This window comes from Histomonas meleagridis (genome assembly GCF_020186115.1).
Source record: "Histomonas meleagridis strain 2922-C6/04-10x chromosome Unknown contig_48, whole genome shotgun sequence".
Lineage (NCBI taxonomy): Eukaryota > Parabasalia > Tritrichomonadida > Dientamoebidae > Histomonas > Histomonas meleagridis.
This window is the reverse complement of record NW_027150891.1, coordinates 182,988-255,076: the sequence shown is the minus strand read 5'-3', so window position 1 is coordinate 255,076 and position 72,089 is coordinate 182,988. Positions and strand designations below refer to the sequence as shown.

Below are 72,089 nucleotides of genomic sequence, written 5' to 3'. Positions count from 1 at the left end.
GCACTTGTGATAGCATCTAATTATGGTGACACAGAAATAGTTAATTTACTTCTAAACCATAAAAAAAGATGATGGCAATATTTATTTTTTACTCAATGAATAAACTTTAAGTGGAATATATAATGAACAGACTTCATGAAGAAAAATTAAAACAAACATATTGAAACCGTTTATTACTGTTGTTTTGTGGCATTTTTTCATCGTTTTCAACTTTTGTCAAATTTAAATGACTATTCGGTTGAATGTCAGATTGAACTTTTTCAAAAGGCTTATGTCGCAATTTTAATCAAAAATAGAATGAAATATTTTTTGATAGAAACCACTTCACTTTACATGATTGTATAAGAAAATTTCGTTAAAATCAGTGATTTTTGGTGGTTTGTCACATAGAAATTGGAAAATCAATACTATCCAGGATTATATGAAATGGATGAATTGGGTAATAATTCTCCTGAAAATCCTTATCAAGAATTAGACGAACCTGGGAACATCCCATCAACAAATGTCTATCATATTACTATCGAAGATATTAAGCAACTGACAATTTCATACGTGCAAAATAATGACCAAACAGAAATGTCAATTTCAAATCTTCTAGAAATAGTATATGAACACATTAAAAAAACAAATTTCCGTAAGCTCCCAGTTCAAGTTCATTATGCATTATATTTAAATGCACAGGAAAATGATAAAGAAAAGCTTATTGCAGATTTAATTGTTACCTCTTTAAAAGATCCTTTAAGAGAAATTGGAATTTCATCTATTTCAGCTATACCAAATCCTTGCAACACGAATTCAAAAGAAGGAAATGAATTAAATCACATAAGAACACCACAAAACTATATAAATATAAACAACAATAATAATTTTGATCAAGATAGTAAAGAAATGAGTGGTAATTGGATATCAACGTCTGTTGTTAGATTCGGTACTGAAATTGAAGAATCTCATCTCGATAAAGTTGTTGAAAACATTGTAAAAGCTAAAGAAAATGGAGACCCATGGGGAAAAGTCCAACAATTAGGAGAATCGATATTAATATACCGAAATAGAGCAATTTTATTTACCGAAAAAGTTTTAAGGAAATATAATACGAATATAGAAGCAACTACACCTTTAGCAACAACCTTAGGAACAATGCAAATACGAGCATGGAATGAAGGGATCTTAGGTACATATATATTCTCTCAAGATAAAACTTACAATTCGAACGTGAACATGAATATTTCCAAGGATCCGAGATGCTTCCGATATAAGTCTAGATGTTCCGCTAAACTTAAGACATATTTATTTAATAACTGGGAAATTGGAATGTATATTATTTCTCTTATTTCTATTATCGCTGTTGAAATTTCTGGGATTTATGTTGAAAAAGACATTCTTGAAATACTTAGGTACTCCATTTATATGCCTGTATTTATTGTAACATTTGTAATGATGATAATTGCCATTCCATTAGGAGGATGTACAATACCAACACAACTCGAATTTGATGTTGAATTTGGGCTCAGAGATCACATTATTAAGACACACAAAAAAATGATTCAGTATATTCCTAATAAGATGATAAAGGATTGTAATGGAAATGAAACAAAAATCATTGGAAAATTTTTAAACAAATATTCAGTTAAAGAAGGTCATAAAGCGCTGTCAATAGTACTTAGAGAGTATATGTCTGATCCAACATTTGTTCAAGGAATGACATTTATGGAATTCCAGGAAATGTTTGCTTTGTATCGTGTGACACATAAATTTAATGGGTTTAACTTTGAAGATTTAAGTAAGTTGATGGAAGATGCTTACGTGAATTTGCTTTTTAATGGGAACCTTCATTTGCATAATTTCTTGATATCATTTTTCATATCATCTGCAAGTAACACTTATGTTTCTTGGGGAATGCCACTTCTTAATGATGAGCAAACAAATATTAAACAACAAATAATGACAATTATTAATGGTCCAAGAATCCGCTTTCAAAATATTAGCTCCGAAATGGAAGAGAAGTTACAAAACATTCGTTCTCTATTTTCATAAAAATGAATTATTTATATTTGTTTCTGTTGATGGTAACAAGTGCATGCAAATTATTGCTGTTGTAATACATATGCAGAATGATGAAATATCAAAAAATGAATAATAACAAATCGTTAGTGTTTCAATTAAACTTTTTTATTCAATATAAACTACAATTATACTTTTTTTCTCTGCAAGGACTTCTATTTTATATCTTAACGCATCCTTAAATATTAAACCAGTTTCAAAAATTCCCCAAAATCGTTCGTAGCTCACAACTCAAATTATAACTTTATAATGTTTAATCTCTCTCATAATTCGCAAACGATACATTTTTCTGTTTAAAACGATCAAAACACTTCAATTTTCAATCGATATTTTTAGTGAATTTATGGGTTGCAAAAGTATTGTTGAAAAGACTTCAATTGCATTGGCTGTTTCAGAGCTCTTTGTACAGTGTAAAAGTCGGGCGGCAATATTCTCATTTCATGTCCGGAACTATTATCGATGAGCACAAACAATTTCCTGAATGTTGCCAAGAAGTTATACGCCTGATTTTCGATGTTTGGCACGTTTCTAATTAACTCCGCCAACATTTTAATGAAGATATTTGATATTTGTTCATCAGAGTTTATTGTGTTACCCAATAAGAACACTCCAGTCAACGGCAAATCAGCAATTAAGTTAATATTATCGATGATATTTGACAACAGAATTGCCATATTTAACTTAAATTTCGTATTATGTATTACGTTAACAACAGCAAATTGAGTTAAGAAATGTGAAATTAATATTTTCACGTTATTATTTTTGGATGTAATATTTTGTATGAAATTAATTAATGTTTTAATGTTTGGACATCCTTGATTCCAACCGGTGATATTAATTGTTAAATTTGATGATTTATAACCTGATAAATCTAAAAATGAGTTAACTATAATTGCAACTAATTCGATGATTTGTTTACAATCGCCATTCATAAATTGAGAAATAGTCCATAAATATTCAAATGATGACTTATATATATCAGAATTAATATCTTCAGTAACAATTAAAAACTCTAAAACTACTGATAATATAATTTCAACGCCTCCATTCGAATTAATTAATTCCATAAATTTAATAATAAATTCATCAAATTTAGAAGTGTCTTTCATACGTTCCATTAATATCGGTAAATGTTTCGATATTGATAATATTAATCGAACATCACCATTCTCATATAAAAATGAAAGTAAAAACATTACAAACTTAGAAAGTAATTCCGGAGTTGATATTTCTGGTAATATATTAACAACCATAGGTAAAAACTTTAAGACAATATTAACATTATCATCAATTGCATATTCCACTAATAAGTTTGTTAATATTTGTATTGATTCTTTATTTAAACATGGACTAATTGCATAAGTAAAATCTAAATTTAATGTTTGTGATGATCGATGTAAAGGAACTAAAATCTTTGCAAATGAATTCGCTGATATTTGATCATATTTTTGTATAATACTATAAGCTATTTGACATTGTGTTGATGATAATTGTTTATAACAATTCTTAAATTCTAATAATTCATTATTAGGATCCATTGAATGTAATAAAGATATTAATAATATTGGAAATTCATCATAACGAAATGAATCATTTGAATATATATGTAATGCAAATAATAATAATTGTGGTAATTTGTTATTAAAACATCGTGATAAGATTGTAGGATCTTCATTTAATGCTAATATCATTGATAATGATATAACTGGTAATTTAATCTTTGATAATATTTGTTGCATCTTCTTATCAAATGATACTCGATCTGTTTCATCTAAAAATGGTAATTTCGATTCAATGAATTTTAATGTTATTTCGGGATTAATCTTAAATGCACGTGGTACTATATGAGCACAAACATATAATGAATTATCACCTAAATTAAATAACTTATCTAATAAATTAGGAATTTCTTCTTGATAATTATTAAATAAACTATCCCATAAAGGTAATATCTTATTTAACAATGTGAAATCATTACTATTAGAATTAGTTGTAGTTAAATTAAGTAATGATTCAAAGTCTTCTAATTTAATTTCATTCTTTAAATATTCAATTGAACGTAAGAAAAATGGTGGAATTGATCTTCGTTTAGGTATATAAATAATAACTTGTGATAATATTTCAATGATTTCTTTGACTTCATCATCTGTTAAATATTGATTAATGATTTGAAAGATTTTCGATTCTGTTTCTGGATCATATTTTATTAATGGATTAATAAACTTAAATTGTTTATTACTTAATAAATATAATGTTAAATTAGCTAAATCAATACCTATACCATGTCCTTTATTTTTAGGTGATGATAATAATGCTAATGCTAATATTAAGATACTAACTAATTCATTACGATTCGAGTTTTCATTCGATTCTAAATTATATAATATTGATAACCCAATCTCTGATAATTGTGCATTAGGACTTGATAATGCTGCAATAATAATATTCTTACGATATTCAGAATTAACTAAATATAAACATCGAATTGTATCAGTAATTACATATTGAATTTGTGGGTTATCATTAGCTTTAAATGATATCTTTAATAAATATGTAACTACTTTCTCAATCATTTCAGGATCTAATTTAATATGTGATATAATCGCACAAATAAAATCTATAAAAACAAATAAATGATTTGTATTAACTACAAATATTTCTTTTGGATTAACTCGATTCATTAAATTAGTTAATAATTTTGTAGAATTTGATACTTTCGTTACAAATTGATCAATTCGTTCTGGATTTGATCTTAAAAATGAATCACAAATATTTAATGTGATGATTTCTAATGGATAATCTTTCTCAAATCGTGCATGCTTTTGTTCATAAAACTTTAATAACGCAGTGAAATATCCATCTAATCCTTCTTTAACATGTGATAAATTAGCATTAGTCATAAATGCTGTTTGAATATAACGGAAACCTAAAATTGGTTCTCCATTCATTTTATTATATAATTTATCTAATTCATCAAAAAATGTCTTCCAAACAGATGTATGTAAAGGATAAAGTATATCTAAGACATCATTTTGTGGACATTTTAATAAATATTCAATCATTGATTTACAATAATTTGGTAAACATGTTATAGGTGTATTATTACGTTGTGCTCTAGCAATACAATTTAAACCTTTTAATAATGTCTTAGAAAATATTGGATCATTATTTAAGTCCATTTTCATCCAAAAATCAGTTGCTTGAATAAAGACATCGATAAATATTAATGGCGTATCGATTATACCTTTTAATAACTTCTGATATATTATATTATTTGATAAATTTGTATCACTAATTACTCCACATAATGAAGGAAATGTTAAAAATGGTGCAATGATCATTATGATTTTTCTAATGTTAGCTTTTAATGTATAATTGGTAGTAAATAAAAATGGAAATAATGTTGAATCCATAGTCTTAACTAACCCTCTCCAATCTTCCATATATATTGATTGATCTAATTGTTGCATCATTTGGACTAATGATATTAAGAAATCAGCTAATAAATCAGTCAAATTTAACATAACTGTAATTGGCGTTTGATTATGCATTCGTACCATTAAATTATATGGAATAGAAAACGCAAAATTGATAGGGAAATCTTGTTTGGACATTGTTTGCATCATCTTAACAAATGATACACATGTAGAACTAACTACTTCTTGATCTCCATGCCCTGCAAGTTGTTGAATAATAGAAGGAATAGTTAAATGAGTTCTTGGCGCTATTTTCCAGAACAATTCTAATAATGGTAATGCCCCAATGATTACTGGTATAGGTGAAGAACTACTTAATATTGATTGTAAATGTGGTTCTAATACTGGAATTAATGATGTTATAGTATTATTAGATAAATCTCTAATCTTTGAAATAGTTTCTAACATAAAGACTATAGTTTCAGGATATTCTCTTAATTGTGATATTGAATTTGCAATGTTCTTTAATAAATCAGATACTGATTCCATATTATTTTTTGCTATGTTCGAATAAAAATTACTTAGTAATGAAATATGATCTTTATAATTGGAACGAATAATTGGTACTTTACTTTTCTCAAATAATGTTTCAAATGAAAAACGAATATATTCTTCTTGTGTAAAATGATTTGGTACAAATAATTCGCCAATGATTCGTAAGTATTTGATCATGCTTTTTGCATCTTGGCCTTGTTGATGTTTACTTAATATTCCCGAGATTTTACTCCATTGTGATTGAAATTGTTTCTCAGGTAATATCGATACAATACGTATCGCTGCTTTCATTGGTCCTTTCTTAAAGTTCTTTGAGTTAAGTTTCTTATTTAAGTCGGAACATAATTTGGTTAAGTTCTCTAATGTCTTTTTATCATATGGATAATCTTTACGGATCTGCATATGACACATCGTACGCGCGGTAAAGAATAAAAGCGCTTCTTGTAATGAGAAACTTTTTTGTTTGAGGATATCTTTGGAAATTCGTTCACTAAGTGAGGCCATTATAGCTTCTTGATTGGTGTTAAATGAATAGCGGATGTATTTGACAGTGTCAAAGATGATAATTAGCTTATGTTTGACATCTTTGTGCATTTTGGATGATAACATGGAATCAATTTTGGCGTTAAAGGCATCAAGTATTTCCTTGTGTTTGGTTAAAAGACATAAAATTTTCCCTTCATATCGTTGGATGTCAGGTGGTGTATAATTAGATATGATGGATATCAAATTTTGTACAATTTGTGTGTCAACTTTGCCTATTGAAGCATCTTCAAATTTGGATATCATGTTGTAAAGAAACTCTAAGGAAGATTCAAGATGTGAAAAGAAATCCTCTGGAATATAAAAATCTAACTGTATTTTCCTGGACGGATTTTTGGGTGGTGCCTTAGGATGTGAGCATAATATCTTGAAGAGATGATAGAGGTTATTAAAGCACTTGACAAAAACATCAAAACATGAATTTTTATCAATAAGTTCCATCATTAATCCTTTGATTGTGTTAAGAAAGAGCCTGCATTCTTCTAGGCTAAGTTCAGCATATTTTGGGAGTGTATTTAAAACGTCGTTCTTAAATGGGTACTCTTCTGATGATTTTAATAAATTCGTAATGGTATCATCAAATTTTGGGTCGCTTACAATATTTTCTTTACCAAACAAAAATAACTCCGCTGTAATCCATTGCTGGCAGAGACTATTCAACGATTCTTCCTTTGACATTTGCACAAACCGTTACGGTTTTCAAGTAAAGAGGGGTTTGAACAGTTTCAAACAGAAAACCAAAAATGAAAAAACGATAAAAAGTTTCATTAAAAATTCAATGAAAACGATCAGGAAGCCATTTTTATCCATGTGATGGAAGTTATTGAATTGTTGGTCAAACAAAAGTGGCAAATTTCTATCTTTTAAAAGATATTATTGCATAATTATAAAGGAACTTATTTTGGGAATAAAAAAAAGATGAGTGTTTGATATAACATAAAATTTATGGAGATGTGAGCAAATTAATACAAAAAACAAAACAAAACAAAAAAACTATTAAATTAAATTTGTAAACGAAACCATATGGTTTTTGATCTTAGTGGAAATTTTTATGAAGTTTTGAATCTTTAATTAAAGATTAAAAAAAAAAAAAAAAGAAAAAAATCAAAAACATTTCACTGTACAATGGAATGCCCTTGGAGATATCGTATAAATTACATAGGTAATTTAGATATTTGATGATGTTTACATCTTGGTATAAACTTTCTGCAGCGATTACTGTATGTTTTCATATCACATTTCGAAAATCCGGATTATGGAAACAAATAACATTGATCTTTCTACATATAAAATTCATAAAGAAGTTTTCTCATTTCCTGTCCCTAAAGAAAAGATATCTGGTGTTATGAAAATATTAAAAAATAATGATCTTCTTCCTAGATATCCAAAATTCCATGCCATTATTACAGAAAATAATGAAAAACGAATTCTTCTCGCTGAAGGGGTAAACGAACTTCCAAAAGAAGTAACAGATATTGTTGGTGATGTTGAATTGACTCCTTATGAACTTACTCTTGATTACAATAATTTTTCATTGCAAGACTTATTAAAACAATTTTTACCAGAAGGTGTTGTCATTCCGTCATCATTTGAAACTATTGGAAAAATTGCACATTTAAATCTTCTTGATGAACAATTGCTATACAAGCACATTATTGGGCAAGCAATCTTACTTAAAAACACAGCCCTCAAAACAGTTGCAATTAAAACAGGTGCTATAAATAATGTTTATCGCAATATGAATCTTGAAGTAATAGCTGGAGAAAATTCATTCATAACAGAAGTAAAACAAACTGGGCTTACCTTTAGAATGGATTTTTCGAAAGTGTACTGGAATTCTAGACTTGAACATGAACATGATTCTCTTGTTGATCTTTTTCAAGAAGGTTCCATTGTTGCAGATGCCATGTGTGGGATTGGCCCATTTGCTATTCGTGCAGCTAAGCGAAAGAACTGTACTGTTTATGCAAATGATTTGAATCCAGATTCATATAAATGGCTTATGGAAAACTGTAAAATTAATCATGTCACTGATAAAGTTGTTTGTTCTAACATTGATGCTAGAGAGTTTATTGTTAATATCTTCAAGAATGGTGGCTCTGATTACATTGTAATGAACTTGCCTAAAATTGCTGTCACTTTTTTGGATGCTGTTGCTGAAGGAGCAAAGAAATATCGGACAACAGCAAGACTTCCAATTGTGTACTTTCATCAATTTGATGATAAGGATGTTAACCATGAAGCATCATTGAAGGAAAAGGCTATAAAAGCACTTGGAATGCAATTGCCAAAATTAAATGTACATAGAGTAAGAGACGTGTCACCAAAGAAAGATATGTTTAGATGTAGTTTTGCTGTTGCTGACCTCTTTGGTTCAGATGATCCATCAATAAGAGAGATTCCACATTGATTTTCAGTCATATATAAAATGTTTTTAATAATTTGTAAATGATTCTTAAAAAAAACTAAGGAATTACAATTTACTTGTTGCTTTACATACAAATAAAATGCATTTTTGAAGTTGGATACAAAAAATTAAAAAGTAGTTCTCCCGGGAGGAATCGAACCTCCGTCCCGGGATTCAAAGTCCCATGTGCTAACCATTACACTACGGGAGAGAACTGATTATAAGTTTGAAAATAATATATTTACTTATATAAATCAAACCATTTTCGAAGTGATAACATTTTAAATAGAAAAAATTGTTTCTGAATTTTTCCAAAATGGAATAAAATAATTTGGAATATTATGAATAAAATTGGTCAACAAAATTATACATATAAAAATTTATTTATCCATTATAAAAACATATTTAACATGTTCAAGAATTAAATACCAAATTCAACAGGTTGCTCATCCGAGTTGCATGTTGGACAAACCCACTTTTCTTGTCCAAGCGATTGTTGACATCTCTTGTGCATATATGTATTACAACGCGAACACTTGATTCCAGAAAGGACAAAATCAAGGCATATTGAGCATGTTTGGATTTCTTCATTTGATGCCATTTGTGTAAATGTTGGTCGAAATTCAAGAAGTCCACGTGGACCAATACGAAAATTATCATGAATTTTTTCGATATAACCACGTTTGGAAAGTTCTGAAATCATGTCCTTTATGGCACCTTGAGGTAATTCTGGTGGGGCAATACTTGAAATCTGTTCTTTGGTAAGGCTGCAACTGTTGTTTTCTCTCGCTTGAGAAATAACTGCATCAATAAACCTAAAGAAAAATTGAACAACTTCAGCTTTCAATCCAAGTGATTCAGAAGCATTAGTATCTTCTAATGTTTGGCATATTCCATAGTATTCGCAATTGTCAAAATCAGATTGAATAAATCTAAGTTCAAGACCAATTTCGTGGAAAAGTTCATTGCTATCAGAGACAAAATGTTGAAGTTCAATATTAAATGGACTTACCATATCTTCTAATTGCTTTCGTGTGAAGTAAGGTTTTGTTAAAAGGCTTTGCATTAGAGTTTGTCGAACATTTACTGATGCCATTTGTTAATTTCTACCTCCAAAATCCGAACAAACCATGTAAAATCGGCCGGACATGTGATATAAAATCAGAGACGTTTATAAATTCAACTGTTCATAAAAAGTGGAAACGGTTTGGTAAGTCAGAACGTTTATTATTTCCAAAAAAAATGAGGAAAGTGATTACAATGCAAGTTGGCCAATGCGGTAACCAAATTGGCTATGAATTTTGGAAAAGACTTGCCCAAGAACATGGCATAGCTCCAGATGGTGTGCTTGAACATCCAGATGATACAATTGAAGATCGAAAAGACATTTTTTTCTATCCTGCAGATGATGGTAGATACATTCCACGCGCTATTTTGTTTGATTTAGAACCAGCCGTTATTGGCAACATTAAAAGATCCAATTATAAGAATTTTTATAATCCAGAAAACATGATGACACCAGAAGGTGGAGGTGCTGGAAATAACTGGGGTAAAGGATATGCATTTGGTGAACAAAACTATTCCGAGATTGCAGAAATGATTCGTCGAGAAGTTGAAGTTGCTGATGCACTTGAAGGTTTTATTCTATGTCATTCCATTGCAGGTGGTACAGGTTCAGGTGTTGGTTCACTTCTTCTTGAACGTCTCAATGATGAATATAGCAAAGCCACCACGATGACATATTCTGTATTTACAGATACTAAATCACCAGATGTTGTAGTTCAACCATACAACTCTGTTCTTACACTTCGACGTCTTGCAGAGAATGCAGATGCCGTAGTTGTTTTAGATAATTCAGCATTATCATCAATTGCCTCATCCAAACTCAATCTTACAGAACCTTCATTTAGTCAAATGAACGACCTTGTATCTGTTGTTATGGCAGCCACAACCACTACCCTTAGGTTCCCATCATACTCCAACAATAACATGGTTTCACTTCTTGCTCCATTAATTCCGACCCCTCCGTGTCACTTTTTGATGACTGGGTACACCCCAATTTCCCTATCGTCCACCCGACAAGTAGTACGTAAGACATCTGTTATTGATGTAATGAGTCGATTACTTGATTCAAAGAACATTATGATGAGTGCATCTGTTGATAAGGGCATGTATATCTCTATTTTAAACATTATTCAAGGCGAAGTTGATCCATCTGAAATTCATAGCGCATTAAGACAAATTAGAGAAAATAAAGCATTAAGATTTATACCATGGGGACCAGCTTCATTACAATTGGCATTGTCAAGAAGAAGTCCATACGTAGAATCACCGAACAGAGTAACAGGTTTAATGCTTGCGAATCATACAAACATACGGAGTTTGTTCCAAGGAATTTTAAAGGAATTCGAAAAGATGTATAAAGTTGGCGCAAACCTTCATCTGTATAATGAATCTTCGGTTCTTAATGGAAGAACTCACGAAGAATTTAATGAGTCTGTTCTTGCAATTAAAAAGTTAATTGGGGAATATTCTGCTGCGGAACGTGATGATTTCTTTACACTTGATGAATAAAATTTATATTTTTTTTCTTTTATTTTGTAAAATATAATTAATAATAATTTATGTTTATCTAAAAATTTTTTTTATTTATATATGAAATGTTCTGAACTAGAAAATATTTGAAAGTTTTAGGATTTTGGTGGTAATTTTATATTTAATACTTCTTTTTCAAATAAAATAATTTTTGGTGATGTTTTTTTGTGAACAAATCGATTATTTGTTTGCGTGCTTATGTCGATTTTGTCTTTTTTGATTTCTTTATTATTACTTTCCTCTATTATTTTTACCAATTTGTGCTCATGATAAATTCTTCGAGAACCATTAACTGGAGTGTTCCTGTTATTAGGTGTTGAATTAGTTGATTCGTTAACATTATTTCTTTTTTGCATGAACACATTATCAATTTTTGCTTGCCTTCTTGGTGCATTTATATGAGATTTACCGAATAATTATAATAATTTCCAAATTATTTATAAAAACATTTTATATTGCTAATAAATATCATTCGATTTTATATCAGATATGTTTTTATCACTAAATGGTAATAAATCATTTATTTCTTGATTTCGAGGAAATATTTTTGACATTTGATTTTTAAAAATTATATTGAAATTTTAACTATTTAAAATAAATATTAATAAAATTAATGAAATATTTTCGCCTTTTGTTTTAATAGCTCCATGTTTTTCTAGTAATTTAACTATTTCCGAATTTGGAGATGCATATGTAAGTGCTGTTCTAAATAATTTGAAGAATTTCCATCTATTTATTTGAAATATCAATTTATTAAAATAAATCCAAAATAAAACAAGGTAATATCATTAATATTAACATCAATTCCTTTTTGTTCAAGAAGCAATTTAACTATTTCTATGTTACCTATTCCACATGCCATCATAAGTGCAGTCATTAATAAATTGGTTGAATTCCAAATATTATATTCAATTATCAAATTATTAAATTAAATTTTAAATAAAACATTTAAACATCTTGTTGATTAACATTAATTCCTTTTTGTTCAAGAAGCAATTTAACTATTCCTATGTTATTTTTTATAGTTGCAGCCATAAGTGCTGTGTAAAATATTTTATATATTTTCTATATATTATTTTGGAACTTCAATTTATAAAAATAAATTTTAGACAAAACAAATAAATATTGTTAGCATTGACATTAATTCCATTATGGTCAAGTAATAATTGAACAATTTCTATATCACCTTTTATAGCTGCTATCATGAGTGCTGAAATAAATATTAATTCAAAATATCAAATATTCATTCAAAATATCAAATTATTAAAGTAAAGTCGAAAACGAATATATATATATTGCCTGCATTAACATTAGTTCCTTTTTGGTTTAGTAATAACTTAACTATTTTTATGTTACATTTTTCAGTTGCAATATGAAGAGGCATATTAAATAACTTATATAATTTCCAAAGATAACTATAAAATATCAAATTATTTAAATAAATCCCAAATAAAATAAAAAATTATCACAAATATTAGTGTCAATTCCTTCATGTTCAAGTAATAATTGAACGATTTCTTCATTATTTTTTTTAGTTGCTAGAATAAGCGCTGAATCAAATAATTTAAATAATTTCCAAATATTACTTTGAAATATTATATAAATTAAATAAATTTTATAAAAAATTTTTAAATATTTTTTACATTAGTTTCAATTCCTTCTTGTTTAAGAAGTAATTTAATTATTTCCACGTTACATTTTGCAGATGCCCATATAAGTGCAGTATTAAATATTTTAAATAATTCCGAAATATTAATTTGAAATACTAAGTTATTTAAACAAGCTCCAAATACTAACACTAAACCCAATGATATTGAAATATATTTCAAACTACAATAATAAATATCCATAACATTTACATTAATTCCTTCTTGATCAAGAAGGAATTTAACAGTTTCTATTCGATCATTTTTACATGCATTCATTAATGCCGTTAAAAATAAATAGAACAAATTCCAAATGTTATTTTAAAATAGTATAAAATCATAAAAATAAATAGAAAACAAAAAAAATAAACATCCAGATAATTGATATTTTCTCCATCATTTTCAAGAATATATTTTAAAGTTTCCATATTTTCAGGTTCTGCAGAATTGGGCAAAACAAGTTTAAGTAGAGGAATTGGGAGAAATTGCTTTATAAGATATACATTCCCAATATTTGCTGATTCGATAAGATCATTAGATCTATCTACTTTTATACCTTTTTCGACCAAAAATGAAAGAATTGAATAATTCCCATAATCAATTGAAACTTTTACCGACTTTTTAAGCGTTTGATTGAAGAGAATCATTTCATGTGTCTCACCACATCCCCAATTATTTCCATGTGAACCATTGAGCCTCAATTGTCGTTCTTTTTCTTCATTAATTTTACACATTTTATTTTCATATAAATAATGAAAGATATCGTTTCGATGAAATTTAACTGCTGTTTCATATGCATTTTCAAATAATGTATGATTTTGTTCACATAGATGAAGAATTTCTAAATTCCCACCTGCAATCGCATATTTACCTGTACTTTCTAATTTTGCATAAGGCGATGGTTTTATTATTTGATTAAAGTCAAAATTTGTTTGTGATGATATTTCTTGAAGTTTTTCGATTTCATCATTCCGAATTATTTTCGCAATTTCATTCGGATTATTTCCTTCTTTAATTAATTTATCATCAAGTTTATTATTATTTTTCATTTGGTTATTCGAATGCTTATCGTAATAGTCATAAAATATATTATAATATTGAGTGTTTCCTTTTGTATGAAATTGGTTAAATAATTTTGAAATATCTTCTTTAATTAAATTTCGTTCATTCATATGAAAAATTATATAAAAAGTTTCTTGTGATTTCATTTTACATATATGATTAATAAATATTTCAATGATTTTATAATTTTCATTTATTTCTTTTTCTTTATTTTCAAGTGCTTCTAAATAATTTAAATATAAATCAATGTCACTTTTTCGAGATACAAATGCAGAATAGATTAAAATACTTATAACAATATTAAATGAATATGGATAATTTGTGTCTAAAACATTCATTGTTTGTTCAATTGAATGTTGAAGATTTTCATTTGATAAATTAAAAACCATTTCCTGAAGTGATACTAAGTATGGAAGATAATCTATACTATTTACAGGATCTGTTTGTAGATTTAATGAATATTCTGTGGAATTTGAGGAAGAATTCACTTGTGTTTTATGTAATGTTATATGAAATTTTAACGATAGGGTCATAACCGAAAATGTAAACAATTGAAAATTGGCTTGAAGATCATCAACATGAAAGCATTAAAAGCAGAAAAATCATACATTTAAACCCTTAACTAGGTCAAATTTTACAAAGCATTTTTTTAATAATAATTTTTTTTTTTTTATTTTGAAAATACTATTCTTGATCATTAGAAAATTTATTGATTTCTGTTTTAATTAACACAAAAATACCTCAGAGCTTGACAAGATTAAGCGCTGGATTAGCATAAAATAGGCAATTTTAAAGAAATTTTTACTCAAGTCAGAAGGCGAAGATATCATAAAGTTAACGTTCGCCATGGGTGAAAAGTGACAGATTGATGAGCTTTGCTCTTGAAGAAGGAGAAAAAGAAAGCTATCATGACACAGCAAAATATGAAAACAAACCAGCCCGATTGATAGTAACAAATAAACGTGTGGTCATTATTTCTAAATCCGAAGTTGTTTTTGAAATAAGCTATTTTCAAATTTCTAATTTCAAGTACCAAAAGAAAACAATCGAAAACCCAACAAATAATACAAGCACAAGGTTTAGAATTATTGATTTTGATGGCAATAATCATGATGTCAAATTCACTGGTATTGAATCTCCAAATAGCCTCAAAAAAAGTGTTGAACTCATTCGTTCTTTCTGGAAAAAAGCTAAAGAAGAAAAAGAAAAAGAAGAAAGTATTCCAGAAGAAGAAATGCAAACTCCAGAAGAAAAAGAAAAGAAAGAAGCTATTGTAGTTTCTCCTGAAAATAGGCTCTATAATGAACTATATCAGCTTGATGCCGTCAAAAACATGTATACAGAACTTGTTGAAAGCGGTATAATTTCAAATGATGAATTCTGGAATAATTTTAAGGTTGAAAGTTCCGAATACACTGTACATGAAGCCTATCAGTCACCAGGTTATTCAGGACGCCTTCTTTCTTCAGTTACAGCAAAATCATCAGAAGGATCAAATAATGTTACATTTTTCATGACACCTGAGATAGTCCGCCAAATATTTGCTAAGAAGCCCACTGTAGCCAAAATGCATCAGAAATTTCTCGAGGAAAACAAAACCGATGATGATGGTGATTTTTGGTTCCAATATTTCAAGAAGAAAGAGATGAAGCGCCAAAAGCGTAATGACAAAGAACATAATATATTTAAGAATGTTAAAATTGATACGCTCAAATTTGATGAAATTGCCCAAAGTAAACGTTATAAACAACTTGAGCCAGCTTCAATTTCAGGTCCTATAGGTGAAGAAATACCTGGAATGGGCAATTTTAACAAGGAGTCGCTTCCATCACTTTCTGATCGAAAGATATCAAATATGAACACACATTCTGAACTTGCTTTGATTGAGAACGGGGTGGTCCCGAACACGATAGAAAACGGTGAAATTCCCTCGGAGCGACCGTTAAATGTTCCAAACTATTTCGAAGACCTTATTCCAAGAGAAGAAATTCCGGTCAAGAACCTTGTAATCGAAGAAAAGAAGAAACAAGAGAATGAAGTCTTGGAACCTGCATCCGAATTTGCTCAATGTGCTGGTGAATTTGCAGATATGATGTCATGCTATGAAAGTAATTTTTTATCACTTCCACTTCCAGTGGTGGCTGATTTCGCCAATGCTAGATGCGTATTAAAAGAGATTACACCTGAACAAAATACTTTCTTTGCATATAGCCAAGAAAATTTGCGAGATATGCGAATCCGAAACGAAGTCGACAAACTTCGAACACATAAAATGGAACAACAAATCCTTTTATATCATTTTTGGAACAATTATTTTGGAGTCAAACAAGAAAACAAAGAAAAAGCATTGAGATTAAAACAAAAGATCGAAGAATTCAAGGAAATGCTCCACAATGAAATGCACTCGATACCGACAGAGACATTGCAGCAACAAGTATCGCCTTTGTACAAAGAAATGGAAGAGTCAATCGAAAAGGTTTTGAGTCTGTACCAAGAAAAGCATCAAGCGGCAGCAGAAGAATTTGATATTAACTCTTTTTTCAATTAAAATTAAAATTGTTTTTCACTTTGTTTTCGTTAGTCTATTCTTTGAAATCATTAGCATATAAACGAATGGAAATATTTATACATTTCTATTTGCGGAACAAAAAGAATTGGATTATGGAATAACGCGTGGATCAATTATAACAGATGATTTAAAATAAAGAACATATGGTAATTATAATTTTGTTAATAGAGAACATGTGTGGGTTGCTGAAGAAGGATTTTTTAGTAATTGAAATTTAGATACAGAATAGAAATTCGATGGAATTTGCATTGTTAAATAATGATTTATGATTTATTAATGGTAAAATACCTTTTAGAACGAGGTGATAATTTTTATGCAAGTGAATATGTTTATAAATATGTAGTTAAAGATGTTGATAAAGAATTCGTTAATTATGGTGAAGCATATGCAAAGACACACTCAGATAAAAGAAATTTTTGTTCATGGGATTAAAAATGTTTTGTAAATTAATTGCTTTCGTGTTTATTAAAAGTTTTTATTGAATTAAATATTAATTCATAAATGAAGTAATTACTTATAGTTTGTTTTTGTTAAAAATTTATTTTTAATAAATCCTTTATCTTCAATATCACTTAATTCAGTGAGAATTTTATATATATATATATATATACTATATATATACTATATATATACTATATATATATACTATATATATAGTATGCATAATATACATTAATGTTCTTCCTTAACTAGTGATTCATTCGAAGGGGATTTGCTATCAATATTTAATAAATTCAGTTTCATTTAACTTCTTTGCTCAAATGGCACCTTATCGACTTCAACAACATAAAGAATTATTTTATATGTCATTAGCAGTAGTTACATCATCATTTGATGAAGAGATTCCATCATTTTTAACTACAAACACATTAAAGAATTTGTTTAGTAATTCAAAATATTTCTTTAAAGTTATTAATGCTGATTTAATATCTAATCCAATGTTTAGTTTTTCGAATGCTTATCCACCATTATAAGCAGCATTAAAGTTATTATCTAAGTTAAAAATAGAAAATGATACAAAAACAGATCAAATTATATTAAACGCTTTATTAGGTTCATTAACTTTATGTCCATCTGAAACATGTTTAGCAGCCCAAATATTAAGTAAACAAAGTTTTATATTTGCTAAAGAAGTTGAAAATATGATAACTCTTCATTTGCAGTAGCAGCAGAACAACTTTTAAAGATTGATACTAAACATGTAATCTTCGAGCCTCGAAATAATGATTTAAGGTAAATACTTAAATATCATCCTGATTTTGCATATTTAATATTTCAAAATCCACAAAAACAACATTTTTTAGTCGAAAAAGATGGACATAAAACATTACAATCAGATAAAACATTCGAATGTAATGTTAATATTATCCTTCACGTTTACATTTAAGTCAACTTGCTCTAACACGTAAAGATAATTGGATAGCAGTCGAAATGAATGATATAGAATCGAAAAGATTTGTTTTTGTTTTTCATTGACTTTTCACATGATATATTCCCTACAAATTCGATTGAACAAATTTTAAATAATTTCCGAGTTCGATATCCTGTTCCCAAAAAAGAAACATTAAGTTTAGCCGTATATGAAATAGAAGTCAATGTAAGAAATATATGTATAAGTTTTTCACATTATTAACTTCGAAACTTATAAATGAAATTTCATTCTGCCACAAAAACTTTGGTTATATCAATTCATTGGAACACTTGGTATTAATCTTAAAGCTAATCAAAAAGATAAAATCGATTCTATGTTAATTAGAAATGATAAAATTAATCCTGAGAAAGTTGATGAACATTCTTTTTTATATATAGAAATTATGCGGAATAACTCAAAATTTATTAATTCCGAATCTTCTAAAGTTTTGTTCGAAAATAATTTCCCAAATGTTTACCCATTACAAATCCCTTCGTTTGAAGTTCATTTGTTGAAAAATTTAAAAAATTATTTTTATAATGCTGATGCAACAAAAATTGAAAATAAATTTGCTAAATCAAATGAAAAATATCAAATTTTCGAACAAATTATTTTTCCAGAATTCGCTGATATTTCCGATATTTGTATAAAAAGAAATTTCAAAATTGCAGAAAATACAAATAATTTCATAAACGCAATGGCTTCAAACGCTACTGTGTTTTGTATTAAAGATACATTGCAAAGAGCGCATTGGAAAAATTGATATTAATTGTACATTAATAAAATTTATTTCGATATTAATTTTTTTTTATACTCAATACACAAAATTCAGTTGCGTTTTTCTAGAAACTGGACGCCAGAAATCTTAAACATATGTATAATATTAAAGCAGTTCAGATATCCATGATATTATTGTCCTTAAAAACCTATTTTACGCTATGGAATTGATCCACTAATAAGAAATAAATGTGGCAATACTCAAAAACATGTTGGATGCAAAAATGGTGATTTATCTGTTATTAAAGAACCACCAAACATATATTTCAGCGGATATTTCGATGATACCATGTTTTCACAAGGTTGTTTAGATTCAAAATGTTTATCAAATATTTTTAAAAAATAAAAATCAAATCTGTAGCTGAATTTTGAAATAATCAACGATTTCATAAATGACACTCTAGACATTGATATATATTAAAATATTTCAAAATCGATAATATAAATTTCAATTACCTTTAAATTGTGATTATTTTATATTGTAATCAAATGATATCAACAATTTTTTATCATAATGTTTTCATATTATTAGTCACTTTTTGAATGAAATCTCACTTTGTCAAAAAAGAAAATACGTTAGACTTGAGGTCCAACCAAATTTCATTTCACTTTTTGTTTACAAGAATAGAACAACACATTTGATAAAATGGAGGAAAGTCAAAAAACATATATTGAATGGCTTACCATATTACAAAAAGATTTAATGAACTTGAATTATGATAATTTTGAAAAAATTATTCAAAATGCAATTACTTATTTTGATATTGAATATCCTGTTTCATTTTCTAATGTTATTATTCATTTGATATATGAATCATTTATTTCACATGGCGGAGATTACTTTATTTATTTTCAATTTTTGCAAGAACTCGAAGAAAAAGAAAAAGAATTATATAATTTTAAAACTAATCTAATTTCTATTTTTTCAACATTTCTTTTTTTCGAACAATCACAAGAATCGTATTATCTTCTTGAAATGCTGATTGCAAATGAAATGATCACACCAAAAATTGGGAAAAATAAAAATAATATATATTTTGCACATCATATTACAAATGATGATCCATATGTTTTAAAAAAGCAAAATTATGGAAATTATGATAAAATAACCAGAAAGCAATTTTATAAAGAATTTATCAGTGTAATTGAATTCCATATTAAAGATAATAAAGATCCATCTGATGATGAAATATTGTATGATTATGGATCTCACATTGAATCAATAAATAAAGGTATTAATCCGAATGAAATTGCGAAAATAATTCGAAGTGACGAAATAAAAAAACTCCAAGAAATATCATCACAAACAGATTTTGATTTTAATCAAATAATAAAACCATCATTATATGAAATACATACATTTATTAATCAAAAAAATGTTTCATTAATAGATTATGCGGCATTTTTTGGATCAATTAAATGTTTTAAATATTTACTTCTTAATGGTGCAAATACATATAACACATTTAAATATGCAATTGCAAGTGGAAATATTGAAATCATTCATTTATGCGAACAATATCATTCATCATTTCAATATGCTTATGAAACAGCAATTCAATTCCATAAAAATGATATTTTTAAATATCTTTATGAAAATAAAATTGTCGAAATTAATAATTTTGAAGAATTAGGTAAGAAATGTATTCAATCAAGTAATTATGAAATGTTTTCATATTTGAAAAAAGAAGGATTAACAATTACAGATGATATTATTTATGAATCATCAAAAATTGGTAATATATTTATTATTCAAAAATTTCTTGAAGAAAATAAAATACCGAAATATATTTTATTATATGCAGTTTTATCATGTAATAATGAAATTGTTAAATATATTCTTAAAAGAAATGATGTATATATTGATTTTGCTTATTTTTATTATTAATATTTAATGTTTTAAAATTAAATCTGGAATTAAATTAAAATAATTATAAATCCTCTTCTGTATGCAACAAAAAATTATTTAATTGATATTGTTAAATCACTTTTAGAACATAAGGAAATTAATGTAAATGTTAAAGATATTTATATGTTTTGCATGAAGTATTTCCCAAATATTCCAAATTTCTTTTTTATTTATGGAATCTTTCTAAATTATTTAAAACACCTCTTATTTGGGCAATCAAAAAAGGTTACTATGATATTGTAAAATTGCTTCTTGAAAAAGAAGGAATTGATGTTAATTTGAAATATGTTTCTTTTGAATTTACAAAATTTTTAAATAAAATTTAGAGATAATATCCATTATTTAAAACTTCCTTATTATACTCAATCAAAAATAATCAATTAAAAATGGTTAAATTGCTTCTTAAAAATAAAAAAATCGATATCAATGCTAAAGACATTTATAATTTTTTTTCAAATTTTCTTTAAATTTTATTATATTTTAAAATAATATTTGGAAAATATTTAAGCTATTTAATACAGCACTTATGATTGCATCTGAGAATGAGAACACCGAAATTGTTAAATTACTTCTTGAGAAAGAAGGAATTGACATTAATGCTAAAGATATTTATTTATTTTGTTTGATATTTTAATTCCAAAATAATATTTGGAAATTATTTAAATTATTTCAAACAGCACTTATTAAAGCGTGTGTGAGAGATAATACAGAAATAGTTAAATTACTTCTTGAAAAAGAAGGAATTGATATTAATGCTAAAGATATTTATTTATGTTTAATACTTTAATTCCAAAATAATATTTGGAAATTATTTAAATTATTTGAAACAGCACTTATGATTGCATCTGAGAATGAGAACACCGAAATAGTTAAATTACTTCTTGAAAAAGAAGGAATTGATATTAATGTTAAAAATATTTATTTGTTTTGTTTAAAATTTATTATAATAATTTGATATTTTACAATAATGTTTGGAGATTATTTAAATTATGTAAAACAGCACTTAAATTTTCATTAGAAATAAATAATAATGAAATTGTACAACTCATATCTGAAAAAGAAAGAATTATTAAGAATAATACTAAAATTAATTTTTTTTATAACCAGTTTTTTATATTGGTTTCTTATTTCAATATAATATATGAAGTTTCTTCAAATGATTTAAATCACGAATTATGGAAATGTTTTTGAATGGTATTTTTGATTCCACTGAATTATACAATGAAGAAGAAGTAAATGATTTAGACAATGACATATTTATTTAAAGTTTTTGATTTTTAAATTTCATATAAAATTTCTTAACATTATTTTATGCAATATTTATAAATATTATAGCAAATGGATTTAACGAAATTATAAAAAATTTACTTGAATTAGAGGGGTATCATAATTTTGATGAAGAAATTGTTTATTTCATTTATATATATTTGATGAGTTATTTAATCAAATCTCGATGTGTAATATCATTGATACAGTTAAAATTTTGCTGAAAACAAATATTTATAATAATGATAATGTTTATTCTCTAAATTTGATGTTTTTTTATAAATATATAAATCAACAAATAAAAAATCACTAAAAGGCCATGATTTTATCCTAAAATTACTTAATGAAGATCATGATTTTAATTATGATAAGAAAGATATCCATTTATCAAATTTAATTTTTAACAATTAAAGCTCCTTCAATAGAATTTATTCAAAATCAAATTATTGATTTCGTTTTATCATTTCTTCAACATGAAAACATCGAAATATGCACTAAGATATCCATATTTTATATTTTCAAAATATCTTTTTTGTTGATTTTATGTTTCAAAGTTTTTATTGATGTTAATTATAGGATATTAAAGTGGAATTTTTGAATGAATGCATAAATGGAAATCTTGAAAATGTCAAATCAATTCTTGAGCATAATGGTGTTTATATTAATGCAAATATTTATTTCATCTATATGATTTTTCAAACAAATATTTGAAAATTATTTTTAGTTTAAACTATATGCAACAGCACTTGTATTAGCATCTAAAAATAATAATACAGAAATAGTTAAATTACTTCTTGAACAAGAAGGAATTGATATTAACGCTAAAGATAATATTTATTTTAATAATTTGATATTTCAAAATAATATTTGGGAATTATTTAAATTATTTGAAACAGCACTTATGGAAGCATCTTATAAAGGTTATACAGAAATAGTTAAATTACTTCTTGAAAAAGAAGGAATTGATATTAACGCTAAAGATATTTATTTGTTTTATTTGATATTTATTTTAATAATTTTATATTTCATAATAATATATGGAAATTATTTAAATTATTTTATACAGCACTTATTAAAGCATCGGAAAAAGGTCATATAAAAATAATTAAATTACTTCTTGAACAAGAAGGAATTGATATTAACGCTAAAGATATTTATTTGTTTTATTTGATATTTATTTTAATAATTTGATATTTCAAAATAATATTTGGAAATTATTTAAAATATTTAAAACAGCACTTATTTATGCAACTGAAAAAGGAAATAAAGAAATCGTTAAATTACTTCTTGAACAAAAAGATATTGATATTAATTTTAAAAATATTTATTTGGTGAGCACAATATTAAAAATAAATATTTAAAACTTCAAAATAATATTTGGAAATTATTTAAATGATTTAAAACAGCACTTATTATTTCTGTACTTAAGAACCGACCAGAAATTGTTGAATTATTACTTAATCAAGTATATATCGATATAGATATCGAAGATATTTCATTTTTATCTTTAATATTTCAATTTTTGAATTAAAATTATAAAATTTTATTTGGAATTTCTTATTATTCTTGCGAACAGCACTCCAGATCGCTGTTGAAAAAGGAAATATGGATTTATTATCATTGTTTATTGGAACTGATGAAACGTTTTAAACATTTTGCTAAACTTTTATAAATCATTAAATAATTAGAATATATATATTGAAAAAATATTTGTAATAATTGAATTAATTTCATTATTTATTTATTTAAATTATCCATTTGGTTAAAGAATTCGGTAAGTTCTTTCTTCTTTGTTTCTGCTTCTTTTTCAATCAAAACCAATTACTGTTTTAATTTGTTTTCTTATTCTAATAAATGTTCATTTTCTTGTTTGAGGAATTTAATTTTTTTTCCCCTTTTGGAGCAAGTTTACTTTCTTTTTGTTTCTTTGCATAACGAATTAAAATTCGTTCATACTTTGAAAACAAAATATTTGTATTATCAATTGTATTATTAACTTCATTAAGACATTCTTTAAGACTTTCATTCGATTCTTTGGTTCGTTCAATTTTTTTTCCCCTCCTTGATTTTGTTCAGTTACATCTGTTTTACTTAATGTATAATTATCAAATTTGCATAAAATGTTAACCTTGAAGATCTTAAGTAATTTTGTTGAATATGTTTTGAGGATGCTGATTCTAATCCGAGAAGTATTTCATTGTGTATTGAAATTTAAAAAACATTAATTTCTCGACCACCGAAATTTATTATATCTTCCCAAGTTGGTAATATGGCGATACTTTGGAATTAGCTATCGTAAAAAGACAAAATGGGAAATTAAAGGCAAAGACCATAAATCCTGTTTCAATAAATGTGAATATTTTCTTACATGTTTTTAATGATATGAAATCCAAAACAATTCACACCCCAAAGTCATAATCCCGAGCAGAATTTACCATTTTTTATATATAAATTCATCAATTATTTGTTTAGTACAAAGCAAGTAGAATCTGGTGTGTAAACTTTTATCTTAAATTTGTAGTCATAATTTTTTTAAAAAACAGAAAAAAATAAAACTATACATAGTTTAATATATTATATTCATTCTAAAAATGAAAAATTATTTCGCTTTGATATCAAATAATCAAACAATTCAATAAGTCTTGCCAATTTAATCTAATCGAAGGAACCACGCACAAGGACAGTCTTTGCATGTCACTCGTTACCTGATGTTATAACATTTCAGCATTTCCGACATAATTATCCTGTAACAACTTCAGGTGATTTTGGTTCATCTTTTTTCATCACATACGCTGAAGTTGATGAAATGTCTTTTCGTCCTATTTATAATCTGAACCATCAAATTTAAAACGAGAATTTGCGCGTTATTGATGTTCGATTGAATGTAAATTGTACAAAATGCATTTGAGTTTCTTGCTGAAATAGTCGCAAAGCAGTATGCACCATATACTTAACCACATTTTCAATTGAAGTCTGCATCTGCAGATCAATCAAAATAAAAATATATAATATGTTTAAAAATGAAAAAAATGTATAAAAATATGAATAAAATTTGAAATATATAGAATATTGAACAATGATATAATCATAATAAATAATATATGTCGAAATATAATAAGAAATAGAATTATGAAATGAAAGTGAAATCGTGTTTTTCGAATATATCGTATTTATAGAATTCGTTTGTGTAAATATTAATGAATATGTTAATGCAATAAAATATGTGAAATTATCATCGATACGAAATGAATCTGTAAATGTATTTGATAATGTAAATATATTCGATTTAGTAAATGTATTTGATAATGTAAATGTATTCGATTTAGTATAGGGGGAACGGAAATGTTTTATCCTAAATATAATAGAATCGAAATAAAAGATTTTAATAATTTTCTTTAGGTTTACTTATGATAGTAGTTACCTTTGTTATTTATCACCCATTGACATCTTTCAATCCATTCTTCAAAAACTTTTGCTAAAGTATCCTTTAAAATTTCACACAAAATTTCAGTTATTTTATCGTGCAATTGTTGAAAATCATCGAATTTTTCTCCTTCTAGTTGATTTTTTAAAAAACCAAATAAAAAGAGATCTGAAGGAGCAAGATCTGGTGAATATGGTGGCTGTGGAGCTCTTTTAAAATCATTAGCAACCAAAAATTTAGTTGAAGCATTAGAGGTATGGGGAGATGCATTATCGAAATGTAAAACATATGGGTTTTCATTGGGCTTTTTTCTTTGTGGGTATACAATTTGCTTCAAGGGGTTTAATTATATTATTAATAAAATACTTTGAGTTAAATTTTTCACCATCTTTCATAATATCAACTATAAAAAATTGATCAATATTCCAAAAGATAGTTACCATATATTTTATCGTGTCAATTTTTGTATCGATAATTTCAGGTAAATTATCTCTTGATTGTGACCACATATGCTTGTGATCATATGATAAGAAAAACCATGATTCATCCCCGATTATGATTCTATGAAAACCTGTTCTCTTACTAACTTTTAAGATATCAATAAGCTCAGTTGCTTTTCGCACTCTTTCTTCTTTCATTTCACATGTCAGTTCATATGGAACCACGCTTAAATTATAATAATGGAAGCCTAATTTATTGAGGTGATCATTTATGGTGGATCGTGGTATAGATAAGGCCTTCACTTAATGTATATGTCGAATGAAATGGTTCCATTTCGAGTGCAGCCAAAATTTTTGAATCAATGAAATTAAGTATTGGTCTTCCTGGACTTTGAATGTTTGTTATTTCAGATCTCCCTAATTTAAATTGATGCACCCGATATTTTATGGTATTAATATCGAGTGCATCTTAATGATAAACATCATCTAACTCTTGTTTAATTTGGCTGAGTTTAAAGCCTTTTCTTTTCAGGAAAAATATGACTGCTCTTTGTTCGACTTCCATACAAATGAAAAATGTTTAAAAAGAATGACAATATGAAAGTTCATTTATGACATTTTCTTGATATATAAAATATTTCTGATTTCAAAAATTATATCATTATTATTACAGTCTTTTGTATTTATATATATATAATTTTTATTAAAAAAAAATAAAAGGATCATATTTAGAATAAAACATTTCCGTCCCCCCTATAAATGCATTTGATAACGTAAATGTATTCGATTTAGTAAATTCATTGCTTTGAGAAAATGTATTTGATGATATAAATGTATTTGATTGAGAAAATATATTTGATTTTGTGAATGTATTTGATAACGTAAATGTGTTCGATTGAGAAAATGTATTTGATAATGAGAATATATTAGATTTAGAAAATGTATTGCTTTGAGAAAATGTATTTGATTTAGTAAATGTATTTGATAATGTGAATGTATTTGATTGAGAAAATGTTTGTGTTGATGGAATGCATTCGTCAATTGTTGTTCCTTTGGAAACACTGAAGCTGTCATATGTGTCACCATTATATGTCGAAGCCACCATAACAGATGTAACTGTAATACTAGAAAATCCATTTCCAATTGTTGGTGATTCATTACCATTAAAATAAATACATTTAAGTGATGTACATAAAGAAAATGCATAATTTCCAATTGTTTTAACATTTTCGCCAATAAAAAGTGTTTCTAAATTAGAACATGAATAAAATGCATAACTTTCAATAGTTTCAACATTTTCTTCAAAAATAATCGTTTTGATATTATTACATGATTCAAATGCTCTTTCACATATTGATATAACTGAATTTGGTATTGTAAATACATTTATTACATTTCCTATTGGATAACAAATTAATTTTTCAATATTTTTATCATATAAAATTCCATCATTTTCATAATTAGAATAATATAAATTTTCTTTGGAAATAATAAATTGAAGTTTTGAACAATATAAAAATGAATTTGTTGATATTGATGTAACTGATTTTGGAATTGCAATGCTTTTGATATTAATACATATGTGAAGTTCAAAATCATTCTTTGAAAGTTCTTCATAATTTTCAAAAAAAAATATTCATTTGTTGGATTTTGGTGTATATCATAAATATCATCATTATAATGTGCAAAATATATTTCTTTTCTCTTTTGAACAAAATTTGAATCGATTAAATCTTGTTCCAACAACTTTCCAAGGATATAATCTGATTCTTGAAATTTTAAGAGAAGAAGATATTCGCTAAAAATATCAATAATGTTCGGAATGTTTTGATTACTATCTTTTTCATTTTCAGATATTTTTATGAATAAATCAAATTAAATTTTAAATTCTTTTGTTTTTGATAATATGCATGATTATATAAAACGACGAATAATTATAGTACCGGATTTTCGAAAATCTATCCATCGGCCGGTAATTTCTGTCCGAAAAATAACCGTTTATATAATATCATAAACGGTTTATCATTCTTTCATAAAATAAAATATCATTAACGGTCGGTATCATATTTTGACACACGTAAAGCACTCAAATCATATTATACAAAAGACAAAAAGAGAAGAAACAATTTCCACATTGAAAATCTTCCAATGACTTCATGTTTATCTGTCGGATAATAGAACATTAAGAACAAATTCAAAAATCATTTACTGAAAAAAATCAATTATTTTATATATTTTTCTACCGATTTCTTACCATAATATAAATGAGTTTATTCTTGTTATATTTTAACCTTCTTTATGTATATATGGTCAAACTTAGTCGAATAAATAAACAGCTGTTTGAAATAATATAAATATTTCCCAAATATCATTTTGAATTAAAGAATAAATAAATATGGATCTTTCTGGATTACTTGATATCAAGTAATCTTACTATTTCTATGTGTCGATTTAGAGATGCATTTATAAATATTTTGTAGAAACAAAATATATTAGAATGAAATCTAAAATTTTTACTACAAATTTTAGGCCAAACAAATAAATATAACAAAAAACAAATAAAAAATCAACAAAAATGAATACATGATTTGGCATATGTCATATCTAATTTTATGCTTAATAGCAAGAAAATATATTTGTACATTGAACTCAATTTAATAATATTCCTTAGGATTTAATTAATAATTTTTCAAGTGAAATAAACGGTCGTCATAACTATCGTTGTGGGGCACCCCAAACGCCACTTTCCTTAAGCCCAAAAATTTATTCGAGATACAAACTATGGATGTTTACTAAAGAACTATTTAATTTCGTATGAAATCAAATGTTTATACGATTATCTTCCACGAAATCTTCTGCAAATGGGTCATCTAAAATATGATTTATTTTAGTTGCAGTGTAATCATTTGTAGTTTCAGTTTCTATTCCATATTCCGCGTCAATACTTTCAGCCTTTTCTGTTTGCTGTATATTATTTCTTTGATGACGAATATATAAAACGACAACTAAACATATGATCGCAACAACCACAACTATGCATACGACTACGATTATTATTGTAGTTGTATTATTATTATTTTCATTTATATTGTTGTCTATTGGCATAATCATATAAAATTGTGAATATATTGGATAATACGTTGGATATTTAACAATTGTATATTGATAAACAATGAGTAATGTGTTGGTATATGAATAAGTAGAATTATAATTCATTAATGTAAATGTATCAGATAAAACCTGTGTCATACTATGAGTCTCTTCAAATACAATAGAATATGTTATAGTTATGGAATACGTATATTGTTCATTATACTTTAATGATTCTGTGAATGTATTTGACTTAGAAAATGTGTTTGAATTTGAAAATGTATTTGACTTAGTAAATGTATTTGAATTTGAAAATGTATTTGACTTAGTAAATGTATTTGAATTTGAAAATGTATTTGATGATGTAAATGTATTTGAGAATGAATTCGATTGTGAGTAAGTGTTTGACATAGTAAATGTGTTTGAGAATGTATTAGATTGTGAGAACGTGTTCGACATAGTAAATGTGTTAGAAAATGAATTCGATTCGGTGAATGTATTTGACTGAGAAAATGAATTTGAATTCGAAAATGTATTCGAATTCGAAAATGAATTTGAATTTGAAAATGTATATGAGTTTGAAAATGTATTTGACTGAGTAAATGTATTTGATTGCGTAAAAGTATTCGAAAATGTATTAGATGATGTAAATGTATTTGAAAAAGTATTTGACTTCGTAAAAGTTAAAGTTATCAAATCCATAGTAATATCACAATTATATATATACCCTGATTATAACAAATTAATTTGAATTACTTCATCTACAGATTGTCCATTTCGAACAACAGATAACGTAATTCCATTTGTTAATGTTTATGGATATAATATCATTTTACATCCGATTGTTTGAGAGGCTGTATTAGCAGTGCAAATTTTTGTAATGTCCCAATTATTAACCACATCTGAATTAACAGCTGCGCTTGCATCATTGTAATATCCTTCATGTTTTATACCACTAATATAAAAAGTATAATCTGTAAGTGTCTGTGATGTAATTTGTGTTGTGCCAAAATGAATTGTTAAATACAAACGAGCCATTTTTTCTAGAAAGTGTTACAGTTACTGTGTCAGTAGAGGATCGAATTGTGCTTGATTGACCAAACATGTAGTCTAAAGCTTTCATTGTTACTTCGCCATTTTGTTTTCTTGTGTCTGTTATCAATGAATACGGATAGACACAAATTAGATAAAAATATGATGCAGATATTTGAACACCGCCTGAAAACATACTTTGTTTAAACAAGCCACTTGAAGAAGAAGTTGTCCATGAAGTTGTAAAGCCATGGTATACCATCACTCATAAATTTAACATATATTTGGTCATATGCTTCCCATGAACTATCTGTTGCAAGAGGTTTTCTTAAATGATATTCGTGTTCATTATTTAAATTAAAAAATGAATTGGTGAGTTTAGATGTTTTGATGATATTGCTAGCAAATTGTAACCAACTTAAATCAAACCTTGCAGTTAAACTTTGTATTTGAGATCTCTGATAAGATGATTGAGACAGTACTCGTGCTAGAAACAGAAGAATCATGATGTACTACTAGGATTAATACTTGAGGTTAATATTTGGAAAAAGTTCCTTGTGGCAAACAACGCAAAAGCAGACGACAAATTTTGAGCCTAAAACTGAAATTGACATAAGGGACCATGCAGCTTGTTTTGAATATAATCTGACCGAGTGAGCTTTTGAATTGGCCTTGGTCATTACTTTGCTCAAAAGATTTTTGAAAAATGTGAGAGCAAAACGGTTTCAGTTATGTACACTTGAAAAAGTTATTTACAACAGTTCAATTTTAGATTGCAATTTTTTTGTGAGACTGAAAATTGTGTTAAACAAGTCAAATCATGATTTTTCAGGTTTTATCGTTTTTTATATATTCAAAAAAAATGTAAAGTTTTCTATTGATTTCAAGGTATTCAATTTGAACTCACATTGTGAAGATTTATTATAAAAAGAAAACTAGAGCAATATACATGATCAAATGATGCCAACTTAATTCTTTAGAACTTCAATTATAAAGTATTACAATAAAAATTGTTGACATATATATCATATCAATTATCTTTATTTTAATTTAATAATATATCATAATTATATTATTCACATCAATAACTACTATAATCATCAAAAAATTAGTGTATTAAAACTTGATTTTGGGAAATTGTTACTTGATCAAGCCAATATTGGAGTTGGTCTCCTCCCCGTTATTTTTGAACTTCGCAATCCAAAACTATGAATATCACTTATTTCATTTGTTTGTTTACGATTTGAATATATATAAAGTTTATCAATTTATCTTTTTCATTTATAGAAGATTTTTTGTCTATAGGAACTTGAAAACATGTCCTTTGACTTTGTTGGCTTGATTTTTTTTTGCTGAATTATTCGAATCATCAGAACTTGATTCCAAAAAAGTAATCTTCAATAATAATATTAAAGAATGTTTCACAGGTTCATTCATGTTTTCTTTCCTTTAATTCAAAAATAATTTTTTCTACATCAAGTAATATTCGAATAATTTCATTAGTTTCGGTTGTTTTGTTCTGTCTCCTCAACAAAAATGCTCTTTACGTAAACTTTTCAAAAACAAATAAATGTGTCAGGCGGTTCGAAGATTTTAATGCACACAAAATTCTTAACACAATCAATCAATTTGAATGCAATTCACGGTTAACCGCATGCCTGAGCTGATTTGGGCCTCGCGACTTGTTATACTTTTCAAAAAATAAATAACTACAAATACATTTTAATAACATCTGTATATTTTTTTTTTGGTCGACAGACGCTGTCACTTTTGCAGGGCACCCGAAATGGGTCCCGAACACTTTCCCGTAAACTGGTCAAACATCTTCGTTTTGTTGTTTTGCCATTATATTCCTATTTAAGCTTGCTGCCTGACTTTTAGCGTTTTCTATCCATTTATTCAAAATATCGTCACCCCTCAATAATACTTCTCTTTGTTCGTCGGACATATCAGCAATTCTTGAGTCGTATAATTCTGCGTCAATTCCCATATTCCAAATTTTGTTTAGTATTTTCCTCTCCAAATGATTACTTTGAGCAAATTTCTTATTTTTATTTTTGTTTTTTGCTTGATCTTTCGGCACATAAGTTGAAGCGTGTACTTGCTTCCCTTTATATATATTATAGATTGATTCTTCTATAGCCCGCTTTGCGCCTTCGATCGATGAGAAATATATAAACCCAATCGCTAATTCTTTTTTTGACTCGATTTTGATATATATTGATTGGATTTCGCCACACGACGAAAACATTTTCTTCAGTCTGTTACGTATGAATGACGGACTGGAGACATGGCTATATAAGCGGATGTATACGTTTTGATCTTTACAAAAGTTTTCGTCATGTATGTTGATATTATTGTTATTATTTTTGTTTTGCTTGTTTTTGACCTTTTGTGTTCCATTATGATTTGGATTCATCTGTTGATTCATGTTTACGTTTGCGAATTGTGGATTCACATTAATAAATTGAAGTGTTTGCATGGGCTGGTTGTTGTATATGAATGGATTTAGGTTGAACTGTTGGTTTGGAATTTGTTGCTGATTAATATTCATAAATTGTTGTTGATTTGGAATTTGTTGGTTATTTACATATTGCTGATTTGGAATTTGTTGGTTATTTACATATTGCTGATTTGGAATTTGTTGCTGATTAATATTCATAAATTGTTGTTGATTTGGAATTTGTTGGTTATTTACATATTGCTGATTTGGAATTTGTTGGTTATTTACATATTGCTGATTTGGAATTTGTTGGTTATTTACATATTGCTGATTTGGAATTTGTTGGTTATTTACAAATTGTTGATTTGGAATTTGTTGCTGCATTAAAAACTGTTGACCTTTCATCATAGTCTGTGGGCTCGTGTTGAATTGTTGATTTGGAATTTGCTGATTATTATTTATAAATTGATTTGGATTTAATTGTTGATTCGGCATAATAATCTGTGGGTTCATATTAAATTGTTGATTAGTATTTACATATTGCTGATTTAGAATTTGCTGTTGGTTATTCATATATTGTTGTGAAACAATAGTCTGCGGCTTCATATTAAATTGTTGTTGATTTTTAACATTCCCTTTTAGGTTTGGATTTAATTGTTGGTTTGGCCTTATGAATTGGATGCTTGCCTTCGGTTGTTGACTAGGCTTTATGATTTGTAAATTCGATTTTGATTGATTCGGTTTTGCACTTTTTGGATTTTTATGCTTTACATTGACACATTGATTTTGGTCAACAAAACAAGGACTTGTGTTTATATTGACACTTACGCTAACGTGGGTGGTTTGATTAAGCTGTTGTTTTTTCTTTGTGGGTTGCAAATTTTGATTTTGATTTATCGTAAATTGAGGTTCCATATATTCTTCTTCGCCATACCCATCGGTACCCATGAGTTGAAGGTTTGTGCCTTGAAATTGCATTTGATTTATTTGTTGATTTGGATTTATAATTTGTTGATTTGTACTAGAAGGCTGAGGAATTAAATTAACCTTTTGATTAGAAGGCATGAGTTGTTGGCTTATATTCATTAATTGAGGTTGATTTAAATATTGTAAATTTAAATTTGCTTGATTCAAGAATTGAGGGTTTGCATTTAATTGCTGAACGGAGTTTATTCCTGAGTATGATTCTAATTGCTGGAATTGGTTTAATTGCTGATTTGCATTAACAAATTGTGACTGTGGTTGAATTATTTGATTTGAATTTAAAGATTGTGGATTTGAGTTAAAAAATCGGATAGATTGATCTGGTACTAATATTTGTGAATTCGTATCTAATTGTTGATTAACATTCATGCCCACAGAATGTTGTGAGTTTGAAACCGGATCCATCAAAATGCCTGTTTCTATGAATTGATTTTGATTTATAAAACGAGGTACATTTTGATTTGACAAATTTTGTGGATTTCTATTCATGCAAAATTTTTATGGAAGCATGCCCATAATAGGGCACCCCAAATAAATTTTTTGTTCACATAACATGTCCTGACCAGCAAGACATTCACATGACTGACTTCGAAAGTGAGGATAATTCTCTTTACGCCCTACCTGAATGGTGGGATAATGAATACCACAAGTGTAAAAAAGAAGATGCATATGAATGGTTTACTGGTGCTTATGATGATAATTTAATGCAATTAATTTATTCATTAATTCCTTCAAAAGAATCTTCAATAATAAATTTGGGGTGCGGAATTTCAAAAATACAAGAAGTTATATACGATAAAGGATTTCATAACATTACAAATATTGATATTTCACCAAAGTGCATAGAACTTTGTAAAGAATCTGACACTCGTGGTATGAAGTGGGATGTAGTTGATGTTACAAAACCTTTTCCATATCCAGAAGGATCTTTTGATTTTGCAATTGACAAAGGAACACTTGATGCATTAATTATAGAAAGATCAGATAAATGGGAAATAGGAGAGGATGTCTATGAAGATGCAGCCAAATATTTCCGCCAAGTTTACAAAGTCCTCAAGCCAGGAGGAACTTTCATTCAAATCACATTTGGCCAACCGCACTTTCGGAAACGACTTTTTGAACAAAGTGAGTTCAATTGGACCGTTAAAGTTCACACACTCCCGCCAACCCGATCGTTCCACTTTTTTGTTTATGAATGTAAAAAGAATGAATAAATACTTTTTATGTCAAAAGTTTTCCACACTTACGGACGATGTAAACATAATGAGGCTCATCAGATGGAACAGGTTTTTTGAGTTCTATAACTTTTTCTAACTCAAGATTAAGATCTGCTGGTCTTTCAAAAAATTCTTTCCTTTCTTCAGGAGGTGCATAAGATACACAAATATATACACCACGTCGTTTTAAAACACGTGAAATTTCAGATAATGCAGAAAAAACATCAGACTCACTAACATGGAATAAACAATCAAGTGTACCTTTGTCAATAACTGATTGAAAATCAGAGTTAGGAAAGAAAGACATTTTTCGAATATCCATAACCTTCCATGTAATATTTTCAATTTCTTGATTTCGTTTTTTCATCTTTTTAATTGCGATTTTTGAATAATCAATTGCGGTGATATTTTCAAATCCGTTTTGTGATAAATATGGAGTTAATTCTGAAGTACCTGTTCCAATAACAAGAACATTTTTTTCTGGATCAATAAACTCTTGACATATTGGTAACAATGCTTCAGGTTCTTGATACCACTCAAAACATTCTGAATCATTTGTGTAACGCTCATCCCAATATGATTGTTCACCATATTGTGGAAGCTCAGCATCAGGATCATCTTCATATGTTATACCTTCTAATGGATCTTGTTCAGGTTCTGGAGGTTCTTTCTTTTCTTCTTCTTCATTTTTTTCTTCATTTTCTTTTTTATCCTCATCATCATTTTGGCCCAATTCTTCATGTGTTTCTCCATCTTTTTCTATTGTAGCTGTTGATTCATTTTCTGTTGTGTAATATTCTGCAGTATAATATTCTGTATCACTCATTTTAAATTTTTTAGTAACGTATTAAAAAGGGAAAAAAATTACCCTTAAGCATAAACGTTTTTTCTTTATTTATTTCTAACAATTATATTTCCATAAAATCTAATAATTCTTGAGCTACATTTGCTACTTCATTATCTTCATCTAAAATGAATTGTTCAATTTCCGGCTCGAATTCAGAAATGATTGTTTTGAACAATGAAGCGTTTTCTGGTGTCTGCATGAAGTTCATTATTACTCTTAATGTTGCAATTGCATTTTTACCGGTCAACGTATCCGATAAAAACTTACAAATTAGTTTTATTAAATCAGGTGTTATTTTAGCAGAGTTACCATTCAACGCCGGAATCACTAACATCAAAGCTTCTTGAGCAATTCTAAATGAAGAATGTTCAAGAAGAAATTGAAGTGCCTCAATAAGTTTCGATGGCGGAGAATCTTTCCAAATCATAATGCTTTTCTTTAAATATTTTAATGCATGATGCGAATGACTATTACTATATTTCATACAATCAATGACTGCATTAATGTCGTTTTGATTTGGTGGGATTTGCTCAAGAACTAAAAATGCTGCTGTTGATACTTCAAGAATTTCACAATCAAGATAACGTGGAAGAATTTGATGAAGTTTTTCAAAGTCAAAAATATTCCAATTTCGTGATATTAATATCGAAAAACATCGTAAGGAATAACATGCATTCATGAAATTGTCGGTTTCTAATAGTTGTAACATTAAAGCTGCTAGTTGCGCGATTTGTGGTACCGGTTCATCTGAATGTTCAACTGCTAAGCAAATTAATTCACCAGTATTGCACTCAAGTGGAAGTTGAAGAAGGCGATCAAAAATGTTAGTGCTATATATAATCTCACGAGCAACACTACTCTCAGAAAATACAATCGATAATAATTTGGTGGTGGCATTAACAAATTGTGGTGGACCTTGAAGATGATTATTGATTAAATGGTGTAAAAAATCAGCACGAATAACCATTTCAACATCAAAGTAAGAATCACTTATTACTTTGGATAGACACATAATAGCAAGTTTTTGAGTGCGTTCAGAACATCCATTCCAGGATAAGCCCATGAAATAAGCAAGTGCTTCTCTTCCACCATTTGCCATGACTTGATCTTCAAATGGTGATTCCAATAAGTTGATATATTCCATCAACCCTTCTGATTGGATATTATCATCATCTGACTGAAGCTTTAAATTAGCTTGTAGAACTAAGTCAGTGTTGAAAGATTCAATATTTTCATTTTGAATTGTTGTTCTTACATCGTTCCTGCTCATGACTTTGGTCGATTTTAACGATACAAGTAAACCACAGAAGCTGGCATTTGAATCATCTTGTCACTTTTTACTTGCAGTGGGTGATTTCCGGAAATCTTTGTCTTCTGACTTGTGTAAAAATATCATTAAAATTACTTTTCCATGCTAATCCTACATTTATTCTTGTTAAATTCTGAGGTCTTTTTGAGTTAACGAAAACAGAAATTTCTGCACTGTCAATCAACAATAGTATTTTCAAAAAAAAAAAATGCTTTGTAAAATTTGATCTAGCTAAGGGTTTAAATGTATGTATTTTCTGCTTTTAACGCATAATATGTATATAACATTACATAAAACACAAGTGAATTCTTCCTCAAATTCCACAGAATATTCATTAAATCTACAAACAGATCCTGTAAATAGTATAGATTATCTTCCATACTTAGTATCACTTCAGGAAATGGTTTTTAATTTATCAAATGAAAATCTTCAACATTCAATTGAACAAACAATGAATGTTTTAGACACAAATTATCCATATTCATTTAATATTGTTATAAGTATTTTAATCTATTCTGCATTTGTATCTCGAAAAAGTGACATTGATTTATATTTAAATTATTTAGAAGCACTTGAAAATAAAGAAAAAGAAATAAATGAAAATTATAAAATCATTGAAATATTTATTAATCATATATGTAAAATGAAATCACAAGAAACTTTTTATATAATTTTTCATATGAATGAACGAAATTTAATTAAAGAAGATATTTCAAAATTATTTAACCAATTTCATACAAAAGGAAACACTCAATATTATAATATATTTTATGACTATTACGATAAGCATTCGAATAACCAAATGAAAAATAATAATAAACTTGATGATAAATTAATTAAAGAAGGAAATAATCCGAATGAAATTGCGAAAATAATTCGGAATGATGAAATCGAAAAACTTCAAGAAATATCATCACAACATAATTTTGACTTTAATCAAATAATAAAACCATCGCCTTATGAAAGATGTTCATTTGTTAATGAAGAAAATGTTACATTAATTGATTATGCAGCATTTTTTTCATCTGTTAAATGTTTCAAATATTTACTTGTGAATGGTGCAAAATTAGAAAGTACAGGTAAATATGCGATTGCAGGTGGGAATTTAGAAATTCTTCATCTATGTGAACAAAATCATACATTATTTGAAAATGCATATGAAACAGCAGTTAAATTTCATCGAAACGATAACTTTCATTATTTATATGAAAATAAAATTGAAAAAATTAATAATTTGGGGGAATTAGGAGTTAAATGTGTTTTATGTTATAACTTTGAAATTTTAATATATTTAATTGATGATGGAATGAAAATTAATGATAATGTTATTAATGAATCAGTAAGAAACGGAAACATATTTCTTGTTCAATACTTTTTCCAAAACAATCAAATTCCAAAAGATATTTTATTAAATATTTCCAATTCAAGTAATCTTGAGCTTGTTAAATATATTTTGAAACAAGAAGGAATTAATATTAATGCTAAAAGTATTTATTTGTTTAATTTGGATTTTATTTTAATAATTTAATATTTTAAAAAAAATATTTGGAAATTAATCAAATTATTTGAGACAGCATATATTTTAGCATGTTCAAGTGGTTATGCAGAAATAGTACAATTACAAAAATAACGGTCGCTTTATTGAAAAAGTGCTAATTTAATGGGCACAGGAACATCTGTTGCTCATGTTGATGATGATTCCTCCCAAATACCAAATGAAGTAATTGGAATGACTTCATTCAATGGGAAAGTTTTGATTTATACAAAACAAAATTATGTTGAAGTTAGATCAAAGTCAGAGGTTATTTCATCAAGATTTTTGAGTTTGACACCATCTTGCGCTTGTGCAATTGAATCAGAAACCTACATTATTGGTTTTCAAAACGGATGTATATCCGAATTTGATTCTGATCTAAATCTTTTAATGACATATTCACTTCCTGGATCCACTAAAGCACATTCAGAAAATGTTTTATGTGTAGCTAGTTCAAAAAACTGTCATCTATTTTCAATTGGATCGGACAAAGTTGCACATATTTGGGATTCAACAGGTACACATATTAAATCATTTACAAGCAAAAGTACTTACAACGTAGCTTGCTGCTCTAGCAAGTACTGTTGGGTTTCAGATACTAATTCAAAAATATCAGTTATAGATCTTTCTACAAACACAATGACTTATCCACTCGATATCCGATCTAATGCGACCAGCATGGCACCTCTTCCTAATGAAACTTGTTGTATTGCTGCTCTTGATGACGGGTCTGTTTGTATTTTGACAGCATTACAAGTTATCGCTCAGTTCACTTTTTCGGGGCGCCCCAAACCAATACGAAGTATTTGCCCGCTTAAAGTTGATAATACTACAGGATTAATTAGCTATGTTGCTGTTGATAGTGATGGAGTTCTAACGTTGCGCGCACTTGAATGCATAGTTTCAGAAATTGGTGCGTGTAAACCTTTCTTTGCGGCAACAAAAGATGAGATCATAGTTTTGATGAATGACCACATTTCAAGATATAGTCGAGCACAATTAGAAGAAGAATCCGTCAAGGACCTTGGGAGACTTGAACTCCCTAGAAAACAGATTGTCCAATTTTTATGAAGATGTTAATGAAGCATGCTCATAAATGGGATTTTCTTTCAGTTATATGATTCTAAATAGATATTTTATGCTTGTATTAATATTTTTTTGGGAAAAATGATTTTTTTTGAACTGGTTTTAATCGTAAGCTAAAAAGTGCCGTCAAACGGAAAAAATTGAATGGAAAACACGTTAATTAAAAATGGAAACAGAAGTAAATATTGTTATAAGTGAAACTCCAACAATTTTTTTATTCCAACAACAAAGCTCTATAGAAAGTTTTGCAACTGATAGAGCGCAAGAAATTCAGGAAAAAAATAAAAGATATACACAATATTGTGAAGCAATGGCTACATCAGAAAATTTTGTATCAAGGGAATCGCTCACTTTCCACTTATTCATTAAGGACAAAGAAACACAAACAAATAGAATTACAAAAGTTGATGAATCAACCGATGTTTATCTACATGATTTTTATGATGTAAATGAAAATAAAAATCAAGAAGAACAAGTTAGTCCTATCACTGTTCTACATGAAAGTTTACATCCATTATCATCATACTTATGGACTGAAACATCTGAAGAAACACTCAAAGACCCGAATGCAAAAGTAGATTTTGGACCAAACACAGAGGAAAGTAATGCCACACTTCATAATATGAAAGATATTAACTTATCATTATTTGCAATTGAGCGAATGGTTCAACAAAATATATACTTAGATAAATTTATTTCATACAAGTCTTTAACCCAAAAAGTTGACAAACCAGGAATTGAACCTTTGATACAATTTCAATGTCCCCTCACATATCTTCGCAAAGTTACAAGTATATCATTTAATTCACAAGCTACTAATTTCTTTGCTGCAAGTTATGGTTTGCCACAGCAAGGACATTCTCCAAATAGCGGCTTAATTTGCGTTTGGAACGTTATGAATCCGGGGTACCCCGAACGCGTAATTGAAACAGAAGAAGTACCCACATCCATTAAATTTAGTGAAGGCGTACCATATCTTTTAGCCTCTGGTTTTTCCAATGGGTCAATTGGTATATATGATATTCGACCTAAAAAATGTGAATGTATTGCTAAATCATCTGTTGATAAAGGATCTCATGAAGGATCTGTTGGAGAAGTAACATTCCAACAAAGAACTGATACACGAGTGCGTAGTGAAGCAGTTGTTTCTGTTGCTTATGGTGGAAGAGTTACTCAATGGACAGTTGCAAATGGGCTTGAACACAAAGATTTAGTTGTTTTAAAGAAGCTTAAGGTCCTTAGCAAAGAGGGTAAAGCGCAAATGTTACGATATGAAGATCTTCATTGTGTATCATTTAGCAAATCTCAACCTAATACATATGTTGTTGGAAGTGAAGATGGCGCAATATTTGTTTGCGATGCGCAATATAATGAAGACTTTATACAAAAACTTTTATTCCATTTCAGAGCTGTACTTTCTGTAAGATTTTCACCCATTGTACCCAATTGGTTTATTTCTGGGAGCTGCGATGGATCTGCTGCTATTTGGAACACAAGTAGGCAAACTCCAGTGACTGCTTTTTATTTAGGGAAATCAACATTTAATGTGATCGAATGGTCACCAATCAGTGGAACTGTTTTTGCTGCTGCTTGTAGTGACGGCGAATGCAGGATTTGGGACATTTCATTGGATTCTGTTGATCCGGTGGCAAAATTTATCCCATTTGATAAAAAGGAATTAACTGCATTAGATTGGTCACCAAAATTACCCGTTTTTATATGCGGTAATACAAATGGCGTGATACATTTGGCAAAAGTGGTTGGAGTTCAATCACTTGTGTCTGGTAATGATATAGAAATGGAAAAGAAAAGATTTGAAAGCGTGATTCAATTGATCTCGAATCAAGAATGAAATAGATTTGTGTAAACTTATGCTAAAAGAAATTGTTAAAAAAAACTCTTTAATTAAAAACTCTTTCATTTTTATACCAAATACATTTAAATAACATTCCAACTTGAAAAATGTTTTTTCGCTAAACTTACATAAGATTGTTTTGAGCTCAAAATATTGTTGCAAAGTTTTAGATACACAGCATTACTACGCTTGGTTTTTAGGGTATTACTTTGTAAGCAACTTAAAAAAAGTTGAGGTGCCCCATATTTTGTGTTAAACTTCTTATTTTAAGCATATGGATTTGGAAACTATATACATAAATAAAGTAGAAAATCTTGTAAAAAAATCCATAACTGGTCCTCCAGGCACACCTGATTGGAGTAGCATTCTACAAATTCTCAGTATTTTTGATTCCCAACCAGGATCTGTTCCAATTTTTCTTACTATTATCTGCAAATATATTTCAAAAGGCACCTTTGCTGCCAAACAAAATTCGTTAATATTAGTTGATGCCCTATTCAAGAATTCCAAACGACAACAACTTCAATCACTTCAATCCCCAGTTTTAATGAAGCACCTTTCCCAACCAGGTATTTCAGAAAATCCTGCCCTACAGAATTTCCTCTATAAGACAACACCTTCCTGGATCAATTCATGTACTTCTCAAAATTGCCTTGATCCCAAATTTTCCAAATGGCAACAAAGCCAATTTTCAACTCATTTTGTTCCCAAGCTAACACGTAGCATTAAGAAGAAGTTTTATGACAACATTTCTGCGTCCATGGAATTGCTAGTCATGTTTTCACAATGTATCATAGCTTCATTTGCAGACGGTGGAACTGAAGAAGGTCTTCTCAAAGAAATGATACCAAATGTTCGTGAGATTGCGCGACGGTTATGCGATTTGGAACCGACGATTGTTGATCCCGATCTCCGAAATGCGCTTCGGATAACGCACGACTTTTGCGACTTTTGCCAGCAGACTTTTGGCACGTATAAGAAAACTAAAGAAGTAAACACTAACGATGTTGTTGCTGCAGCAACGAAAGCGCAAAACAAACTGAACGCGATAATATCAAAGAAAAAAGAGCCGAAAGAAAAAGAAATCACGAAAAAGAAAAAAGAAAAAAACGATTTAACTGTCGAAGAATTCTTTGCTGAGTTAGATAAGTTGAAAAGTAATAATAATTCTGTGGATAAGAAGGAAAATGTGGAACAAGAAAAGAAAAATAACAATGAAGATTTACTTTCGCTAATTGGATTTTAAATTCTTGTCGTTACTATTCAAAAATAATAATAAAAAATATTTTGTTTATAAAATATATTTTTTAGAGATATCAAAAATTTATTACAAAAACACATTTTATTAAGTAAATACTTATAAACATGTCAAAAATGGTCAAAATAAGGACATTGGGTTGTTGGGTTTTAATCCTTTTTTAATTAAATTATTGACATTAAAAATAATTTGTAAAAATTGATCGCGAAAAACAAGAGCGAATTGAATGTTTATGAGTTCTCTTTCTAGATTTTCAGAATATAAAAATGGGATATTAGCAGATAATTTTCTCAATCTTTGAGAACAATGAAGAAAACAATGGAATAATCTTAGTGCTTCTGTAACTTTTGGTAGATCTATCTCTTGGCTTAAGTTGGTACATATAGCAGAAAGACTTTGAAAATATTTATGAGACTTATTAAAGTAATTTCTTGTTTTCTTATCTTGAATCGTTTTATCAAATATGGTCATTCCATTTGAAATTTGGTTTAACAAAAAAATTATATTTTGAACTTTGAAATTTAAAATACATTGATTTTCAAAGTTCTCTATTGGAAAATTAAATCGACCCATGGGCTCTCCTCTTGACATAAGCTCTTTTAATTCTCTTAAATAAAAACAAAAATCATACAAAAATTTTTGACAATTGAATTGTGGATAATATTGATTAACTACATTAGCAGTTGACTCACTTGATAACACATTCACAACCCATTCAACTTGAAACTTTAAAGGACCAAGGAAACCAAAGTCTACTGCTTGAATTTTGAAATTCGAATTTTCCACTTTTTTTACCACTTTTATGTAAAGTCCTTATCTGGTGCCGACATAAGCGCTTTCAAATTTGAACTTCCTGTTCATAAAATGACTTTCTTTTTTCTTCTTTTTTCACATTCTTTGCAGACATACGATAGTAAAACAAAAACGCTTACAATAAATAATCCAAGTGAATTTAATGATGACTACCAATTAAGTACTCTACATATTATTATTGGAGAAGGAATCAAAGAAATTCCAAAAAATGCATTTGAACTGTGGATAGGTGTACTTTCTGTGGATATCGGTAATTCAGTTACTTTAATTGGAACGAGTGCATTTATGTCGTGTATCAATTTGATAACAATTATTTTGGGTGAAAATTTAACTACGATTAATGCCACTGCATTTGCAGGGTGTCCAATAACAAACATTAGCATACCAAAATCTGTTTCTTCAATTAACTCAGATTCATTTATGAGGTGTCATAAGCTTAATCACATTGCAATATCTGAAGACAACGCACACTATTCCAACTTTAATAACGATGGTGTTATATATGATAAAGACATCACAACAATTATTTTTTTCCCCATCTGCCAAAAAAACCGAATATCAAATTCCGGATACAATCATAACCATTGGCAAATTATCATTTTTTGAATGTATAAATTCACAAGATTTAATAATACCAAATAATGTCTTAATTATTGAAGCGAATGCATTTATGTCATCAAGTTTTAAGTCAATTACAATTGGTGATAATGTTAAAACGATTGAAGCTGCATTTTCATATTCGGTAATTGAGAACATAACAATTTCGAGTTCTGTTACTTCAATATCCGAAAATGCATTTAAAGAATGTAATCATCTTCAATACATTAAAGTTTCGGAACAAAAACCGAAATATTCCAATTATGAAAACGACGGAATTTTTATACGACAAAAATGTTTCATATCTTATACAATATCCACAAGGAAACAAAAAACGAAATATTTAATATACCAAATTCAGTTGATACAATTCGAAATGAATCATTTTCTGGCTGTAATAACATTAAAATTGTTACAATTCCTGAATCAGTTACATTAATTCAACAAAATTATTTCGGCTCTTGTAAAAATCTTCGAATTATTAACATATCGAAATCAAATCCAAAATATTCCAATTATGAAAATGATGGAGTTGTTTATGATAAAAATATTACCAAATTAATTGTATATCCTTTATTTAAAGAAATTTCTGATTTAATTTTACCAAATACTTTAATTAACATTGGCAAAAGTGCTTTTTCTAAAGTCAAATTTTTGGTAAACTTAACAATTCCAAATTCCATAAAAATAATTGAAGAATTAGCTTTTAATGAATGTTATAATTTAACAACTCTATATATCGGGGAAAATGTGGAAGAAATTCAATCATTAGCGTTTTCTGAGTGCTTCAAACTACAATGTATTTATTTTTATGGTAAAAATAAACCAACAGTTGCTGAGAATGCGTTTGATCAAGTTCGAGCAAAAATTGTAATGACATCAGAAACATATAAAAGTAGCAAATTTGGTGCTTTAGATGTAGCTAAAGGAAAATTAATCGATGAATGCAATCCAAATTATGGTGTCGAAGATAATAATAAATGGAAAATTGTTGTTGGAGTTTGCGTTCCAATTGGAGTTATAATTGTCATCGGAGTGATTTTGATCGCTAGGAAAAAGAAAATGAATCGTAAAAATAATTTATCGAGTATTTCAAACGAATACGAAAAATTAAACTAAATAAATTTAATAATTTTGAAAAACATAATAAAACTGAGTGAAATCAGGTTGAAACACTTCAACTAATTTGAGATTTACTGTATCCTGAATAGAGTTTTAACATATAACTGTAATTGCATCTGAATAAATAAATCAATGGTTTGCTTGTTTGTTAAAAAAATTATTTTCTGATTTAAAGTTTGATATTATTATACAGAACTATTTTTTTGTTTTAAATAATTTTTTGAATAAATTAAATTAGCTAATGAAATTAAATTGTTTTGTTTTAATGAGAATACTAATTTTGCTTAAAATCAATAAAATTGTTCAAAATATATTTAAATACATATGCTAAAATTCGTTAACAAAAAATCAAACACATTTTGATCACCTTTTAAAATTGAGAAGATAATTGGTTGGATGTAAAAACGACTGATTACGATTAAATGCAATTCAATTACAAACTTTTTCATAATATGGGTAACCAAAGACATCATTTCAAGTTTCGGAGTTTTTTTCTGTATGGGAGGAAGTCAAAGCCATGCAACAACTAACAGAGGAAATCTCCAAATATTACAAGATCTAGAAAAAATTATATTTGATTTAAATGAAAATAATATTGATCAATTAGTTGAATCTTCATTAAATTACATTTCTTTAGAATTTCAATATTCTATTCTTCATATCATTTATAGAATTATTTATTCATATTTTGTATCACGTGGCTATGAAAAATTATGTTTCAAGTATTTACAAACAATCGAAACAAAGTCAAGTTATAATATCATCAACATTTTCACTCAATTATTATTATCAACTGATAGTCAAGAATCAAATTATCTTTTAGAAAAAATGATTGAAGACGAGATAATTGAACCAAAAATTATCCAAACATATTTTATGCATTATTTCCCAGAAAAAGAAAACATTAACAAGCAAATAGAAGAACTTAAAGAAAATGATTTTGAACTGCATAAGAAATTAATTGAAGAAGGACATAATCCAAATGAAATTGCGAAAATAATTCGAAATGATGAAACAGAAAAACTTCAAGAAATATCATCACAAACAAATTTTGATTTTAATCAAACAATTGAACCATCACCTTCTGAAAGATGTTCATTTGTTAATAAAGAAAATGTTACATTAATTGATTATGCAGCATTTTTTTCAGCAGTTAAATGTTTTAAATATTTACTTATGAATGGAGCAAAAGTAGAAAACACAGGTAAATATGCAGTTGCAGGTGGAAATGAGGAAATTATTCATTTATGTGAACAAAATCATTCATCATTTGAAGATGCATACGAAACAGCAATTGAATTTCATCAAAATGATATATTTATATATTTATATAATAAGACAAATATGGATACCAACGATTTAATAAAATTAGGAATTAAGTGTATTAAATATAATAATTATGAAATATTTTCATTTTTAGAAAAAGAGGGAATGGAAATAAATGATAATATTATTCAACAAGTTTCAGAAAATGGTAATACTTTATTAATAAATGATTTCATTCACGTGCATAATATTCCAAAAAACATAATCTTGTTCGCTTATAAATCAAGAAATATTGAAACTGTTAAATTACTTCTTGAACAAAAAGGAATTGATATTAATGCAAAAGATATTATAATTGTTTTACTTAATATTTCTTCTAATAATTTTATATATATTTTATTCATTTAATATTTATTTTATTTTTTTAGAACAGCACTTATATTGTCATCTGAAAATAATTACATTGATATGGTTCAATTCCTTCTTGAACAAAAAGGAATTGATATTAATGCAAAAGATATTTATTTATTATATTTAATATTTCTTTTTATAATAAAGTGTTTGATAATATTATTTGGACATTTTTTAAATTGTTTAAAACAGCACTTATTTTAGCATCTGAAAATGGTCATACAGAAATAGTTAAATTACTTATTAAACAAAAAGAAATTGATATTAATGCCAAAGATATTTATTTAATTTGTTCAAAATTTATATCATTGCATTGATGTATACAAATAATTTTTAATATTTTTTGAAATTATTATGTACAGCTTTAATGTATTCATCATTCAATGGTTACACAGAAATTGTTAAATTACTTCTTGTACAAAAAGAAATAGAAGTTAATACAATATCTGTTTACTAATATCTCTTACTATTTACATGTTTTTTTTGGTGTATATATTTCTTGTATGGAATTTTTTGAATTTGTTTTGGACGGCGATTTGTGCCGCTTCGCGTGGGGGTTATGTTGAAATCGTTAAATTGCTTCTTAAGCAAAAAGGAATTGATGTAAATGTAGAAACGAATGTCTCTTTGCTATATTTAAAGTTTATTGTTTTAAATTAATGTTTCTTAATATGATTTTGGAATGCTCTAATGTATGGATGTTATTATGGTTTAAATGATGCTCAGCATAGAGAAATCGCTAAATTACTTTTACAGGTTGATAATATTGAAGTTGATCCATTTTTACTTCCGCGGAACCAGGATCCAGAAATAGAAGAAATGATCAAACAAAAATGCAAAAAATAATTACGTTAAAACTTCACGTCTTAAGAAATAATTTAAAATGATGAACTTAGTAGATTTTTTTAATGAATCTTAAAAAAATTGTTTTAATAACCTTAAAGAATGTTGTGATCGTGTAACCCAGAACACATTAAACGTGTCATAATCAGTTAATTTGTCAGAAAATGCAAATGATTTTTTAAATAATGAAATGAGATTGTCGCACAAGATTTACATATCAAAAAAGAGCTCTGTAATGGTTTTAAATTTGTACTTTGTTATTTGTAGATTCTGCAAAAAAAATATGATGGGCTCATATAGGTAAAAAACAAAAAAACGACACGAACCAGATTCGAACTGATGAGGGATAAACCCATGGGGACTCAAATCCCACGCCTTAACCACTCGGCCATCGTGCCTCTGATTTCTTTTTTGATTGTTTTATACTAGATATTAAAATATAAATTTCTTTCGATTTTTTTCCAAATCTGAATGTTCAATGATAAGTCATTTGACATGATTTTTACATATTTATTTTATTAACAACCGAAATAAAGTCCAAAATGCTTTACAAATTTTAATAGATTTTTAATTTACTCTATCACTATCACTTTTGAATTTATAAAATCAACAATTTCGTTTTGTTTTTCTTTCAAGGCGAACTCAAGTGGATTAATATAATATATAAATAAACTCCAAAACATCAAATTAAGTACTCAATTTGCAAAATAAACATATTTATTTTTTGCAAATAACAATGATTTATTTTTTTTAACTAAATATTTAAATACATCTAATGACCCATATATTGCAGCTGTATGTATTGGCATATTAAAACTTGTAAACATATCCCAATATATTTTTTGAAACTAAAAGTTAAATTTATGAATTTTATCATATTCATTTAAATCAGTTTCTTTAACAGAGCAAATTATTTTAATAATATCCAAATATCCTTTTTCAGCGGCAATATGTAAAGCAGTTTTTTAATATTTAAATAAATTCCAATCATAAATAAAAAAACTAATTATCTACTTCATTTGTGTCAATATTAGCATCTGAACACAATATCTTAGCGGCTCTTACACTATTTTTATCAGTAGCATGATGTAAAGCTGTATAAAATTATAAAAATAATTTCCAAATAGATAAAAGAAAATTCAGAATCATGAAAATTTATATCTATTTCCGATTGTGATAAAAGGAATTTAATTACATTTTTCTGGTTACATGAAGCTGCATAATGCAAAGCTGTTAATTTGATAACATAAAAAGAACTTCATTTTTAGATCTTATATTAACATTTATAAACTTATTTTTAATTAAATATTTTACAATTTTTACAAATCCTTTTTTTGATGCATGAAAAAATATTTTCATAATTAATAAAAAAACACAAAATCCTTTTTTTTAATTTTATTTTTTTCCATTTTTTCGAGTAAGAAAACAAAAATATCAAAATGACCATTTATTCCTGCAGCAATTAAAGCTGTATGAAACCTTAAAAATAAAATCCAAAACTAAAAAGCAAACATTAAATTAAATGAACAAATATTATCTCTTCTATATAAATCAATATTAGGAAAAGAACATAAAAAGTTAACAATGTCTAAAAAACCATTTTTTGCAGCTATTATTAATGGTGTCATTTGAATTAATCCGAATTTTTTATTAATATCTTCGAAATCTGATTTACAAAATATATATAAATTTAAAAATTCAACGCTATAAAATAAGTTATATTTAATTCCATTGGTTTGATTAATCCAATTACTTAATTTATATCTATGTGATTGAATAGAATAATCCATTATATAATCAAAATTACTTTTTTCTTGTTTACAAATATCAAATATTTCTATGTTTCCTCCAAAAATTGCATATTTTATTGTATCATCTGTAATTATTGCACCTTGAAGCGATAAAAATTTAAAACATTTCACTGCTTTGAAATATGCAGCATATTCAAGTAATGTACAATTCTTAAGGATATTATTCATTTCATATAAAGATTGACCAATTCTATAATTAGGATCAATTTCAAAAAAATTAAAATTATATATAAATTCATCAATTAAATCTTTCCTTATAAAAGTTAAAATAATTAATTCGGAATTTCCGGAATATCTTTGATTATCATTAAATTTTAAGAAATCATTTTCGCGAAGTAAATTGTTACAAATAAATGAGTTTTTCATGTTTTTATAAAGTTGAGGTTCATTTTGTATTATCTCACTTCCAAAATATAAAAATATATTTGACTTCTTGAAAAACCTATGAATCATATGAATTGATATTAAACCAAAATCCAAAAGATATAAAACAAATAAATAAATTCTATTTTCCATAAGTAAATTAATAAAAATATAAAAATCAATTTTGTTTGGGTAGTGATTTTCATATTCTTTTATTATTTTGGATAAATAATATATCAAATTTGGTTTAATTTTTGCTGTTGTAAGAATACAAGAAATAATTTGATCAGATTTTAAATTGGATAAAATAATATAATCTACTGTGCTTTCATATGTGGCTTCTCCTAGGTTTAATAAATTATCCATTACATTAAATATAACCAAAAATTTAGGATAAAATGAGTCAATTAACTCATTTATCATTATAGCACTTTTCACAAAAAACGTTAACACAAATTCAAAAGTTTACTTGCCGCCGTTAGATTGTGATTGAGCAAGCTGCTGTGCAAATTCTGGGTGCTCACGTGTGAGTTTCTCAATCATTTCACGATTATTGATTTCATCTGTTGTTGGAAGGCCTGCAGCTTTTGCGCGTTGATCATACATCATCTTTTCAACAGTTTGACGAGTTTCTGGATCGAGATCAGAAAGTTTGCTATTCTCTGGCTCAATCTTCGAGACATCTATTTCTGGGTCACCAACATATACATTTCCACCAATGCATCCCAGTCTTTTTAACACTTGAATTTCACGTCCATCTTTAACATCGGCTATTGTCCATGATGAATCTCCTGGCTTTACCTCTTCTGAAAGATCTCCATCGATTATTGGGGTTTTTCCTTTGATCCATTCCATCGATCAAATGATTTTTCTGAATTTGACAATTGTCCATTTTACCTGGTATTCCTGCTTCAACAATAATTGATAATGTTACATCTTCCAAAGTCTGTTCCCATGTATATGGAAGTTCTTTTGCCATATTTTTAATAAATGTCACTTCACATATTTTGAAAGGAGACCGTTTATCGACCAATTCTTTTTATTTTTTCAGGTTAAGGAAAAATCATTTACGGAAAAGAACTTTAGAACATTCCTAAAACATTTGAATAAATTTCTGTTCATTCTCTAAAGTATCAACAAAAGCAAATTAAATACGGCCAAATAAACTCAGAAATGAATTTTTTGACTACTTTATGAAATCACATCAAACTAAAAATCAAATTAATTAAATACTTTGTTTATTATTGTTTTGTTTTTGTTTTACAGTTTAATTTTATTTTTACCTCGTTGGAGAGTAAGATGGGGATGTAGGCGAATACGAAGGCGATGTAGGAGAGTAAGAAGGAGAAGTCGGAGAATATGAAGGAGAAGTTGGGGAATACGATGGTGAAGTTGGTGAATATGAAGGAGATGTCGGAGAATAAGATGGTGATGTAGGAGAATACGAAGGAGATGTAGGAGAATATGAAGGAGAAGTTGGTGAGTATGAAGGAGATGTTGGTGAGTAAGATGGTGATGTAGGAGAATATGAAGGAGAAGTCGGAGAATATGATGGAGAAGTTGGTGAATACGAAGGAGATGTTGGCGAATAAGATGGAGATGTAGGAGAGTAAGAAGGAGAAGTCGGAGAATATGAAGGAGAAGTTGGGTTATAAGAAGGAGAAGTTGCGTTATACGAAGGAGAAGTAGCATTTCTACTTCTATCATAAAGTCCTCCAACATAAGGTGAACTTGGCATTGGACTAGCAGTGTTTTGATAAGGCGATGGATAAGATGGGTATAAAGGACTTGGCGATACCACCATTTGATTATGTCCATTTGCTATATAAGGGGACATTATATCACCTACAGGAGACATTTGATCATATGATGGTGAATAAATTGAAGGCGAGTTTGGAGCAATTTCATTATCACCAGTATCATCATTTCTAATTGGAGAAGTCGCTTGTAATGGAGAAGAATCATATTCATCATAATAATCACCAGCAATTCTTGCAACAGGAGAAATTTGTTGAGGAGAATCAACTCCCAAAAGTTGATGTTCTTCAGCTTTAGCATGATAAGTTGAATCAGGTAAGTTGGAATTATCAGTTAATATATCTACAATACCAGTACCAATATTAGCAGGTGCGCCAACTAATATACGAGAAGAAGTATCTCTCATATAATCAACTTCACCAAAAGCAGCTGCTTGGAAGAAGATATCAACAGTTTGTTCATAAGAAGCACGCATTAAAGGTCCTGTTGGAGCCTTATTAATACCATGTCTAGATACAGCTCTAATTTCACCATAATGAGTCATAGTATCAGCCAAAAGTTGTAAATGATGATAATTAATATAAGAAGAACCAAACACTTTGTTCAATTCATGAATGATTAATTCTCTTGAAGCTTCTATACCTAATATATCTTTAGTTTCCATGATATTATTCGAAAACGTACGTTGGAAATCTACATGAGGATTAGTTAATATATTTAACAAAGAAGAACCTTCAGTATATAATACAAATTCTTGTATACGATCAATACCATTAGTATCTGGATTAATAACTTCAATTTTAGCATCATCATCAATAGCTATACGTGTAATACCTGGTATACCACCTAATGTTAATTTATCATAAATATGTTGTTCAATTTGTCGTAATATTGAACCATCATTATCATCCATACCACCTTCTTTCTTTATATTACGGATACGTAGTATAGGTCGATCTATATCAGTATTATTATAAGTTACTGTTAATTGACCTTTATAACCTTCTGTAATTTTATTTGCTATATCTTCTATTTTAAGATTAGCAGCAGTTAAAGCTTTAGAATCTAAAATAAAACGTAATACAAATGGATAAGTATCAGTAGAAGATTTCTCATCAAAAATAGTATCTTGTAACCATTCTCTATCTTCTTCAATTAAACTATCATTATCAGAAGGATCGAAATAAATTTCTGATTGTTGAACTAACTTCTTTAATGAAGTATGTTCAATTTCGGCCTTTAATAATTCAGCAATATTTTTATCAGATCGTTCTTCAGGATCTAAGAATATAGTAACTTGAGGAGTTCTCATAGTTTTAGCTAAATTCATAATTTCATTTAAACGTGGAACACCTAAAGTTACATTTTTCGCAGAAACACCAGCAAAATGAAAAGTATTTAAAGTCATTTGTGTTGTAGGTTCACCTATAGATTGTCCTGCTATAGCACCTACCATTTCACCAGGTGCAACTATTGATTGATTAAATTTAATTTCAATTTCATCTAATACCCAATCTAATGCACCTCTATTTAAACGTTGGGTAAATATAATTTGTTTAGATGAAAGATTACTAAATATAAATATCCGTAATAATAAAGTAGCATTATCTTGTGCTATTCTGGAGATTTGATCATCACCTTTAACTACAATTAATTTAGTCACTAATTTTTCTACTGATTCGATAACATCAACTGGATTTAAATCTGATCGATCTGAATGAGGATTAATATGATAACTTTGTTGTGAAGTTTCTATTAATCTTTGTATATTTACTGGGAACCAACCAACATCATTTAATTCTGGAAAGATTTCATAACGTAATATTTCTCGGAATTCTTTAAGTCGATTATATTCTCGATTAAATATTTCTTCTGCTCGACCTTGTTGACTTCTTAATTCTTCAATAACTTCTGGTTGTAATACTCCTTGACCAAAAGTAGGTTGAGTTGGATCTAATTTAAACATTCGATCGAAATCTTCATCAGAATACCGAATCAAATGAATTTTTTGTGTTTCAAGTCCTACTGGATCTAATCCATCATTTCCATATAAGAATTGAATCACTTGATTTAATGAATTACGAACAGTACCATCATATTTAACTGAATGTGATTCCATCGATTTAATTAGACGACGTTGAATATAACCAGTATCAGAAGTTTTACAAGCTGTATCAATAATACCTTCTCTACCTGCCATAGTATGAAAGAAGAATTCTGGTGGTGTTAAACCTTCAATGAAACTATGATAACAAAATCCATGTTGTTCCAAACCTAAGTCATCCTTAATATAATGTGGTAATGTTCGTTTCTTAAATCCATATTTAATACGTTTACCTTCAATATTTTGTTGTCCTACAGTAGCAATGATTTGAGAGATATTAATATCTCCTCCTTTACTACCTGCTGCAACCATTTGCATTAAAGAATTCCAAAATCGAGAATTCTTTTTAACTAATGCACCACATTGATTAATGATATCATTTGATCGAGTATTAACAACTTGTTCAAATGATTCCATTAATGTTAATCCGGGCATAATTTCTTGTTTACCTTGTAATGCATTATCAATAATTGCTTGAACATCTTTACGTAATAATTTTAATCGTTGTTCGACTTCTTGCATTGTCGAATGTTTAGCTACTGCATCAATTAATCCGATACTAAATCCACGAGATTCTAACCAACTATTAACTACTAATTGAGTTTGACTTAAGAAATCTCGTGCCATATCTTTATCCCAAGAATTAATAACTACATGAGCTAATGATTTCTCACTTTGACCTACAGTTTTCTTATCTAAAATCCCAGCTAATAAATTACCATCACGAATAATTACACGTGTATCTTTAGGTGGCATCCATTCCCATTCTTTATCACATGTATCTGCTTGAAAATCATAATTAATATATGGTAAAAATAAGGAAAAGACTTGTTTCCCAGACCATAAATAGATATTCTTTTGTGGTATGATAATACATGGAGGTGATAATACGATGTTCTTCTTTGTATGGATAATACACATCATTAAGTTCATCATTTCATTACGATTTAAAAAAGTGTTCTTTAAAGTAAGCAAACGACATCCTAATAATGAATCTTGTACCAAACCAATAATAGGACCATTCTTTTGTGGTGATATAATTTGATTTGGAACTAACATAATATGTTTAACTTCTGCTCGTGCTTGTTGACTTTGTGGTACATGTAAATTCATTTCATCGCCATCAAAATCGGCATTATATGGAGTAGTAACAGATAAATTTAATCGGAATGTACTACCACGCATTATAACTGCATGATGTCCCATCATTGACATTTTATGTAATGAAGGTTGTCGATTAAAGATAACTATATCATTATCCTTTAAATGCCTTTCAACAATACTATTATCATCTAAATGCATAGTACTACGTTCAGTAGTTCGTGATAATGAAAATTTGACACCTTGAGGATTAATGACATAATTAGCTCCTTCTAATTTATCTGGACCATTTTGGACTAATTGCGCTAATTCTTCTCGATTACGTTGTGTAACAACTTCGGGGAACGTTAATATCTTTGCAATATGTTTGGGTACCCCAACTTGATCGATACGAATTGATGGATCAGGTGAAATCACTGATCGTGCACTGAAATCAACACGTTTACCACTTAAATGTCCTCGAATATGCCCTTCTTTCCCCTTTAACCGCTGCGATATGGATTTGATAACTTTATTGTTCCGAGTAACCGCTCGTTGGATCGACGGTTTGTCGTTGATGAAATATGTGGTAACAGTCCATTGTAATAACGCTAATTGTTCTTTGACCGCTGTTTGTTGTTGATTCGATTCTTTCATTCGAAGTAACGCATTGTTACATCGAACTAAATTTCCTAAATGATGTGTAACATCATCTGGTGATGGATTAAGACCTTCAACTCGAACTGGTGGTCGAACATGTGGTGGTGGTACTGGTAGAATTGTTAAGATCATCCATTTCGGATGAGATCGTTCTGGATCTAATCCTAAGACACGGACATCACAATCCTTCATTTGTGAAAATATGTCTAATACTGACGCAGCTGTAATGTCTTGTCGTGTAAGTGATCCTTTTGTATATAAGGTACCATCTGCTTCTCGTGCAACTTCAACTTGCGTTTGTTGACATGGTTCAATTTGTCGAAGGTCTTTTGAATAATCTCCATCTTCTGGAACGATTCCTAATTCATTCCAAAATGCTGGATCTTTAACTACGTCTGCATTCTCTTTGTCACCGTCACCCACTTTTTTGTGTTCACATTTTCGAGTTTTACATAATTCTAAAATACGTTCAAATCTACGTTTTCCTCGATAATGTAAAACTACTCTTTGGACTTCCGGGTCACCATAAGATAATAAGAGCCGACCACATTTGTGGCATACGCAATTTAATATCTTATAGACGACGTCCTGATATCCAAAATGAAATAAAGGATATGCTAATTTGATATGTCCAAAGTGTCCAGGACATGAATCGCTGTCTTGGTTACATGTATCGCATAGGTAATCACGTGAGACGGTTCCCATTCGAGCATCTGACAATCCATTAACGACTGGTTGACCATTTTCGAATTCAATTGGCCGTGTAACTTCACATACGGAGGAGTTTTCAAGCTCTATTGGATCAAAAAGCCCAAAAGAAATGGAACTGATGAGTGCAGTTTCTTCATTTCGGCTTTCCATCTTAGAGAATGTCAGTCCAGACAAACCTTATCAAATTTGACTGTCTGAAATTGGTTCGGGAAGTTTTGACAAGGTTTATTTTGATAACGGACCCAAAAAGACGTTAAATTTCGGACTTTTTTTTTATAATGAAAAACGCTAATAATCCTCTTTATATCAATAAATATGAAAGAAAACTTTTTTCGATTATACAAGAAATTAGAAATAATACAATTAGATTTAACAAACAAATGACAGAACTTGCACAATTTTTAACGAATCAATTTCCAAAATATCCTGCAAAAGAAATCGCGACAAAATCAAAAGTAAGGCAAAATATGTTCCCAGAAAATACTTTTTATAAAGAGTTCTTGTTTAGTATGGAAATTCCTTTAATTATCCCATTAAATGAAACCAATAGAATTGCGGAATCAATTCATCAAACATTACTTTTGGATCAAGAATATCTTAACACAATGAAAGAAATTATTACAGATGTAGGAATTGGTGTTTTACTTTATAAATCAAGACATTTAATTGTTTCAATTATTCTTTCAAATATTGACCATAAATCTTTACAAGAAAAAACTCAGATTTTTTGTAAAGGATTGGATGGAAAAGAAATTACAAGTGAGAAAATTCTTCAAATAATGAATCAATTTCGAAAATATTATAATCTGACACCTTTTTCATTAAATCAATCGTTGCTTGAAAAAGCAGAAATATTATATTTATTACGAAATACTAAAACTCGAAATTTTCCACCATTAATTAAAAATTTTGTCGGAAAATATGTACCTATTACAATACTTAATAATAACAATTTGGTTAAATCATTGTTTGAATCTAAAGGTTTTGTAGATATTTGTTTTTCATTTTTAACCGAAATCAATTTTTATATTCAAAAATTCGAAGATTTTGTTATTATAATAATTCTAGTTTCTGAAGGTAGTACATCCAATTTTGTTGTTTCATATCCATTAATTCCTGAGAAACCACCGAGTGAAAAACCGCAAAATGAAAATGACGTAAAATTACGACTTAAAACAATTTATGAATCATCTGATTCATCTACAAAACGTAATAAAAACCCACTTTTAGCACATCGTTCACGGCCACTTCCAATTGATTTTTCATCATCATCAGATGGTGATTATCTAAAAGATACATATTCACCTAATCAAGGTGAAGGCGTTCAACCCGTATTACAATTATCAATGCGGAATTCATCATCACATAATCAATCTGAATTTTCATCAGATGGGAATAAATTGGTAATAAATCCACAATTTTTCAAGCCTATAAATATGTCTAATATTGAAAAATATCGATATAAAGAAACATCTGATCATACACAAAATAAACCAATTTCGATATTAAATACTCATGGTGGTGCTAAGCCACTTGATGATAACTTTAGTTTTTCGGATTCTGATGATGAATATGATGAAGATTTCGATTTTAGTTTTAGGCCTTCAAATGAGCCGAAAGTTATGTCATTAAATCAATTCCAAGATGATGGTGATGATAATTTTGCTTCTGATGAAGATGAGAAACTTGAAGAAACTATAGCTAGTAATAAACAAAGCTTTAAGCCTATAATGATGAATAACTTAGAAAAGTTTAGATATAAAGAAGCAAATGAAAAAACTTTCGATGATAATAATAAACCTGTTTTATTCCATGCAGGTAATAGTAAACCTTTAGCTGATGATTTCTCATTTTCGGATGATAATACTAATGAAGAAGAAGAAGAATTCGAATTTAGGGAATTAGATCAACAAAATAAAATACAAAATTTGGAAATGTTAAAACGTTTCCAAAATGATAACGTGAATATATTTTCATCAGATGATAATAAAGATTCAAATGAACAATTAATTATTAATAATCCAAATGAATTCCAACCTTTACAAACTGATTTGGAAAAGTTTAGATATAAAGATGACGTTGGTGCATTTAGTAATAAACATCAAAAAAATAATACGCCAACACATAAATTTTCTAATTCAGCTAAACCTTTACCAGATGATTTTAACTTTTCAGATACTGATGAAGAAGAAAATCAAAATATTAATTTCGAAACACCTAAAAATTCATCAAAACCTTTAACTAATACAAATGCACCAAAACAAAATTATAATGATAATGTTTATTTAACACCAACAAAAACATTACAACAACAAGAAATAAGTTTCGAAACACCAAAAGAAAAAGTAAAAGTTGAAGAACAAATTTTAAATATATTAAATAACATACGAAAAAATAATACTAAATTAATTGAAAATCAAAAATTATCATTAGAAATTCAACATTTACTTGAAGAAAACAAAGGAAATATTGATTTACGAAAGAATTATAATCAAAATTGTATATATTCTAATCCTTGGATACGAAAATTTGATGAAAAGTCATTAAATAATTTATTCGAAAGAATTAAAAATGATTATCAAAATAATGAAAAATCGAATTTTGTTTTAAATAATTATAATAACATAGGAATTGGTTATTATGAAAATAATGGAAATTATTCTGTTGCGATTTTAATATATGAAAAAATTAAAAACATTTCAAAAGATTTCAAGAAAAATAGATCAAAGAATTATCTAAATGAAATTAATATGTTACGTAATATATTAAAACTTTCCGAACTTTCGTTCCCTTTAAATGGAGAAAAATCAAATGTTTTGATTAATCATGCAAAACTTTTAGCTAAAGAACATATTGGTAATAAAAAAGATATTATCCAAAAACATATTATGGAATTAGTTCCAAATTATTATAAAAATGTAAAGGCAAACTTCGTTACTGTTAAAGAAGATGACATGGAAAAGATTAAGGATATAATAACCATGATGAATAAAGATGATGAGACATTGTTCTTGGGTGATTTTAATAAAATAGCAATTGGATTTTGGGATGAAAAGGGGAGTTCAACAATAGCAATAGTATTAGCTAAAGATTAAATTGTTGTAATAAAATTGATCTAAACACTTTTATTATTTTTGAAGTTTTGTTTTTTACTTAAAAAAAATTTTGGTTTTGTATAAAATTATAATTTAATTATGATGATAAAAAACAAAAACAAATATTTGTTTGAATAATATATCAAAATGCTTATAAGAACTTGAGATCAATTCAATATCTGCAAACTAATTAGATTCAATTCTTTGCAAATTATTAAAACATATTTCAAATTATTCAAATGAATATTTTTTGCATTAACATCAATTCCTTTATCTAAAAGTAATTTTACGATTTCTATATTATTATTTCTAACTGCTATATGAAGTGCTGTTTCAAATGATTAAAACATATTTCAAATCATTAAAATGAATTCGTTTTTCATTAACATCAATTCCTTTTTGTTCTAAAATATATTTCACAAGTTCAGTATTTCCTGATTCTGAAGCAAAGGGCAAAATATTTTTTTGGAATTTGATTATTTTGAAGGCAATATTAAACGAGATATAAATTCCCATTTCTTGCTGATTCAGCATTAACATTAATTCCTTTTTCTTCCAAAAATGCTAAAATTTCATAATTATCTTTTTTAATACAAAAAATTACCAAATCTTTAGTTTTATCTTCAGACATTTTTGGCGTTGATTGTATTTTTTCTGATTCATTTTCATAAATATATTTAAAGATATCATTTCGATGGAATCTAATTGTTATTTCATATTAATCTTCAAATGATGAATGATTTCTTCATTTCCACCTGCAACTGCATATTTACCTGTGTTTTCTACATTTGCACCATTCACAAGTAAATATTTAAACACATTTAACTGCTGAAAAAAATGCTGCATAATCAATTAATGTAACATTTTCTTTATTAATAAATGAACATCTTTCATAAAGTGATGGTTCAATTGTTTGATTAAAATCAAAATTTGTTTGTGATGATATTTCTTGAAGTTTTTCTGTTTCATCATTTCGTATTACCCTTGCAATTTCATTTGGATAATGTCCTTCTTTAACATATTTCTTATGAAGCTCCCAAACATTCTTCGAAAGTTCTTCATAATGATCCAAAAAGTATTTTTCTATTGGATCATTTCTATCATACCCAGTTGCCTTGTGGGTTTGTTTTTGGCTTATTCTTTTGCTTTACAATGAACAAAATATTTTGAATTAATATTTTTTAGTTACATTTTTATCAACCAAATTTTCTTCAATTAGCTTCTCTATCTCTCGAAATCTGTACGTTAAGGGAATAATTTTTGTGTGCAGCTTTATCCTTGTTAGATAAAAACTTATCCTATTCAGCAAAGCTCGAGTTTTCTCTAATCTATCTTTCTATGTCCTTTGTATGTTATAATTATGCTTCGTTATCAATTTCGATTTTTTTTTAAATTCCGCCAAAACCCATTCACAGTAGAATTTTTGCTTAGCAATAATTATTGCACTTTTGCACAAAATGATTTTTATCAACTTTTTCTACGCAAAGAATTGAATTAATATTAACGATGATTTTATTTCAAGGAGCATTAGGTACACCATTTTACTGGTTTCCACGATCAGTAATTCAATCTATTCAATAATCTAATGGAAAAAGAGCTTCGGATTTGAACGAGTTAACGCCGTTTTTATTCAATAATTGTGATGGGCTAACGGCCCCATAAGAAAAGTGGGTGGTTATGTCCCACGTTATGGTTTTGTTCCTTTTTTTCGTTATATCATTCGAAGTTCCTGAATACTTTGTTTCACAAGATCTATTCGAATACACATTCCACACATCTCCATGTTACATTAATATTACAAAAATTCTTAAAGATTCAGAAAATTTAATTATTCCTTCAACAATTGAACACGAAGGCAAGAACTGTAGCGTCACTTATCTTGAGCTTCATGAGTCCCATACTGGAGTACTAAAAGGTTCTCTTACAATCCCAGATTCAGTGATTTTTATTGGAAATCGATATTTTCAAGGGCAAAGTATCACATCTCTTCAACTAGGAAGCAACTTAACTATTCTTTCTGATGAGTGTTTTTCTAATTGTCAATTACTTACCGGAGATATCACATTTCCAACTTCTTTGCATCAAATTGGTTCCAAATGTTTTACCAACACAAACATTACATCTATAACATTTCCAGAAAATTCAAAGCTCGAAACAATTGGTTATTCAGCATTTTCGTACATTCATTTGTCTTTGCCCATTAAGTTTCCATCATCTTTACAAGAAATTGGAGATTTGTGTTTCATAAATTCAAGTATTCCTTTCATAGAATTTCCACATTCAAGTCTTTCTAATATTCCAGATTTTGCATTTGCATATGTTAATTTCACATCTGGAATTACTATTCCTGCGTCAGTCGAAAAAATTCTCACAGCTAGTTTTATGGGAGCAAGAATTTATTCAATAAAGTTTGAACCAAATTCTAAACTTCAAATTATTAATGGAGCATTTTCGGGGTCTGTTTTTATTGGTGAATATGAAATTGAGTTTCCTTCAACATTACAAGCATTACAACATGGCTCATTTGAGAATTCCAATATTCGATCAATAATATTTCCAACTGATTCTCAATTACAAACCATTGATGATAATGCATTTTGTAATTCAGGTCTAATTAATACTATTAGTTTTCCTTCTTCATTAACGAGTATTGGTCGTTATGCATTTCAAAAGGTCAAAATTTCTTCCATTACTTTTCCCGAAGATTCCAAAATCAAACAAATTATGTCATGTGCTTTTGAATATTCAACAATTTCCAGTGTTTTAAGGCTTCCTGCTTCACTTGAAACAATTTCATCTTCTGCTTTTAAAGGAACACTAATAACTTCTCTCGAATTTCCGGATGAATCAACTTTAAAAACTATTGACGAAGAAGCATTTCTTGAAACGGCATTAAAAGGTGAAATAATTTTCCCATCGAATCTTGAATCTATTGGTAATCGCTGTTTCATGGGTTTAAATATTACTTCAATTTCTTTTGCTAATTCATTAATTACTTTTGGAGATTCTGTTTTTGAGGATTCTGCATTATGTTGTGATATAGTATTCCAACCTGCTCTGAAAACTATTGGTGAAAAATGTTTTGCAAATACAAACATTGGAAAGATTTGGTTTTATGAAGGTGAAGGAGTAACTCTTGGGTCAAAATGTTTTTATCAATGTAAGAACCTTAGTTTTCCTGCTCCTTATATGAAAGGAATCATAATAAATGAAGAAGTGTTTTCTGGTTGTACTAATTTAAAGAATATTACAATATATGGAAATGAATTAATATCAAGCATTTTATGGTTGTTCATCATTAATGGAAATTAAAATAATTTCAAATGAAAACAATGGAACAATTAGTAATGAAGCATTTTGTTCATGTGATAATCTTCAGACTTTAACAATTTTAAATTGTTTAACAATTGAAAATAATTTTGTTTCAAATTGTAATAACTTAGAAACACTTAATATTGTTGGTACAAAGAATGAAATACATTTCTTAATTGGCGAATGTATAAAAATATCAGAAGTTATATTAAATAATGCGACATTTATATTTGAAAATTCATTTATTGATTTTAATTCACTTAAATCAGTTACTTTTCTTAATTCAAATATAACATTTAAACATTATTCATTTAATAATTGTCCAATTTTAAAGGATATTATACTTGATGAGAATTCATTTATTACTAAAATTGAATCATTTGCATTTTACAAATGTCCTTTATTAGATTTTGCTTGTACTAATGTATTATCGATTGAATCTTATGCATTTCAAGAGTCATGTTCACAACAATTTACATTTACTGAATCAATAATACCTTCATATTCAATCACAAGTTCAAGTTCATTAAAATATGTAAAAATTGCTTCAACAGTTACAAGGATTTGTTCACATTTCATAGAACAATGTCCAAACTTTTTGTCATTAGAATTTCTTGATATTAATTCTAATACATATAATTTAACAATTGATGATGAAGCATTTTGGAAATTAGATACATTTGATTTAGCTTCAAGATTACCTGAAAGATTAATTAGTATTGGACGAGAATCATTTTCAGGTTGTAAAGGTATTACAGGTTCATTATTTATTCCATCGAATATTATTTCAATTGGGTCAAGTGCATTTTCTAATTGTGATTACTTAAATGGGATTTTAGATTTCTCTGCATGTAAGAAATTACAAACGATTTCATCATATGCATTTTTAGGTTGTACTTCATTAAGTGGATCATTAGTATTACCTAATTCACTTATTGAAATTGGCGCATATGCATTTTGTAATTGTAAATTTGCAGGTCCATTAATTATCCCCAATAATGTAAAGACAATTAATCAATATGCATTTTCTTTATGTTCATCATTTACAGGATCATTAATTATTGGTGATAATGTTGAATATATTGGCGCTTATGCATTCTCTGAATGTAAAGGATTTAATGGGCAACTTGAAATCCATACCAAAATCCTTAAAGAAATTGGTAATAATGCATTCTTTAGTTGTACTTCATTAAAAGGTACATTAAACTTACCAAACACTTTAACTTATATTGGTGATTTTGCATTCTTTAGTTGCCAAGGATTAGAAAATCAATTAACATTACCTGAATCATTAGTATATATTGGAGATTCAGCATTTGCTTATTGTATTGGCTTTACACAAATCTTACAATTACCTAAAAACTTGACATATATTGGTCGGAATGCATTTCTCCAATGTAAAGGATTCACTGAAATTCATTTTGATAAAGAAACATCTAAAAATGAATCGATTGTAATTGGTGATAAAGCATTTGGTAACTTAGCAATTAAATGTTTATCAAATGTACCGAAGACTTGTCAAGGTAATTCGACATATGATAATCGATGTTATGATTCAACTGGATTTACTTCTATGCAAAGAAGTAGTACATTGTTAGCAGAAAGTTGTGAACTTAATAATGCATTAGAAATCATAATCGCAGTGTTCACAGTAATCGCAGGAAGTGGTGTAATTGGAATGGCATTATCATTTATTAAGGAATGGTTTGATATACAATAACAAAAAGAGTAACTGCGATATTTAATAATATTATCGAAGAATATAAAGATAAATACAAAAAGAAGAAAAATGATAATGAAATTACTGATAATATCATCGAAGAAATACAAAAATATATGAGAAAAGAAGTCGAAGACCCAAAGTTTAACTTGAGCGAAAAGAAATTAAAGGATATATTGGCAGGAGAGTTCATTAAGGTTTGGCCTTATGTGCCGTACGACGTAAGAAAGAATGTGATCGATAATTGTTTTAATGGTATTAACTTTGTGGAAATTCAACAATTACATAAAATGAATAGAAATAAGGAAAGGTGCTCGTGTATAAAGAGAATTTTCTCAAGGAAAAATAATAAAGATAAAGATAGCGATAGAGAGAATGAAAGTGAAATGAAATTAACTCTTATATAAATAAATTTATGTTTTTCTTCGAACTTCTTCTTTTTTTATATGTGGTAAATTTGATATTAAATGATGTTTCCTCACCATGTCGAAAAGCAATGATTTACCCCCAATAGTTCATAGAAAACATTGCATAGAATTACTTATGAAGTACAAACAATATATCCTTTCTTCCTTGTAATTAACCACTTCAATAAATATTTTTGTTTAGGAAGAATAAAGTAATTCTTTATATTGGGAAATATCACTGTGTTATTAATATTTGTTATATCAATTTAAGTTTCATCAATTAAATTGTATTTCTTTAAAGATGTACATGATGCCATTTCATAAAGTTACTATTGCCATGAGTATTTATAACTAATTTCATATACAGGAATTGACTTAAATTGGCAGGTGTAATGTTTATATAATGTAAAAACAATTTAAAAACATATTATTCATAAAATAAATATGTTTTTTTAATAATATTCTTAAACAAAAATTTTATAATAAAATTAAAAAGAAGAAATAAATTAGGACTTTCTATATGTTAAAACATGAAAACTCGAAGAGTAATAATATTGTTCTAACAACTTCACTTGGTTCGATCTTTGAAACAAGATGTGCTAATATTAAAAAATATTTAATTCAAACATTACATTTATATTTAATTGATCTATCAAACCGCAGTTATACCAATTTTTCCAATTTACATGCATATCTTTGTATTCTTAAGTTTTTTGATTTCGTAAACTTTGCGAATATTTTTTTCGCTTTAATTCTTTTCAAATATTCGCATGCATTCATTGATGAAAAATAAGGCGAAAATTTTTTATTGTTTTAAACTTGTTAAAACCTTTTAGTAAAATTTTTTTTTAAAAAAAAGTTAATTAACATTTTTATTTTATTAATTTGAAAACTACTGTAATATTTTTTTCTTAATTTAGAAGTGTGGTGGATGTGGAGTTGAATAAAAAACAGCACAATCAGTTCTTACATAACCAAACAATCTTTTTAGAAATGCTTCTGGGGTTGGTTGGGATGTATTTTCATTTGATCGATTCGGACAATTTCTTCTCCCTGATGGAGATGGAGATCTTGAAGAATTTCCTCTTTTTAAATTTTTTTGAGATCCTCTATCATTCATTTGATTTAAAGTAAAACTTGGAGAGTACTCATTTGGATGCATTTGTGTATGCATTCTTTTTGGTTGCATTATTCCTTGAGCCTGTGCATTAACCATTTCTTGTCGTATAATTGTCTTTTTTATTGGTATAAAAAGGCGATCATGATACAGTCGAACGTGTTTCACAAACTCAGGTTGAAGATGAGGATATGAAATATTAGCTGTTGGAATCTTTTCAACAAATTTGATTAGTTGTTGAAGTAAATTTAAATCATTTTCGCCCATAAAATCTGTTTGATCTCGAAATTGTTGTAACTGTGAAAGTGATGATGTCATTTCTTTTATCATCATAATTTCTTGAAAATTCGATAAATAATTGTTTGTCCAATTATTCATATATTCCACAAATTCAGCTTCGCTAACAGGTGCAAGCTGACTTGTGATTCTCCTGTCAAAGTCTTTTACAATTTCAATGACCGCAACCCTAAGTTCCTCCGGAGTTTTCTTTGGTTCAAATGTTTGCTGTGAATAATAATCACTCATTGCTTTATAAATTGATCTACAAGCATTTGAATATGCTTTGTGTCGAGGAGATTTAACAGCTCCATGTTGGTGCTGTTGAAGTTCCATAGATTTTTGCAGCTCATAAAAAAACTAAAGATTTCATATAACATATCAATATTTTTATGTAATAAAAATGATAAACAAATGAAACACCTTTGCATTGCTTCATTTTTGTTCAATATGAATATGTATTAAAGACCAGATGAACTTCATCATATGAAATGATTTCGAGTATTCAAATATTTTAATCAAGAATTTTTTTTTTCTAAAAAAAATTATATTCTTTTAAGAATTTTTGAATTTTTTTAAAAACAAACAAAAGAATTATTACGTTTTTAATATTAAATCTTATTATTAAAATTTTGAAAAATTAATTACAAACAATTTTTACTTATAAAAATTGATATTTACATTACCTCTTCCTCACATAACAATTGCATAATTACTTCATATGCTTCATCAGCTTTCATTGCAATGTTTTCATCGGAAGATTTTCTTATTTCATCAATAATTCCAATTGAATCATTAAACATTTCGACTTCTTCCTCATTCTCAACATTACACAAACACTCCAAAACAAAATCAATAAACACATTAAATGCAAATTCGAAATCTTCATTTTGCTCAGTGTTAAAGAAATCAAAAAATATTTCCAAAACATTAAATTCCAAAAACTTATTATACATTGATAACGGCGAATTATCTATTAAATTAAATATTATTTTCATCGCTATTTTTTTGTTATCAAATTTAGAATCTTGTGAAATGTTAAAAATTATCGAAATTATATCGTTTGGAAGTAATGAAATTTCAATTTCTTGAGAAATTTGTTCAAACAATAAAAGTCCTTTATGTATATCTTCATCATTATCAGTGAACAAAAACATACGAATTAAATCATATAACGTATTAACATCAAAATTATCTTGAGTACGAATACATATAAGTAAGATATCAAATGAAATATTTTGATATTCTTCAAATTGAATAAAACGATAGAAATTTTCAATAAATAAACTACTGAATTTGGAAACACATTTTTCCGAGCTTAAAAAGATATTCTTGATCCCTTCAAGTAAGCATTGGATACACTCAGGTTGTTCTGTAAGTATAAGGGTTGAGAACAAATCTTCAAATTTATATGTTTTTGTAATATCATAATTACATGTTATTGGAAAATAAAATGTTGGCGGCTGAATAACATCAAAGTAATCAAACTCAATGGCCGATATAAGTGAAAATATATGGAAAATTGATGTTGGAAGAATTGAAGATTCAGCTAAACAACATAAAACATAATATCCACCAATTTCAACAAAGTTCTTTTTACCTGTGATACCTGAGTTTAATAAAATATTTTCAATAAGTTCCAAATTATCTGGAATTGTAGATATTAAAAAATTTAAAATACCGTGATGAACCATACGGGATGAATTTTCACAAGGGCCATTAGAGATAGACATTAATAATTTTTGAGTTTCATCTCCCCAAAAATTGTAGCAATATTCTATAAAAACTTTTATAAAATTTGGACTAAACAGAGGACATGAGTTGTATTGTTGAAACAATTCATTTGGAAAAATTCCATTTATCATTTTTTGTATTCCGATTTGCTCAATTTGAGGATTACATATTTCAACAGAATTATCAACTAAATCAGAATCGTCGCTTTGATGTTCTTCTATTGATCGGATTTTATGTTTTTTTCTTTGCTTGTAAGTCAAATTCATAGAGAACCATTTGGAAAGACGATAGAATTCAGTAAACAATTGAAATACGCTCCAGATTTCCACTTTGAGATTCATTTTTTATCATAGATGTGATATTGTTATCATTGCTTATGCTGTTACATACCTTTATTTTTCATTGCCTTTTTTTAAAGATGAATTACTAATAATTATCATTTGTTTATGTAAAAATAAAATTGACCAAAATATTTTAGTTTAGACATTAACACCAAATTTAAAACTAAGTGTTGAAATATAATGAGTAAATTATAAAATAAATTTTTAAGAATTGTTTATTTATGTATTGGGGAGAAAAGGAAATAAAAAAAAATAAGTACTAAATAATGTCATCATTATATTTTATTAGGTTCTACAACAATCCAGATTTCAAAAGATAAAAAAAATGTTATCTTATTGAAACGTAATTTTTCTTTGAACATTCCATTGATGAGAAAGATTAAAAAAATCTACTCGTGAGCAAAAAGGATTTCATGCTGTATATTTTGTTGTTGGTCTTCATTAAATTGTTGATTATTTCTATCTTCTGCTTCAATCTCTTGTGATTGTATTATCCTATTAATTTTTTGCGCGCCAAGTGCGTAATAAAAGTAAAGCATTGGATCTGCTGGAACTGCATATGTTGAATTTCCAATCTTTGCAGGTTTCATCCTTATAATTTCAGTACTTTACGACAAACTTCACAAAACATTCTATGAGCTTTATCAATTTACATTTTATTTTATTGATTCAAAAACACGAATGTATTTGCTTTCTTAGCATCACATTTCATATTTGTCTTTATAACTTTACCATTACAACATACTTTTCCTAATTTTGAGTTATCATATGATTCATCATCTAAGTTATTATATCTTGCATTCCATGCAGGTTCTTCATATCTAACAGCAGTAAATCCATGTTCGAGCTGCATCATCCATTGATTTATGTTACAATTTTTAGGCGGGAAACCCAAAGTTTTCCAAGTTTTTTTCGTTGCCACGAGAAGTGACACGTCTTTTTTAATAATATTTTCACCACATTTATTAACCTGATTAAACCCTGCAGTTGAAGTTGGCTTAGTTCTAAGTGTAGTTAATTCAAGAGATTTAATATTATAATTATCCGCATAATAAATTATATAATCAACAGTTAATTCTCTGTGGAAGAAATCGAAATGCCCATAAGAAGGTAATGTATAATAATCAATTACCATTATTGCATTCGAATGTGCATATTCGATTGCTTCGTCAATATAATTATCATCTTTATTAACCATCACTGTACAAGGTAAAGGTAATTTACGATGTACTGATAATGATTTAGTTGTCGCAATTATTTCTAATGTGAATATTATAAATTCCTCTGAAAGTTCTTTAAGTTTTTCGACTTGAATATTAAGTAATTTAATTATGTTATCATCAATTTCATTTCCACAATCAATGATAACTGAAAGTGTTGACACATTCTTTGATCTTTCGAGATGTTTTAATGTCTTTTCATAAGTAGCTTTGATTCCTTCATCAATACTTAACTTCGCATGCCATAAATTCTTATGGAAATATGTATCGAAATTATGTGGGAAAAGAAACCGAGGTTTTGCGCTTTTATTTGTTGTGTCTATTCTACAATTAGGCATAATTCTTTTGATTGATTTTATCATAGTAGTAAGCGGAGTCCATACACCATCTGTTATATCAATGGTAAGTGGCGTCTTTTCAAAATTCTCTAAAATTAATATTAACGCATTTACAACATCACTGGTATGAACAAATTGAAGACTTTCTTTGCCATTAGTAAGTAACTTGGCATAGCCTTTGGTAAGACATTGAACTAAGAGATCAGATACAACATGACTTTTGGATCCAACATATTCGAACCCATAAACATTCCAAAATCGTACAACGCGTCCTAGTTCGGGTACTGATCGAATAAAGTTCTCCCCAACGGTTTTAGCATACCCATATGCGAGATTCTTTTCTTTTGAAAGTGATGTGGTTGAAAATATGAATCGAATTTTGTGCTCGACTAGCCAATTAAAAACATTAGTTTGGAGACGTATATTACTTTCTCGAATAAAACTTTGTAGTTCTGGGATATGAAGGAATTTGGAGCCTCCAACTTCATATGATAGGAAATATGCAAATTTGATCTTAACTGCACTAAATATATCAAGACTATAAGGAATACGTAAATCAAGGTGGTGACGACTAAGAACATGGAGAACTTTGTAACCGCGTTGAATCAAGGCTTCTTTAAGTTCGGATCCTATAAGACCACCAGTACCAAGAATAAGAACATATTCATCTGTATCTTTATGTGTAAGAGGATCTAAACCAAATGGTATTAGAAAATTAAGTTTGTAATTGTTTCGATCAATACATCCATCAGCTGAAATTTTGAGCTTTTCACCAGTTATTAATGAAACTGATTGTTTTTGGTTAATAAAATTAACATTAAAATCATTTTCATCTTGTGAATTTGTGAATTGATAATAAGGAAATGATGAAATATTTTTTATTCTTGTAAATAGTATAACATTTGAAATAACAAGTAAAGAAAGTACTAAATAAATGAAAATTATTATCTGATTTGAAAAGCCCATTTGGAAAAGGTGTAATTCTCTTGGTTTGAATTTAACAACCTCATAGAATATTTTGTGAAGAGGTTTTTTTTATAAGTAAAATCTAGTGGCTTGTCATATTTAAGCACTGGCTCACTTACTTTCAGCTTCTTAATTATATCAGTTCATAAAATATGTACACTATCCACGAATCACTCAGCTTCATAATGTATATTAAAACATTTAATAATTTTAAAGAATTTCAAAATCATTTTACAAGTTTGATTGATTGCTATTTTTTAATTTCATTGATTTTATAGTATACAGCCTACATGTAATTCGTTCAATAGAGTCGTTTACTTCAAACAAATCCTTTTTAAAACATTAATTTCATTGAAGTTTTATTTCTTCTTAATTATTAAAAACTACTCATTAAATGTCAGAATAAAAGTGATTTAAAGCATTGCTAACCATCTATCAAAGTGATTTGTTATCATTTTTAATTTTAATCAATACAATAATTTCAAATATCCAGATGAAAACGTTTTATAAATGTTTAATTCCACACAAATATTGTATACATTTAATTTCTACAAACGAAAACAAATATTTTCGGCATAAATTCTTTTTTTTTTTTTAACAACAAAATTAACCTAATCCATGAAATCATCAATTCGAATTGAGATTAAACCTCTAATGAAATCAACAAGGATTCTTCCAAACCCTGATAACTAACAAAAAAAAGCTTCTTTATCTAACCAAACATCAAACCGTGGCCAAGCAAAAAGTGCTAACCTCCGACCACGACAGTTTTTATCAAATCCAACAAAAATTTGAGATGAAATGAATGGTAATTTGCTGGACGAATTGGTCATAACGGTTGATAATATCTTTGTCGGTTTTGGATTCAATTGCCCCACCTATAGGATTTCATCACGAAATGAATGATGAATCCAGCAAACAAAGGAGAACTACGAAGAGACCTTGCGCAACAAAAAGTTCCCTTTCTTTTTTGTTACAGTCAAATGATTTCCCAAAATCTTCAGAAAAATGGACACTTTCTTCGCTAAGTGTTCATCTCCAAAATAAACAACATTTAGAAAAGCAAGAAGTAATAGATTTGCTGAATAGACAAATCGATCTTCTGCAACAGATTAAATCTAAATTTGATCAATCATTTCGTTCGCTAGAGGAAGCATGCCAAAGAAAACACGGAATTACATATATTTTGCCAAATAGAAAAGTTACATTCGAAACTGAAGAAAACTTTTCACCAATTCCATTTCAATTCCTTGCTCCTCAACCTGCTTTCAGTCATGCCAAACCACAA

The 72,089-nt window shown here is 27.9% G+C and overlaps 15 protein-coding genes across 15 annotated transcripts in view; 9 read left to right on the top strand and 6 right to left on the bottom strand.

Moving 5' to 3' along the window:
• Positions 1–7,830: 7,830 nt before the first annotated feature.
• On the top strand, positions 7,831–8,985 carry GO595_006804 (tRNA (guanine(37)-N1)-methyltransferase; the record flags this gene model as incomplete). The annotated part of the gene is made up of 1 exon (XM_067920198.1): positions 7,831–8,985. The coding sequence occupies one exon, from the start codon at positions 7,831–7,833 to the stop codon at positions 8,983–8,985; it is 1,155 nt and encodes a 384-aa protein (XP_067773024.1).
• Positions 8,986–9,403: 418 nt separating this feature from the next.
• Positions 9,404–10,048, bottom strand: GO595_006803 (non-structural maintenance of chromosomes element 1-like; the record flags this gene model as incomplete). Its single annotated transcript, XM_067920197.1, has 1 exon — positions 9,404–10,048. The coding sequence occupies one exon, from the start codon at positions 10,046–10,048 to the stop codon at positions 9,404–9,406; it is 645 nt and encodes a 214-aa protein (XP_067773023.1).
• A 176-nt stretch (positions 10,049–10,224) lies between these two features.
• GO595_006802 (tubulin gamma chain) lies at positions 10,225–11,556 on the top strand (the record flags this gene model as incomplete). Its single annotated transcript, XM_067920196.1, has 1 exon — positions 10,225–11,556. The coding sequence occupies one exon, from the start codon at positions 10,225–10,227 to the stop codon at positions 11,554–11,556; it is 1,332 nt and encodes a 443-aa protein (XP_067773022.1).
• Positions 11,557–15,153: 3,597 nt separating this feature from the next.
• GO595_006801 (BTF2-like transcription factor) lies at positions 15,154–16,833 on the top strand (the record flags this gene model as incomplete). Its single annotated transcript, XM_067920195.1, has 1 exon — positions 15,154–16,833. The coding sequence occupies one exon, from the start codon at positions 15,154–15,156 to the stop codon at positions 16,831–16,833; it is 1,680 nt and encodes a 559-aa protein (XP_067773021.1).
• A 17,375-nt stretch (positions 16,834–34,208) lies between these two features.
• On the top strand, positions 34,209–34,844 carry GO595_006800 (S-adenosyl-L-methionine-dependent methyltransferase; the record flags this gene model as incomplete). The annotated part of the gene is made up of 1 exon (XM_067920193.1): positions 34,209–34,844. The coding sequence occupies one exon, from the start codon at positions 34,209–34,211 to the stop codon at positions 34,842–34,844; it is 636 nt and encodes a 211-aa protein (XP_067773020.1).
• Positions 34,845–34,851: 7 nt separating this feature from the next.
• GO595_006799 (methyltransferase-like protein 13) lies at positions 34,852–35,673 on the bottom strand (the record flags this gene model as incomplete). Its single annotated transcript, XM_067920192.1, has 1 exon — positions 34,852–35,673. The coding sequence occupies one exon, from the start codon at positions 35,671–35,673 to the stop codon at positions 34,852–34,854; it is 822 nt and encodes a 273-aa protein (XP_067773019.1).
• Positions 35,674–35,755: 82 nt separating this feature from the next.
• On the bottom strand, positions 35,756–36,964 carry GO595_006798 (uncharacterized protein; the record flags this gene model as incomplete). Its single annotated transcript, XM_067920191.1, has 1 exon — positions 35,756–36,964. The coding sequence occupies one exon, from the start codon at positions 36,962–36,964 to the stop codon at positions 35,756–35,758; it is 1,209 nt and encodes a 402-aa protein (XP_067773018.1).
• A 1,699-nt stretch (positions 36,965–38,663) lies between these two features.
• Positions 38,664–39,608, top strand: GO595_006797 (uncharacterized protein; the record flags this gene model as incomplete). The annotated part of the gene is made up of 1 exon (XM_067920190.1): positions 38,664–39,608. One exon carries the CDS (start codon positions 38,664–38,666, stop codon positions 39,606–39,608), a length of 945 nt encoding a protein of 314 aa, XP_067773017.1.
• Positions 39,609–39,789: 181 nt separating this feature from the next.
• On the top strand, positions 39,790–41,475 carry GO595_006796 (Dynein intermediate chain 2, ciliary-related protein; the record flags this gene model as incomplete). Its single annotated transcript, XM_067920189.1, has 1 exon — positions 39,790–41,475. One exon carries the CDS (start codon positions 39,790–39,792, stop codon positions 41,473–41,475), a length of 1,686 nt encoding a protein of 561 aa, XP_067773016.1.
• A 277-nt stretch (positions 41,476–41,752) lies between these two features.
• On the top strand, positions 41,753–42,724 carry GO595_006795 (uncharacterized protein; the record flags this gene model as incomplete). Its single annotated transcript, XM_067920188.1, has 1 exon — positions 41,753–42,724. One exon carries the CDS (start codon positions 41,753–41,755, stop codon positions 42,722–42,724), a length of 972 nt encoding a protein of 323 aa, XP_067773015.1.
• A 7,703-nt stretch (positions 42,725–50,427) lies between these two features.
• On the bottom strand, positions 50,428–50,817 carry GO595_006794 (protein BOBBER 1; the record flags this gene model as incomplete). The annotated part of the gene is made up of 1 exon (XM_067920187.1): positions 50,428–50,817. One exon carries the CDS (start codon positions 50,815–50,817, stop codon positions 50,428–50,430), a length of 390 nt encoding a protein of 129 aa, XP_067773014.1.
• Positions 50,818–51,241: 424 nt separating this feature from the next.
• On the bottom strand, positions 51,242–56,425 carry GO595_006793 (DNA-directed RNA polymerase II subunit RPB1; the record flags this gene model as incomplete). Its single annotated transcript, XM_067920186.1, has 1 exon — positions 51,242–56,425. One exon carries the CDS (start codon positions 56,423–56,425, stop codon positions 51,242–51,244), a length of 5,184 nt encoding a protein of 1,727 aa, XP_067773013.1.
• A 4,634-nt stretch (positions 56,426–61,059) lies between these two features.
• On the top strand, positions 61,060–64,402 carry GO595_006792 (leucine-rich repeat protein; the record flags this gene model as incomplete). The annotated part of the gene is made up of 2 exons (XM_067920185.1): positions 61,060–62,323; positions 63,432–64,402. 2 exons carry the CDS (start codon positions 61,060–61,062, stop codon positions 64,400–64,402), a joined length of 2,235 nt encoding a protein of 744 aa, XP_067773012.1.
• Positions 64,403–68,938: 4,536 nt separating this feature from the next.
• On the bottom strand, positions 68,939–70,801 carry GO595_006791 (nucleotide-sugar epimerase; the record flags this gene model as incomplete). Its single annotated transcript, XM_067920184.1, has 1 exon — positions 68,939–70,801. The coding sequence occupies one exon, from the start codon at positions 70,799–70,801 to the stop codon at positions 68,939–68,941; it is 1,863 nt and encodes a 620-aa protein (XP_067773011.1).
• Positions 70,802–71,699: 898 nt separating this feature from the next.
• The window catches only part of GO595_006790 (uncharacterized protein), a gene marked incomplete at both ends in the record, with an annotated part of 1,131 nt that continues 741 nt past the window's right edge, over positions 71,700–72,089 (top strand). Inside the window, one exon of the mRNA XM_067920181.1 lies at positions 71,700–72,089. This exon is cut by the window's right edge and continues 741 nt beyond it. Within this exon, the coding sequence (XP_067773010.1) occupies positions 71,700–72,089 (390 nt within the window).